The following is a 72,089-nucleotide window of genomic DNA, read 5'->3' as shown; positions in this document are numbered from 1 at the left end:
AGGGAGATGAGTTTTAATGACACCACGTTGATTTCAAAACAGGACGATTGGCCTAGTCTTTCTTTCATCGCTGCTCTACCCCTTTTTCCTCTGACGGAAAATCTCTATATTTCTTTGACACGTATCGCTGTCTGTTTTACACTGTGTTAGTCTTCAATGACAGTCTATGAAGTCTTGAAATGTAATATACAGTAAGCACTATTATGTTTTGAAGCTCCCACAGCTCCTTATCTTTATGAAGGCCTATTGCCACATTTCCAAGATTTCCAGACTCCTGTCCTACCCGCAGTCACCTAAGAAATAGTGACCACTGTAACCTGTAACCCCCATAAAGTCTCACCTCCTTCCCTCTACTCTCGTTATCTCCTTGCCATGTATGAACCCCCACCACCATCTTAGACCTCTCTTGACCTCGCCCTCACTCAACCGCTAACCTTTGACTGCACAGCTCAAATAACCACCACCCTCCCTGATTTACGGGTTCCTGTACATAAGGCTTACCAGAAAAAAACTCTAAATATAATATTATTTTGAAGGACAGATACAAACAGTTTATTTTGTATTTTATGAAAATACTCTGAAAATATATTACAGTTTTACAGCAAACTTCTGCCATAAAGAGTAAAAAAAATAGGAAATACCAATGTGTTCAACAGATTAACATGTATTTACATAAACAATTGATAAACAATTGGGGATGCTTTTCTGCCTGTCATTTTAGCTACTCAGGATACAGAATAATATACACTGTGTATATTTTACCTGTTTGTCCTTCAAACTACTTATCAATGACTTGGGGGGTCTTGCATTTCTGTGTCGTTCCATTATTAGGTAACCACACGGCCATTTCTTTCTTTCTTTCTTTCTTTTTATCACTGATATCTCTCTTCCCCCTTCTCCCAGTTAAAAATATCCCAACTTCACCTCTAACCTTTTTCCTCATCTACATTACTCCATCCATCTCAATAAGATATCACACCGGCATATCAGGTTTTATCGTATCCAACTTGCAAAATAATTAGCTATAAATCATGATCTAATCCTCCTTCTGTCTCTACAGATGTAGGATCTTAATTTTATCATCCTGTTGCAGGATAACTTTTCTGCAATGCAGGCAATTTAAAACTTGTAGTGTATTTGAGTTTTAAAAAGGCTTCTGAAGTTAGTAATTTCCAATTAGAAATGTCAGACTTGATTTTCCCTTATGAAAATGTATCAATCCCTACAAAACTGTCCATTAATTATAATCAACATAATAATTCCCTTTTCCTGTTGCTGCAGGATTATTTTCCTGCTGTAGCAAACTGGCTCAAATTAAGATATTTCATCAAATACAGTCCAACCCTTCCTATTTGAACTTCTAATTTCTCATACCACCCTTTCCCAACTCCTCCCGTCCCTCAAAAACTTGACAGGTCTGCTTTCAACATAAGTGGAGAGAGATCAGGAGAGAGTGAAGGGTGGCAGGTAGCCTAGTAGTTAAGAGCGTAGGGCCAGTAACTGAAAGGTTGCTGGTTTGAATCACTGAGCCAACTATGTGAAAAATCTGTTGACGTTCCCTTCTGCAAGGCACACTGGTAATAGCTACTGCTAAAATGTCAAATTAAATGTAGAGGTGACAGTTTGTTGGCCATAATTCCTTTCATCATTGCGGCTTGATGAAACATTATGGCGGCACACTAAACTCTTCTTCTCCCTCTCTCATGTTTCCTGTACATCCTTCTTTTGGTTTGACTCACTCTTATTTTGTCTTCCTCAATATGGCTTGTGCCATACACTTCCTGAAACCAGAAAAGGAAAACGTTGGCACTCAAAAAACGTCATTATTACCACCTCTTGCCACTATTACATTTTTGGGCCATATTGCATTGAATTGATTGCATTTCAATTCTTCAAGACATACAGTGCCTTCAGAAAGTATTGACACCGCTTTCCTTTTTGTTGTGTTACAGCCTGAATTTAAAATGGATTCAATTGAGATTGTATGTCACTGGCCTACATACAATACCCCACAATGTCAAAGTGGAATTATAATTACTTAAAAATGAAATGCTCAAATGTCTTGACAAATGGCAAGCCTAAATAAGTTCAGGAGTAAAACTTTGCATAATAAGTTGCATGGACTCACTCTGTGTGCAATAATAGTGTTTAACATAATTTTTTTAATGACTACCTCATCTCTGTGCCCCACACATACAATTATCTGTAATGTTCCTCAGTCGAGAAGTGAATTTCAAACACAGATTCAACCACAAAGACCAGGGAGGTTTTCCAATGCCTCGCAAAGGCCACCTATTGGTATATGGGTAAAAATAAAAAATAAGCAGACATTGAATATCCCTTTGAGCATGGTGAAGTTATTAATGACACTTTGGATGGTGTATCAATACACCCAGTCACTACAAATATACAGGCGTCCTTCCTAACTCAGTTGTTGGAGAGGAAGGAAACCGCTCAGTTACAGAGTTTAAAGGCTGTGATAAGACAAAAATTCAGATGGATCAACAACATTGTAGTTATTCTAATTGACAGAGTGAAAAGAAGGAAGCCTGTACAGAATAACAAATATTCCAAAACATGCATCCTGTTTGAAACAAGACACTAAAGTAATATTGCAAAAAAAGTGGCAAAGCAATTAACTTTTTGTCCTGATACAAAGTGTTATGTTTGGGGCAAATCCAATAGAACACATTACTGAGTACCACTCTCCATATTTTCAATCATAGCGGTGGCCGCATCATGTTATGGGTATGCTTGTAATCTTTAAGGATTGGTGAGTTTTTCAGGATAAAAAATAAACGGAATGGAGCTAAGCACAGGCAAAATCCTAGAGGAAACCCTGGTTCGGTCTGCTTTGCACCAGACACTGGGAGATAAATTCACCTTTCAGCAGGACAATAACCTAAAACACAAGGCCAAATCTACACTGGAGTTGCTTACCAATAAGACAGTGAATGTTCCTGAGTGATGGAGTTACAATTTTGACTTAAATCTACTTGAAAATCTATTACAAGACCTGCAAATGGTTGTCTAGCAATGACCAACGTGGTCCTCTGTAGCTCAATTGGTAGAGCATGGCGCTTGTAACGCCAGGGTGGTGGGTTCGATCCCTGGGACCACCCATACGTAAAAATGTATGCACACATGACTGTAAGTCGCTTTGGATAAAAGCGTCTGTTAAATAGCATATTATAATTATATTATTACCAACAACCAATTTGACAGAGCTTGAAGAATTTTGAAAATAATATAGGGGAAATGTTGCACAATCCAGGTGTGGAAAGTGCTTATAGACTTACCCAGAAAGACTCACACCTGTATCACTGCCAAAGGTGCTTCTACAAAGTATTGACTCAGGGGTGTGAATACTTATGTAAATTAATATATATTTCTGTTTAAAATGTTCTATAAATGTGCAAAGAAATTTGAAACATGGTTTCACTTTCTCATTATGGGGTATTGTGTGTCGATGGTTGAAAAAAATACATATTTTATCAATTTTGAACTCAGGCTGTAACACAACAAAATGTGGAATAAGTCAAGGGACTCCCCATTCTATGTTTATACCTTATCTGTCTTGTGTCTGTCATGGCTCTCTTCATGGCAACTTACAGTGAGCTCCAAAAGTATTGGGACAGTGGCACATTTTTTGTTGTTAGGGCACCAGACCAGGAGAGATGTCCGCCTCCCTGTGTAGGATTAATAAATCCTATCATCAGGACTGTCGTTTGAAATCACATTGATTTACCACAAGGCTTAACCGTTCCTCCAGATGTGTCCATAAAAGACGCCATATCTATGTGTCTGTGTATGGCCATGTTGCACCAGTGCTAGATCACATGCTCTGAGCTAAAGATAGCAAGACTGTAACTAAATATACAGTATCTGTTTCTATGTACATAATTTTATGGTATGGGCTGGCTTACCCCTATTACATCAGTCCCGGCCTAAAGTTCCTATTGGCTCAAGGCCAAGATGGGTGATTAGTGGGTCGAAGGTCCCTTGAGAGGTCAGAGGTGTGACCTGTAAACGGACACTTCACACCTCCAAGGCAGAGGGGGGAGAGAGCCCTTCCTCCTGCAGCAGACTGGCTTTAAATGTAATCAACTCTAGCTCAGGGGGAGAGGGGTTTTAACAGCTGCCCCTCCAAGTTAAAGGACCATATAATATGCCATTTAGCAGACATTTTTATCCAAAGCGACTTATAGTCATGTGTGCATAAATTTTTTCATTGACCATTCAGTCAATGTCCCAAAACTTTTGGAGCTCACTGTATGTCGATGACATTTTTACATTTGAGTTATTTAGCAGGTGCTCTTATCCAGAGCGAGTGCATACATAATATATTTTTTCATACTTGCCCCCCATGGGAATCGAACCCACAACCCTGGCATTGCAATCGCCATGCTCTACCAACTGAGCTACATCCCTGCCTGCCATTCCCTCCCCTACCCTGGGACAATTATGCACCACCCCATGGGTCTCCCGGTCACGGCCAGCTACGAAAGAGCCTGGATTCGAACCAGGATCTCTAGTGGCACAGCTAGCACGGCGATGCAGTGCCTTAGACCACTGCACCATCACTACACAGCATTTCTAGAAGGAAAATTCTAGTAAAGATATGAGTTGTCTGGTATTAATAAACCATATCATCAGGACTGTCATTTAAAATCACATTGATTTACCACAAGGCTTATCCGAAGCCTTATACGTGTCTGTGTATGGCCATGTTGCACCAGTGCTAGATCACATGCTCTGAGCTAAAGATAGCAAGACTGTAACTAAATATAGAGTATCTGTTTGTATGTACATACAGAACCAGTCAAAAGTTTGGACACGCCTACTCATTCAAGGGTTTTTCTTTATTTTTACTATTTTCTACATTGTAGAATAATAGTGAAGACATCAAAACTATGAAATAACACATATGGAATCATGTAATAACCAAAAAAGTGTTAAACAAATCAAATCTATTTTAGATTTTAGATTCTTCAAAGTAGCCACCCTTTGCCTTGATGACAGATTTGCACACTCTTGGCATTCTCTCAACCAGCTTCACCTGGAATGCTTTTCCAACAGTCTTGAAGGAGTTCCCACATATGCGGAGCACTTGTTGGCTGCATTTCCTTCACTATACGGTCCAACTCATCCCATACCATCTCAACTGGGTTGAGGTCGGGTGATTGTGGAGGCCATGCCATCTGATGCAGCACTCCATCACTCTCTTTCTTGGTCAAATAGCCCTTACACAGCCTGTAGGTGTGTTGGGTCATTGTCCTGTTGAAAAACAAATGATAGTCCCACTAAGCCCAAACCGGATTGGATGGCGTATTGCTGCAGAATGCTGTGGTAGCCATGCTGGTTAAGTGTGCCTTGAATTCTAAATAAATCACAGACAGTGTCACCAGCAAAGCACCCCCACACCATAACACCTCCTCCTCCATGCTTCACGGTGGGAACCACACATGAAGAGATCATCCGTTCACCTACTCTGCGTCTCACAAAGACACAGCGGTTGGAACCAAAAATCTCACACTTGGACTCATCAGACCAAAGGACAGATTTCCACCGGTCTAATGTCCATTGCTTGTGTTTCTTGGCCAAAGCAAGTCTCTTCTTATTATTGATGTCCTTTAGTAGTGGTTTCTTTGCAGCAATTAGACCATGAAGGCCTGATTCACGCAATCTCCTCTGAACAGTTGATGTTGAGATGTGTCTGTTACTTGAACTCTGTGAAGCATTTATTTGGGCTGCAATCTGAGGTGCAGTTAACGATAATGAACTTATCCTCTGCAGCAGAGGTAACTCTGGGTCTTCCATTCCTGTGGCGGTCTTCATGAGAGCCAGTTTCATCATAGCGCTTGATCGTTTTTGCGACTGCACTTGAAGAAACGTTCAAAGTTCTTGAAATGTTCCGGATTGACTGACCTTCATGTCTTAAAGTAATGATGGACTGTCATTTCTCTTTGCTTATTTGAGCTGTTCTTGCCATGGACTTGGTCTTTTACCAAATAGGGCTATCTTCTGTATACCACCCCTACCTTGTCACAACACAACTGATTGGCTCAAACGCATTAAGAAGGAAAGAAATTCCACAAATTAACTTTTAAGAAGGCACATCTGTTAATTGAAAGGCATTCCAGGTGACTACCTCATGAAGCTGGTTGAGAGAATGCCAAGAGTGTGCAAAGCTGTCATCAAGGCAAAGGGTGGCTATTTAAAGAATCTCAAATATAAAATATATTTTGATTTGTTTAACACGTTTTTGGTCACTACATGATTCCATATGTGTTATTTAATCGTTTTGATCTTTTCACTATTATTCTACAATGTAGAAAATAGTAAAAATAAAGAAAAACCCTTGAATGAGTAGGTGTGTCCAAACATTTGACAGGTACTGTATTTTATTATAATTTTATGGTATGGGCTGGCTGACCCCTATTACATCAGACCAGTGGTGTGGCTATGATCCGGTCGATGTTCCTCAGACTAGGTACCTTTTAGTCCTCGGGCTTGGTCTTGATCATGTGGCCGGCTTGCTTTAGCTTGAGTACTCCTAGTCTGCAGGAGGAGGTTTGTGCAAGGTCTTTAGCCGGTTGCATTCCAGTGCTCCTAGGGTTACGGAGCACTGCCTCCTTCTGTGATTTTGGCTATGATGAGACTGGTGAGACCAGTTTGCCACCTTGAGGAGCAGTTGGTCATTGCAGCTTAGCCATCCCATTCGCACTGTGCTCTTGGGGGCTGTGACAAGGTGACTAGTCATGGTCTCCTTGACTTGGATCTTGTGAAGGACGTGGAGGTGGCGTCCCTCACAGACGTTGCAGAGTTTCTTGAGGTTGCACTTCTCTGCTGAGTGCTATCGGCCACATCTTGTGCAGCGCTCCTCCTCCTCATCTAGGTCATTGCAGTAAGACAGTAAGGCTGGAGCTAGTCCTTAAACTTACGCCTAAGTGGCGAGGCTGGCTTTCCCCAGGGTGGACTCTGGTCGGTTCTGTGGAGAACGTTAGTGCCCCAGCTCTTCTGTGGCCTTACGCTCACACCTCTCTCTGGTCTCTTGTGCCCTGCCCTGAAAATCTGCCTCGATCTGGAGCCAATTCGCTAGGTCTGTGAGATCAGGACGCTCACCATCGAGCGGACAAGGATGGGGAATCTGCGGAGACACTTTGGATCATCCAGGCAGACATCAGCGGCGTCCATCGTGTGGGCGATCTCCTCCAGTGCCAGGTTGTGTGGGTGGCCCCACTGCTGCTCAAGGGCATCCATCGCTGCTGTATAGGGAGCTGGATTGTGCATGTGGGCCATGGCCATCAGTCGGGCATTCGGCAGCTTCAGTTGCTCGAGGAGGCAGTGGAACTTGACCACCTTGTTCACCTCAGAGCCTAGCAGGTCCTCCAGGGCCAGCTTCAGGAATACGAATTCCCGGCAGTCATCTCACGTGATATATGGGAGAGATATTTTGGTAGCCTACAGCATCGAGCCTTCTCTTTTCATCAGGAGTCATTTGCTTTCCAACCTGTGTTTTCCCTCGATTGTATTTGAAATATTGCGAAAGGCCTGTTTTGTCTGCATGCTGTTATTTCACAGATTGGCCGTGCGTAACCGACTGTAGGCTATGCCTTGTTATTGGGCTACAATCCACAGCTAAGCTATTTTTAAAAATAAGCTATTGTTCCTCTGTGGCTAAATTATAGGCCTTCTCATGGTGTAGTAGGCTATTCTGAATGATTTCATTTATTTCTGAACAGACAGCAGTAATTCTATAACTTTGGCAAATGTATTTAAATGTATCAGGGGTGTTGCAGTTCCTTCAGAACCCTTTGTGCGGCTATGGTTCTCTAAGAAAATGAATGATGAAGTGCAAGGCTGGAGAGATGAGAGTTGCAGGCTCATGTCTATCAGAGCAGAGAGGGAGAAAGATCATAGAAAGTGAATGTCATTCTAGTTATGTGAGAGATACTGTTGCGCTTCTCACAAAGCCACAACCATGCGTTGGTCTCAAACATAGGTTACAATGTTGCGCAAACCATAAACCCGGGCCGGCCCAACCCAAATCAACTCTTATAATATTAGGCCAGGGCTGAAAATCTACTTTTCCACATTACGTTTTTTTGTGGTGGCAGGATAATTAACGAGAGTATGCACTGAAATAGTGAATGGAGGCCACTTTCCCGCCGGTACGTTTTTCACTCATGTTGGGTAGGCTACTCCGGTTCCGGTAATTTCGCTGCGCCACATGTGATATTCCGCCCAAACTCTGAATGCCATGGGCTGTCCAACCCTGTTCCTGCAGCTACCCAGTGCTTAATTTGGGAAACCAAGTGAAATCTGTTCGGGAACATCGATAGTAACATATTTTCACAACTAAACATATTTCATGAAACTGTTGACATCCCTCTGAAAGGGCAACAAGTGAAGAACAAACACCATTGTAAATACAACCCATATTTACTTTTGTACTTTAACTATTTGCACATCATTACAACACTGTACATATAGCCATAATATGACATTTGAAATGTGTCTATTCCTTTGAAACTTGAGTTTAATGTTTATTGTTCATGTTTGATTGTTTATTTCACTTTTGTTTATTATCTATTTCACTTGCTTTGGTAATGAAAACATATGCTTCCCATGCCAATAAAGCCCTTTGAATTTAATTTAATTGAAAGCAATGAAGAGAGGGGAGGAGATGGAAAGTCATGGTGGTGAGATAGTATTTAGTTAAAGGTAATGTGTCAGTCTATTAATTATGAAATTAAAAAAAGCCCTATTACTAGGATATTCAAAATCTAAAACAAATTCACTATACTTGTAGGCTAAATCTGATTTTGTATTTATTTAGGCTTGACCAATTATGTACCAAAGATATCTTAAATCAGTCTTTTTTTATGTTTTTCTGCCATGTGTAATATGTGGTTGGCTATGTATTGTATAATGGGACAATCATTATTTTAATTCCGTTTATTTTTTTGAGCTTGGGCTCATATTTAGGCTTATGCTTATGCATAAACTCTAATATGCATATGGGTGTTTTGAATTAATCATCGCCTTAGAAAGCACTGTCCATTTCGTTGTATTAGGCTTTGAAACAACATCCGCAAGACCATGTCTTCCACTCAGTTTCAACCTATTGTTGAACTTCTTTCTTCAAATTGATCAATCAGTGAGGTTAGTTTTTAAAGCACATACAGTTTTGATTATAAGTATTTGATGTCATTTTCAATCCCATTTGCAATGATGTCAGAGTGGTTAGAGGGACAATAGAGCCCTGAGTACCAGGCCTTTAGCGACCTGAAGATCATTAGCAAGTTGGGTAGCCTAGCATGACTCAACGGTCATGTAGAACTTTACTGTGGTCATGACTAATGACTCAAGCAACAGCCCTAGGTACCACTAGGGCTGTGTCTGTCCTTCATCTCGCCAGAGTAACCGTCCCCTATCCAGGCTAAAAGGAACGTGAAAAATAGAGCGCCACCTGGTGGTTGCTCCAAACATCATGGATGTTAAAAACCCTCTCCCCCTGAGCTAGAGTTGAAGAGTTCATTTCCATAATACAATATCCACCAATTTTTCACATTTGTGTTTATTAATCAGAAATGATTCATGCGTGTGTAAAATATTACTGTTCTCAGAAGTTTTATTCATAGATTTTAGATTTGTATGAAAAGGAGTTTATATTTTTAGGGGGTAGATCATCTTTAATATTGCAGATAGATTGTAGCTTCCATCAATGTAATTGTCTGCATCATTTCCAATTCCCCATATATTTTTTGGTAAATATATACACATACATACACACACATACATACATACACACATACAGTACCAGTCAAAAGTTTGGACACACCTACTCATTCGGTCCGGGGCTTTCCCGTGTCCATTTCGGTCCGGGGCTTTCCCGTGTCCATTTCGGTCCGGGGCTTTCCCGTGTCCATTTCGGAACGGGACCTCTAACTCCCATAACTATTACATTCAGATTATTCAAATTCATAAAGTGTTTAGAGAGTGATTAGAGGGACAATAAAACACTGAGTCCCAAGCCATTAGCAAATTGGGTAGGCTACGCATCAACGCCATTCATTTGCGCAGTTTTGGATGGGATTACCGTGACCAACCGTCACATGGAATTTGACTGCGGTCATGACTCCTTTACTGCTGGTGTGGCGGTAAAACGGTCATCACGATAGCCCTACATCCGTAATAATAATATGCCATTTAGCTCACGCTTTTATCCAAAGCGACTTACAGTCATGTGCGCATACATTTTTAGGTATGGGTGGGCCCAGGGATCGAAACCACTACCCTGGCGTTACAAGCGCCATGCTCTACCAAATGAGCTACAGAGGACCACCCATGGATCACCAGAGGCCATCATATGTGCCATCACTAGCACATTAGAGGCTGCTGCTGCCTATTGAAATCACTGGCCACTTTAAGAAATGGAACACTAGTCACTTTCATAATGTTTACAGTCACTTTAATAATGTTTACATATCTTGCACTACTCATCTCATATGTATATACTGCATTCTATTCTATAATATTCTACAGTATCTTAGTCCATGCCGCTCTGTCATTGCTTGTCCATATATGTATATTTTCTTAAATTCCATTCCTTACTAGTTTTGTGTGTATTAGGTATATGTTGTGAAATTGTTAGATATTACTTGTTAGATATTACTGCACTGTCGGAGCTAGAAGCACAAGCATTTCACTACATCTGCTAAACACGTGTGTGTGACAAATACCATTTGATTTGATTTGATTTGTTGAACCAAGTCATGCCCTCAGTGACTCCAACCTATCAGATGATTTGAGTTGGCAAAAGTAGGTGTTATGAAGTCTCATTATCTCTTCTACATCAGGAATACCACATACTGAATCAGAATCTCAAGTATGTCCATGACATCTCCTGCTGGTGTTAAGCTAAAACAACTTGGATACAAAGTGAGTTGGTATTAGTGCACCAGCTGTGTCATGGCACTAGGACTGGAGGAGCCTCCATTTCCCTAATGCGCTGGACTCTTCTGGCATACTGAAGAGTGTTTTACAGATTTACACTTACTCCTCTAACAGGGTATCAGGGGCATTCACACAACAGTGGTAGCCAGATAATAGCCCGCTGTCTGTATTATCCAATTACTTCCTATTGCAAGATGTATTTTTACGTAGATGTATGAAGCGGATGTAAAAAATAAATAAAATGTGAGCACATTCTGAAATGTACTTAGAGCAATAAAAAGTGTTATGTGATAACCATTAGTTCTATCTGATACTTACCTAAACACACTGAAGTCAACACAATAAATAAATACCTGGTATCAAACAGTGCATTATGAATCCAAAAGAAACAAAAGTTGGTAACAAAAGGTGTAATTCATGTAAAATGTAATTATTAGACAAAGATACCAGGTAAAAAGCAGACTGTAAAACAAAGTGTAATCTAAATTGGTGAGAAGAAGAACATTTTAAGAACATTTAGAATAACAACATTGGACCAATAAGGATGGTCAATGTATATATTCTAGATCGATCAAAGGTCTTCCTGGAACGAAAAATGTACTTTAGCAGGAGCTTTGGGGTAGAAAGAGACAGCCTGGCTGAAGACTGCAGTAGAGGCCAGCTTTTACTATTTAGGACAATGATGGGCAACTCAGGGAGAACTGACATGACTTCAGCAAGGACATAATACAATGTCCCTGGCTTTTTCCATCCGCCACGGTAATCCAGTCAGGCCTGAGAAATCGTTGGGAGCCAGCTATATGATATGCATGATGCATCTATTTCATATTATAGGTTTTCTTACAAGCTTTCTGCCTCAACCAATCCAAAGTCGGTCCCCTGTCCAATACCCCTGATAGGCAAAAGGCTGGCTGGACAGAAACCCGGCCGAACCAGAAAGAGGAGTCATATCCGGCAGAGCAGATAGCACGGTCCCGTTCCTGAAATATCTACTGTAATTGATCCAACGACCCTGAGGTCACAGTGAAATGTGGGGTCAGATATCAAATTTAAGGGTAATGCAGGCTGTGTTTCACAGTCTCCTACAAATTATACTGGTGACGATTTTAAAGTGTATATAAAAGTCTGGTCTCTTCCACTCTAGAGTTACACTCCAAAGAAGTGAGCAACACAGTAAAATGAAACACTAAACTAAACATACCTGGTCTAACGTCATTGCATGGACCATCTGTTGCAAACAAACAGCAAAAGCTGCGAGGGAAAGACAAATATTGAATACAACTCAGTCTTATCACCTTATGTCCAAAATTAGGCATCTCGAAATACCTAAGTATTGTCCGAAAATGTTGTGTACCTTTGACAATAAAAAACAAGCTTTTTTTATTGAAATGCCATTTTTCTCAATTTAAGTGGTAAGCATTGCTTTAATTGTAATGGTTTCATAGTTGTAATCGTGCATACATTATTGTAACACAGGCAATTTATGTTTTCCATTTCAGATCAGGTCATGTGAATATTTATTAAGGAATCAACTGAGGATCAACCATGTTTTCCTTACAGTCTTATCAACAATTCTGATGTGTGTGTACTGTGTGTTTCTGTTTTTTAGTGAAGCCGGAGGGCGAGGGTGAGTAACCTATGGTGGTGACTTTGAGTGCATTACAGTGGCATAGTTAGACATGATAATGACTCACACTTTCACATTTGTCCATGTCTTCTTGTCAACTGGCCATGTCTTGCAACAGAGCAGGCCCCACCTCCTGCGGCAGAGGGTAAGTTACAGGTGCTACTGTACAACAAAGCCATGTCTCCATCTGTTATTATTGTGCATATGAAGGGGCTGCATGGCAGAGTGGACTGATGTACCTAAAACATGTAACGAAAACATCCGTACCATGATAATGTAATATCATATTACCTATTGTCTTATTTTCATGCATTTGCAACACCCATATAAAGATATGAGCATATTGTCATGGTTTTGACCAGTACTGATGATTGGTTATATACTGTCCACTTCTTCTTATCTAAACATTTTTTTGTTTGCCTTCTCAGGAGAAGCGCCAGCAGAAGGTAAGGTGATTATGTCTAGTATAGACCCCAGTTCAGTGTCAATAAAGCCACCTTTCTATTGTCTTCATACAATGGTTTAGAATGCAACACTTTTAAACACTTGTGTAACACTGAAAATGTGATTCTAAAACGATCAGTTAGCACTAAACCCAACGCCACTAATAGAACATTAATGAATATGTAGTCACAACTAAATCAGCTGGCATACACAATCAAACCTAAATATCCCCCAAATCAACTCAAATGTATAGACTCAGACCCTGAATCACAAATGAAAGTGCAAAAATTACATCTCTGTTTTAGTCTAGCAACAATGTCTTTTAGCCTGGTGAAACCAGCCAGAATGCTACATTCCTCTGATTAGTTGAAGGTGATCCAATCGCTGACAAGTTAGTTTTGAATAATTCCCGTTATTAGACATAAACTCAAACAGTTTAAATATGGAGGAATGCCAGACTGACACGTGCAGTGAAAAAGACTACCTCATGAAGCTGGTTGAGAAAATGCCAAGAGTGTGCAAAGCTGTCATCAAGGCAAAGGGTGGCTATTTGAAGAATCTCAAATATAAAATATATTTTGATTTGTTTAACACTTTTTTAGTTACTACATGATTCCATATGTGTTATTTCATAGTTTTGATGTCTTCACTATTATTATACAATGTAAAGAATAGTAAAAATAGAAAAAAAGAAAAACACTTGAATGAGTAGGTGTGTCCAAACCTCTGACTGGTAGTGTACATATGTTAGCAGTTTTTTTGGCCTGCAGTTAAACAAAAATGCTTTAATATCTTTAGCTGAGGTGCCACCTGCAGAAGAGGGTAAGGAAAAAGCATCCTGCATAAACTTTGATCATGTGGTGTAATTTGTTGCAACCATGTGTTACCGTAGCATACATGGAAAACCTGTGATTTTCATTTTTCACGATAATTATTGTATTATTTACAGAAATATATATATATATATATATATATACACTGCTCAAAAAAATAAAGGGAACACTAAAATAACACATCCTAGATCTGAATGAATGAAATAATCTTATTAAATACTTTTTTCTTTACATAGTTGAATGTGCTGACAACAAAATCACACAAAAATTATCAATGGAAATCAAATTTATCAACCCATGGAGGTCTGGATTTGGAGTCACCCTCAAAATTAAAGTGGAAAACCACACTACAGGCTGATCCAACTTTGATGTAATGTCCTTAAAACAAGTCAAAATGAGGCTCAGTAGTGTGTGTGGCCTCCGCGTGCCTGTATGACCTCACTACAACGCCTGGGCATGCTCCTGATTAGGTGGCGGATGGTCTCCTGAGGGATCTCCTCCCAGACCTGGACTAAAGCATCCGCCAACTCCTGGACAGTCTGTGGTGCAACGTGGCGTTGGTGGATGGAGCGAGACATGATGTCCCAGATGTGCTCAATTGGATTCAGGTCTTGGGAACGGGCGGGCCAGTCCAACGCATCAATGCCTTCCTCTTGCAGGGACTGCTGACACACTCCAGCCACATGAGGTCTAGCATTGTCTTGCATTAGGAGGAACCCAGGGCCAACCGCACCAGCATATGGTCTCACAAGGGGTCTGAGGATCTCATCTCGGTACCTAATGGCAGTCAGGCTACCTCTGGCGAGCACATGGAGGGATGTGCGGCCCCCCAAAGAAATGCCACCCCACACCATGACTGACCCACCGCCAAACCGGTCATGCTGGAGGATGTTGCAGGCAGCAGAACGTTCTCCACGGCGTCTCCAGACTCTGTCACGTCTGTCACGTGCTCAGTGTGAACCTGCTTTCATCTGTGAAGAGCACAGGGCGCCAGTGGCGAATTTGCCAATCTTGGTGTTCTCTGGCAAATGCCAAACGTCCTGCACGGTGTTGGGCTGTAAGCACAACCCCCACCTGTGGACGTCGGGCCCTCATACCATTCTCATGGAGTCTGTTTCTGACTGTTTGAGCAGACACATGCACATTTGTGGCCTGCTGGAGGTCATTTTGCAGGGCTCTGGCAGTGCTCCTCCCGCTCCTCCTTGCACAAAGGCGGAGGTAGCAGTCCTGCTGCTGGGTTGTTGCCCTCCTACGGCCTCCTTCACGTCTCCTTATGTACTGGCCTGTCTCCTGGTAGCGCCTCCACGCTCTGGACACTACGCTGACAGACACAGCAAACCTTCTTGCCACAGCTCGCATTGATGTGCCATCCTGGATGAGCTGCACTACCTGAGCCACTTGTGTGGGTTGTAGATTCCGTCTCATGCTACCACTAGAGTGAAAGCACCGCCAGCATTCAAAAGTGACCAAAACATCAGCCAGGAAGCATAGGAACTGAGAAGTGGTCTGTGGTCACCACCTGCAAAACCAGTCCTTTATTGGGGGTGTCTTGCTAATTGCCTATAATTTCCACCTGTTGTCTATTCCATTTGCACAACAGCATGTGAAATGTATTGTCAATCAGTGTTGCTTCCTAAGTGGACAGTTTGATTTCACAGAAGTGTGATTGACTTGTAGTTACATTGTGTTGTTTAAGTGTTCCCTTTCTTTTGTTGAGCAGTGTATATATATATATATATATATATATATATATATATATATATATATATATATATATATATACTAGTGTATATGTCTTCTGTATGTTTAAGGATACTTTGCAGGTGGACACATAGTCTTGTGACTATGTGTCGGTGGGACATGTTTACGTATTTGTTGATATATGTGAATGAATATCTGTACCAACGTACCGTAAACATTATTTTAAGTGTGTAATTTTAAATGTGTGTGATTTTGTACGTGTGGCAGAATATTGTTTTACAATAATATCCATGCTGTAGTCTCTCTGTAAATAATTATGATTTTTCCTCAGCCGGAGAACAAAAAGCAGAAGATGGTAAGAGACACTATGTTTTATGTATTGAGTGTTCAGTGTTGATAGGTTTGGTTGTACATCCAGTATAACCTCAAAGATACACACTTCAGTTACGGAGTGACCGGTCAACTGAATGAGCAATATCAAACAGAAACATTTATTAACACATCATATAGAATTACTGTGGGCTACCGTACAGACAAACATTACATTTACATAAATGTTGTTGTCACGTGCCAAAACACATCAGACATTAACAGTATTTGGCTAAATGGTTACAAAATACATATAACAACAACAAAAACATATTCGTATCCCTGAGGTGTTACTGTACTGCAGTGTACAAGATGCAGTGTACTGTCCTGTAAAATATGCTATCATATGCACTTTGATGTCTGATGTAGTCCCGTGTTGATGACGTATCACCTGCTTTCTTGTGTTCTTCCATAGTTTTTTTGTTTTGTATCTGTATCATTATGTGATTTGTATTTTTCTGTCTTGTTTTTTTTATTTTTGTACTTATTTGATCTAACTTGTACAGAAGTAGGCAAAGTGTCTAAAGTACTTAAATTAATTTACTTAGTAAAGAAGATGTGGAAATGTATGTACTCTGTCAGCTGTGTGTTGGTTTGTTTGTGTTGCATTACATATGATTTGATAACTGTGTCTATGTATACACACGTTTGATGTGTGTTTGTTTGCACATACTAGTGGCATGTGTGCCAGGTTGGTTTGACTGCTGTATTTTTTAGGTATACAAAGTATATTGAAAGCATGTGCTTCCACACAGGAGTTGCTCCTAAGTTAATTAAGTCAGTCACCCAATTTAACACCAAATTATGGAATTTCTCGAATGGTGTCGCATCCCTCCAATAGAGACACTTGTAGAATGCCAAGGCACCAAGGCGCATTGAAGCTGTTCTGGCATCTCGTGGTGGCCCAATGCCCTATTAAGACAATTTGTGTTGGTGTTTCCTTTATTTTGGCAGTTACCTGTACATATGCATGCATGCATGTCTGTATGTACAGTGGGGTCTGAAATTGACACCATTGATAAAGATAGCAATAATGACTGGATAAAATAAATAATTCAAAAACTGAGCAATATTGTATGTTCAAACAAATGGGGAAATAATATTTCATACAATTTCTCAGAGAAAGAGATTTTGTTTAACAAGTAAATTTTTTTTCTCAAATAGGTAGGGATCAAAATTATTGACACCCCTAAAGATTCTTATAAATAAAGTACTCAAAAGTTTAGTATTTGGTCCCATATTCCTAGCACACAATGACTACATCAAGCTTGTGACTCTACAAACTTGTTGGATGTGTTTGCAGTTATTTTTAGTTGTGTCTCAGATTAAATTGTGCCCAAAAGAAATGAATGGTAAATAATGTATTGCATCATTTTGGAGTAATTTTTATTGTAAATGGCATCAAACACATGGAAATCATGTGTTTGATGTATTTGATACCATTCCACTTATTCCACTCCAGCCATTACCACGAGCCCGTCCTCCCTAATTAAGGTGCCACCAACCTCCTGTGTTCTAAACACTTTTACATGATTATGGATAATCCTGAATCAATCATGAATAATGATGAGTGAGAAAGTTACAGAAGGTCAAAGATCATACCCCCAAGGCATGCTAACCTCCCCTGTTATTGGTAATGGTGAGAGGTTAGCATGTCTTGGGGGCACTTGTATTAGTATACTGGACAAGATTATGTATGTATGTACGTAGGTGCCTGCATACAGGCTGTGTTCAGGTCATTGTAAACGTATAATACTCATAATATGGTATTTTGCAAAGTAAAAAAACTAAACATTTTAGCTGATGCAAAACCAGTAGATGAGAGTAAGGGAAAAGCACATTTCAGGAAATGTGTAGGAACTAATGAATGTAGACCATCTGACTATGAGTGTGTGTATGTGGTATGTGGACGTTATGGACACTGAGTGTACTGTATGTGTTTGTATGCATGTACTGCACTGTGCAGTATAAATGTTCCTCAGTGTGTTTACATTTGATATTAAAAATGATTAGATGAAATATCTGTATGTTTGAATAATTCCTCAGACTCTGGTATGTGTGGAACTATGTCATTCTCTAATTTTGGTGGTGTGTGAGCCCTGTTTCAGTCCCTCCTCAAGGAAGTTCAGTGTTTGCAGTTGAGTTGGTTCTGCATGCATCAGAATCGTATGTCCAATACACAGGAATGTGTATATTTGATAGTTTCCCAGTTAAAATTCTTCATTTTTCTCAGATGAAGCACCGCCTGAAGGAGAGGAGGGTAAGATACGTTTCACTGGACTGTATGAACTATCAGAGGATGCCTTTGTACTGTATGACTGCGAACACAACCTATGTGTCAACTGTCAACAGCAGACCTGGGTCAAATACATATAGGTCAAACACTTTAAAATATTTGTTCCGAGCTTGATTTAGTTTGCCCAGTACAATTGAACTAATGAAATAGCTGCAAAACTGCAAACTACAATAGCCCACCTCAAATGCTATCAAGTATTTGACATATGTATTTGACTCATGTATTTGTCCCCAATCTGGTCTATTTAAGCAAGGCCTGGGGGGTTGTGGTATATTGTGAATATACCACGGCTAAGGGGTGTACTTATGCATGAAGAGACAAATATGTAATTTTGCTGAACTATCCCTTTAGTTAATCAAAATTACATGCTTATATATTTGTTTCCTTACTTTAAAAGCAGTCTATGGACAAGGAGAGACTGCAAATAAGGAAATACATATATACAGTTGTAAATATATACAGTACATTCCTTTAATGGGGATAGCAGAAGAAACAACAATGATGTATTTGTATATTTTGTGTAATATATGAATGTTTGAATACTTTTGGATGTACAGTGTGTGGAATTTTGCACCATGCACAACATGTATGGGCCTGTACGTGTTGATTGCCTGAGTAATGAAAAATGTATGCACTCACTAACTCTGGATAAGAGCGTCTGATAAATGACTAAAAATGTAAAAAAAAATGTTATGCCATACAATGTATGTATGTATGTATGTATGTATGTACAGTTAATTGGTGTTATTTTAAAATTGTTTGCATATGGTTAAACATTCTATAATGGTTTTGTTTGGTCTTGGACATGGCAACACCATATCATTGTCTTTGATGGTGCATGATTGCAGCACAATAATTGTTTAGAATTAAATTGTCTGATTACTGTAGTTGTATTTTTCTCAAGGAGTACTTTGTATTCCCAGGAAAGGGAGAATGAAAATGTCATAATTTCCTTCTCTTTCCCAAGCAACTATGACCAGTGTTCATTATCAGAGGCAAAAGCTTGTACATTTTTTTATAATTTGATTTTTGGAAATACATATAGTATATGTATTGCAAATATTTATTTGGAAATATATATTTGGAATATAGCTACGAGCAGCAATGAACAGTGTTCACAGGATGAAAGAAAGGACACAACATCAGTTCGATAACAAAGCAAGCGCTATCATGTAGGAGCTACTGTATATTCCTTTATGTGCAATCAGTGAAAGCATTATCTCGCAATACCACAAGAATAACACAAGGGAAGTTTAGTCTAGTGCTTTAGGTCGGTTATCTTTGAATGTAGCAGATAATCATTATTAAAATAATTACTTAATGTATTGAGTTTATGTACCAATTCTGGGGTCAATTGGTTTATGTTAAGATTTGTTAAATATTTTCAGCATTAGTGTATTGGCATATTGCAGTCATCTTTGAATTCTGGGACTTTATTTTGTCAATCTGTTTATGTAAATTATTTAAATCTCAGTTGGTACACTCCACATTAGCGTTCCAAAATACTTCAATACACTCTCACAGCTGTAATACGCTGACTGCAAGAGGCAGGACTTCCTGTTTCAAATGTTCCCTAATAAAATATCCACTTTTCACTACGTTCTGACCACATAATAGGGCAACAATACAGTGGGGAAAAAAAGTATTTAGTCAGCCACCAATTGTGCAAGTTCTCCCACTTAAAAAGATGAGAGAGGCCTGTAATTTTCATCACAGGTACACGTCAACTATGACAGACAAAATGAGAGAGAAAAAAATCCAGAAAATCACATTGTAGGATTTTTAATGAATTTATTTGCAAATTATGGTGGAAAATAAATATTTGGTCAATAACAAAAGTTTCTCAATACTTTGTTATATTCATTTTAAATTAATTTTAAATTCATTAAAAATCCTACAATGTGATTTTCTGGATTTTTTTCTCTCTCATTTTGTCTGTCATAGTTGACGTGTACCTATGATGAAAATTACAGGCCTCTCTCATCTTTTTAAGTGGGAGAACTTGCATAATTGGTGGCTGACTAAATACTTTTTTCCCCCACTGTATACATAAGGTTTACATGCCTAATTTCATGGCCCCATGTCCATCAGTTCAGTTCTTATAGCCCTGGTGTGATATGGTGCCATCTAGTGCTGTAGCATGGCCGACTTTGAATGCAGCAACTAATCATTGAGTCTACAGTATATACCAAATCTGGAGTCAATCTGGTTTATGGTTCACGAGAAGAAGATGTTAAAAGTATTTTTAGCATTAGCATATGTGCTAAGATGCATCTATAGGTACAGTGTGGCTATATTTGAATGCAGCAACTACAGTATTTATCAAAACTGTTCAAGACTGATGTAATGAGTCTAAATACAAAATCTGGACTGAATCTGACGTATGGTTCATGAGGAGAAGATGATTGCAGATGATTTTGAGCATTAGCATTACATATGCAAATAATTAGTTGTTTATAGTTTCGTTGTGTTTTTAGATATCAATACCAAATTCAGTGTGGTTCATCTTAGGGACATCCATGGTAGCGATGACAAGTTTCAAGTTGATAGGCCACTGTGGAATGTATTTACAGTGGTTTAAATGGACATGTAAAATCAGATTTTTTTATTTGTCAATAACTTAGCCATCTTTTCATCAAACGTAAGTTAAGACGTACCATGTCCATACATTCCAAATTTGGTGTGATTTGGTACTGGTTCATGAGAAGAAGATTTTTTAAGTGTTTGGTAGAATATTTTTAGTATGGGCTAATATGCATCTAATGGTGAAGTGTGGCCATCTTTGAATGAATGCATCAATGTTATTTTCTCAAACTCTTTAGGGACTATTGTGATGAGTCCAAAGACCACATTCCGAGTGAATCTCACTTTTAGTCCATGAGAAGATTTTTGGGGGGATTATTTTAAGCATTAGTGTTACATAGTCCAAAAAGTGAATTGTTTCCTTATTTTTGTAAAGATATTAATGCCAAACTTAACATGGGTCATCACGGTAATGTATTTGATGACCCTAAAAAGTTTCAAGTAGATAGGCAATTGTGCAGTGGATTTACAAAGGATTTAAATGGACACCAATCTCTTAGCTTTTCTCAAACTAAATTCAGATATGTACCATGGGCCTACATACTGAATTTGGTGTTAGTTCGTTTTTCAAAGGTCTTCAAACATTTTCAAATAGGAGGAAAATATCTCCTGATGGACCTTATGGGTCCTTGAGCGAAATTTGTTTAGCATGAGGAAAGACGCCTACATACAAAGTTTCAAGTCACTAGGTCAAACAGGGTGACGGATATGAGGATTTAAGTGAGACTGCTTATAACAGCGCCCCCTATTGGCCAATCAGTGACATATTTGACCAAGTTACTCATTGCCTCTAGTTCCTGTGTGCCAAATTAGAAAACAAGTTACCAGTCCATGCTTGAGTTATTTGACCATGTCAAGGACATTTTTTAAAATCCAGCTTCACTGTGAACCCCTAAATATATATTTGGAAAGACGTATTGATGATTTAATCATTACAATGTGTTATTATTATCAGAGGCACCTGCAGAGGCACCTGCAGCCACTGGTGAGGCTAATTATATTTGGGGAAAAGGGAATCCACTGGTGAGGCTAATTATATTTGGGGAAAAGGGAGAATTAATATGTCATAATTTTTTTCTCTTTCCCAAGGAAATACAATGGTCGTTATCAGAATTCAAAAAGTATTTGATTGGAAACAGATATTGATTAATCATTTATAATGTGTTTATTATTTTTAGAGGCACCTGCTGAGGCAGCTCCAGCCCCAAGTGAGAATGTAAATGTGGAACGTTGTTTATATTATCTGTCTCCTCTGTATATTCTTAGATATTAAGTCACCTATTTAGGGGACTTTGAGTGGTTCTGGACCAGTTCCGACTGACATTCTGGTGTACAAAGCGCTCTGTGAACATCGTAGGGTCCTGTTCCTTATTATGCCAGAAAGCCCCATCAGTCTGCTCTCCACTACCACTCTCTCAGCGGAGCTGACTTAAAATGTCAGGTTCCAGACCCACATTTGCATAGGGAGTGACGTGTCACATTTTCTGACCTATCCAGACAAATAATCGATTTGATCTCCCTGTGAGCAACGGAGCCCAGCCTGGGAGATGGCATGATGAAAGGGGACAGTCAAGCGAATCCAAGTTGTGGTTTCATCTCACTCTGGTATTCCCTGCCGGATTTAGTGCTCTCAACATGAAACAATACTAAATAATTTCATAGAATTGAAACAAGACCACTTACTCTTGGTCACAGACAGACTAAATCACTTCTGCTTAAAGCTGAAGTTGTAACGGTGTCTCTGTGCCACTCAGTGGACGTTTTGGAAGAAAAGTATCTGTCGTCAGTTATGAAATGGTGCCAATATTGTACTGTAACTAATGATTATATTTATTTTACAGTTATAATAAAGGTGAAATCTTATAGTAAGTCGTTTATAATTTGATTGTTATTATATTTAGAAAGCATTTCAGTCATTTCAAGCCCTATTGCCTCACTTTTGTTGAATAGAAGAACCAATTATTTTTTTACGGCATATTTGTACTACAGTATGTACTTGAGCTTGTGTCCTCAAAAGGGAGTACACCTCAGCATTTATAACAATACAAATCTAAAACTATGCAACATTAGCAGTTCTTGTTTATGGCCATCTCATGAAAAATAATTACGTTTGGGTATGTCTTTTTAGGCGTAAATCTACATTTTGCCCTATCATTCAAGAGGGAACCAAAAGAGAGTTTGTCATTTTCTGATACCAAAACTGTATTGATTCATAAACGTCTAAAGCCTCAAGTTGCATCGTATTTATTAGGCCTACTTACCAATGGCTTTAAAGAAAACCGGATAAAAGGCTGTAGTAATGGAATAGCCATTGTAGTCAAAAATGTGTTTTTCAACACTACTTTTCAAGGGGTTATCTGGTAATACATTTAAAGCATTTATTCATTCTTATGCTTTACAAATGAACAATAAATGTTATAAATGCATATGAATTATAATGCTTATAAATGCTTGTACATGTTTACAATGAAGCAGTGTTGTAGTAGCCTACCCGAGACTACATATTGATTGTATCGGCTTTGACTCGGTCTCGGACAATAAGGACTCGTAATTTCTTCTACCAGCGAATTAAACAAATCATTATCAACAGCTCCCAGGGAGAGACCAGGGGAAGTATATCTTTAGACCTGTTTGGGTTAGTGATAGTTAGTAGAGTGGCTCTCTATTTGCCCTCAGCGTGTATATTTTCACTATCAATTAAGTATGCTAAGTTGAGAGCCTATGAGAAGGTCTGTGAGAGGGTTTTATGCATGTATGCTTTTTTACATAATAGTATAGTTTAACAGGAATTATAAACGGTGGTTTGAGCCCTGAATGCTGATTGGCTGAAATCTGTGGTATATCAGACCATATACCACAGGAATGACAGGACATATTTGTCCTGCTCTAATTACATTAGTAACCAGTTTATAATAGCAATAAGGCACCTCGGGGGTTTGTGGTATATGGCCAATGTACCACAGCTAAGGGCTGTATCCAGGCACTCCGTGTTACGTTGTGAAGAACAGCCCTTAGCCGCAATATATTGCCCATATACCACACCCCCTCGGGCCTTATTGCTTAAATATAAACCGTGTTGTTTGGATCGTGGATGCTGATTGGCTAAAACAGACTATGTGCAACGGGTATGATACAAAATACTTGTTTACTGCTTTATTGAAGTATCACTATGCATACCAAGGCAAATGACATAAGAAAACCAATAAGGCTTATATTAACACATTATTTCCCCTTGTTTCTAGCCTAGCAGTTGGTTTGCAACAACGGGGGTTTGTATAAACCTTGCTGTCTGTTTCACCGACTTCAGCAACAATGTAGAAATGTAGAAATGCGATCTCCCTGTAGCCTACCATAGAGAGTGAACGATTAGTTACCGGAGTGTAACTCCAGTTCTATGAGTGGAGTGGAGCCCCATAGGGGAGCTCTGCTCCTAATGGTTTACCCTCTGCCCTAAGGCAGCAGCAGCCTGAGACAAAATTATGCACACACCTACAGCCAATAGGAGTACAGGTGTCCCTATAAGAGGGGACGCTTCCCCTCAATCAGCCTCCCAAGATATTTTTCTTCAGCGAGACTAGAGAGGGTCGGCAGGGCCTTAAGTCCTATGGGGCTCCGTTCCACTCATAGAACTGGAGTTACACTCCGGTAACTAATCGTTCTATATCGTGGAGCTCCGCCCCATAGGGGAGCTCTGCTCCTAATGGTTTAAGGCGGAGCGTAGCGATCCAAAATGTACTCCCTGCCGAGCCTAACACTTCCCATCAAAACGAGAAAGTCAAGCCCAGCAATGGCTGTAACCGAGTCCCGCAGTACTGCAACTTAAAACCCCTACGGGCGTCACAATATACCGCGTCATCGGTTAAAAGACCCGCCCCACCTAGTCCAATGGCAATGCCAATGACTAGTGGGCAGATCACCAGAATAGAAGCCATACTAATCTGTACTAGCAGATAGATGTGCCTCAATATCCCGTGAAAACACTACCGACCACTAATGGAATGACATCAAATGTCACTCTACATTATGAACGCGGTAGACCGCCTCACTCACTCAATGGAATCCCAGAGATTAGTGGGCAGGAACAAAAACATGAGTCATACTAACTGAACGAGCAGATAGATGACCTCATATTCTGTTAATCCACGCATGCCTCTACTGTACTGAGCCTGTCAGTCAGGATTCATGCCACAAAATATGTTTTCTTATCCAAAGCGGACCTGATGGAAACCCAGTCCATAGTCCTGCTTTTCCCTCTCTTCCTAGCTCCAGATCTCCCTTCAGCTATGCTGAGTACAGACCGAGCCAAAGAGTTAGAAAACACATCTGTCAAAAACACGTCTTCCTAACCAAAGCGGACCTGATGGAAACCTGTGTCCACAGTCCTGCTTCTCCTCTCCTTCTTGCTCAAGATCTCCCTTCAGCCACGCTGAGTACAGATCGAGCCAGAGAATTGGAAGACATATCTAAGAGATAGAAACTGATAAATGGAGACGGCGTCGACCAGGATGCTGCTCTACAGATATCCTCTACTCCCGTTCCTCTGAAAAGGGCAGTAGAAGCCGCTACTCCACGAGTGGAGTGAGCTCTGATACCCTGAGGCAATTGCCGCCCTGCTACCTCATAAGCTGTCTCAATGCCTTCACAAAGCCAGTGAGACAGCCTCTGTTTTGAAAGTGGTCTACCTAGTGCAGCCGCACCGTGACACACAAACAACTGAGGCGTTGACCTAATCGCTGCTGTGCGCTCGACGTAACACGCCAAAGCGCGTACCGGGCACAGGCGATGGAGCTTTTCCTCACTCCTCTCTCTATGAGGAGGAGGAGAAAAAGCCCACAGCTCCACGGTCTGTGATCTATATGAACTCTTAATAACCTTCGGCACAAATGCCGGGTTAGGACGTAACACTGCTCTGCTCAGGTCACCATTGATGGCCAGGTAGTCAGGTCTCGTCGAAAGAGCACACAAATCACTGACCCGCTTAGCTGTAGTCAAAGCGAGCAACAGTGCTGTCTTGATAGACAGCATCTTGGGGGGTATTTGATTCAATGGCTCGAACGGCGACTTACATAGCGCTTCGAGTACCAAAGCCAAATCCCACTGAGGAAGCGTGACTCTAGGTGTTGGCCTAAGTCGCCGCGTTCCTAATAGAGGGTGACTAAAGACATTGTCTCTGCCAAAACCCTCATGACAAGCTGAAATCGCTGCTGCAAACACTCTAATCGTGGCAGGCGATTTTTGCTTATCAAACATGAGCTGCAGAAAAGAGAGAATACTCTCCACCTGACAGCTCATGGGGTCCACACTTTGTGTGACACACCATCGTGAAAACACGTTCCATCTACTGGCATACATCTTAGAAGTGGAACTGGCACGTGAACCCTGTATGGTCCTGATCACTGCATCAGATAACCCACGGCGCTCTAGCCTGTCCCTCTCAGCAGCCAGGCCTTCAGTGGTTGGCCGATTATGGGCAATTTCCCTATCGTGCCAGCCGCCTGAGACAACGCGTCCCGTCGATGTGGAATTGGCCAAGGTGGCGCAATCAACATCTGACTCATCTCCGCAAACCACAGAGCCCCCGGGCGATCGGGCGCTATCAGTATCACTGACAGCCCCCCTGACCTCACCCTGGCTAGCAGTGGGAGAATGCAGGACAGCGGAGGGAATGCATACAGGAGAACTCTCGGCCACGGTTGGTGCGCAAAGGCGTCCCTTCCCAGTGGCGGTTCGTCCTGTTCCCTCAGAGAGAACCACAGAGGACATTGCGCGTTCATGCGTGACGCGAATAGGTCCACCTCGGCTCTCCTGAATTGTTCCCAAATCTGGAGAACAATGTCTGGATGCAGACACCACTCGTCGTCTCGAGGACCCCCTCTTGACATGAGGTCTGCTCCTACGTTCAAGTAGCCCGGAATGTGTGCTGCTCTCAATGAGCGAAGGTGCTCGTGAGCCCACAGTCACAATTCCTCTGCCGCCCGATGGAGAGCAGGAGACCTGACTCCTCCCTGGCGATTTATGTGGGCTACTGTGGTCCGGTTGTCTGACCAGACCAGCACATCGCGACCCCGAAGGGTAGACGCGAAGTGGGTCAGAACCAGTCGAACCGTTTCCAACTCCAGGAGGTTGATGTGACGACCTGATTGAGGCCACACACCTCCTATCGCTTGTGTCTGACATGTCCCTCCCCATCCCGTCAGGGACGCATCCGTGAATACTGGGATGTGAGAGGACACCTTTCCTATCGGGACTCCGTGCGTGAGAACGCGCGAGTTTCTCCAATAGTTTAGGTCTGCACTGAGCGAGAGGGGAACCACCACCAACCGATGACGTTGACGCAATGGGTCTAGTCTTAGTTGGGCGAACCATCGCTGCGTCCTGCGCATGTGCAGGAGTCCCAGCGGAACCACAGAGTGGGCTGACGACATGAGACCCAAAAGTGACATGATCGACAGCGCCGTCACCGTGTGATTCGGACGACACTTCCTTAGGGCTAGCAACAAGGCTACCCTTCGGGGGTCCGAAATTCGAGCCCTCATCCTCACAGTGTCTAGCTGTATCCCCAGGTAGACAATCTGATGAGTGGGCCAGGGCGCGCTCTTTTTCCAATTCACAGCAAACCCCAGACTTGTGAGATGCATCACTGTCTGTGTTGTGTGAGTGATCGCCAGCTCTGCTGACGGGGCGAGAACCAGTAGGTCGTCCAGGTAGGCTAGTAGCCGTATTCCCTGACGACGCAACGGTTCCAATGCCACCTCCACACACTTGGAAAATGTGCGAGGTGCCAGGGCGTACCCAAATGGCATCCTCGTGTATTCGTACGCCACCCCTTGGAAGGCGAACCGCAGAAACTTCCTGTGACGCGGCTGAACCGGCACATGAAAGTACGCGTCCTTTAGGTCTATGCTCGTACAAAAGTCCCCTCTCTGGACACATTCCAGCAGACGTTTTGTCGTTAGCATTCGGAAGGGCCGTTTTGTTATGCTCTCGTTGAGAATGCGTAAATCCAAAATCGGCCTCACTCCCCCCGTCTTTTTGGGCACTAGGAAATAAGGCGAATATAGCCCTTTGTTCCTTTGCTCCCGGGGAACTACTGTCACCGCCTCCTTCGCCAAAAGTTCCGTAATCTCTGTCATCAGAGCGGCCACTTTGTCTGGCGTTTTCATCACCGTCTCCACCACTCCCCTGAACGGGGGTGGGGTCCGGTGGAATTGGAGAGCATAACCCTTCTGCAACGTCTGTTCTAGCCAGCGTGAGAGGGTGCAGCTTCTTCGCCACTGCCAGCAATGCAGAGAAAGTGGCTGGGCGCGAATCTGTGGTGCATCCAGTAGGAAGGACCTGTATTCCTCTATGGCCCTTACCGCCACTGTTCCCCAACAATGAAGTGGTGGAACAGCCCAAGGTGGGCCTCCCATGAAAGGGAGAGGAAATGCGTTCTGAGAAAGAAAGAGGAGTAGGGACGTCGGTTAAACCCGTAACCGTCGTATTCCTGCCCTCCTTGAACGCATCGCGGGTCTGAATTGCGCTGACCGAGGCCACAGCCTGCGGCAGGGCACCATCCCCGGCAGGGCACCATTAGGTGACTGCAATTCGCTATCAGAGCCCTTCACTACAGTACTCCTAGAAGTCTGTAGTATGAGGTCTCTATGAGGTAAAACAAGGCGGCGCCTTGATACCTTCTTAACTTTCACCTTCTGTGTGTGTTCAACTCTGCACCCCTGTTGGGTTGATTCACGCTCAGTGCGGTGAGTACTGGCTCGTTCTGTCAGGGGAGCTGATACTTTGGTTATACCCATAACGCTAGTAATCCTGCTCTCCGTGAACGTAGCATGGGTCTGAATCGCATTAACCGAGACCTTGGTCTGCGATAATGCGCCGTCCCCAGATAGCTGCTGTGTTACGATGCCTGGGGGAGCCGATACTCTGGGCACCTTGGTGACCGCGGTAATCGGGCCCTCCGTGAACGCAGCATGGGTCTGGCTCGTACTAACCGAGACCTTAGTCTGCGATAGTGCGCCATCCCCAAATAGCGGCTGCGTCATCATGTCTCCTGACTGAGACTGCAGCCTGCTATGAGAGACACTCACTACAGTACTCCTTGGGGTCTGTAATGTGAGGTCTCTTTGAGATAAGCCAAGACGGTGTCTTGGTATCTTTCCTCCCTTCACCTCCTGTGTGCGTTCAGCTCTGCACCTCTGGTGGGCTGAACTACGCTCAGTGTGGTGAGTATTAGCGCGTTCAGAAAGAAGTGGGGGCGCCGATACACTGGGAACCTTCGTCACCGTGGTAATCGGGCCCTCCGTGAACGCAGCATGGGTCTGAATCGCACTAACCGAGACCTTAGTCTGCGATAGTGCGCCATCCCCAACTAGCGGCTGCGTCATCATGTCTCCTGACTCAGACTGCAGCCTGCTATGAGAGGCACTCACTACAGTACTCCTTGGAGTCTGTAATGTGAGGTCTCTTTGAGATAAACCAAGACGGCGTCTAGGTATTATTCCTCCTTTCACCTCCTGTGTGTGTTCAGCTCTGCACCTCTGGTGGGCTGAACTACACTCAGTGTGGTGAGCCTGGGCGCATTCAGAAAAAGGTGGGGGCGCCGATACACTGGGCACCTTCGTGACCGTGGTAATCGGGCCCTTCCTGAACGCAGCATGGGTCTGGGTCGTACTAACAGAGACCTTAGTCTGTGATAGTGCGCCATCCCCAATGTGGTTATTATCAGCGCATTCTGAGAGAAACGGGGGCACTGATACGTTGGTTACGCCCGTAACCGTAGTAATCAGGCCCTCCGTGAACGCAGCACGGGTCTGAACTGCACTGACTGAGGCGTTAGCCTGAGACAGAGCGCCGTCCCGAATAGCGGTCGCGTCATCATGCCATTATCTGGCTGAGACTGCAGCCTGCTATGTGAGACACTCACTACAGCACTCCTAGGAGTCTGTAAAGTGAGGTCTTTATAAGGTACACTTAATACCTTTTATATACCTGCCTTATGTGTGCATTCAGCAACGCACCATGGTGGGCTGAGCTGCACTCATAGTGGTAAGAGAGAGAGCGAGAGTGAGGAAGGTCGAACGCTCTCGGATGTATTATGGAAAAGGGGCTCTTTTTTGACAGTGTCAAGTAGAGCCAACTCTTTATTACATACATCAACAAAAAACATTCTCCTCCATACACTCAACGGTAGAGTGGGGGGGGACAGTGGGCTCGGTCACAGCAGGCGCTGTGCCGTCTTCCGTTCTCTCCCCCTCGCCTGTCATAAACGGCGTCTCTTCTGGCCGCCCTTCGGGTGATGCCAGGATGACGCTTTAATGACCTCTCTCGCCGGCACCTCTGGCGCTGCAGGGGGGGCGAGGCCCGCTCCCTTGCTGCTGGAGGCCGCCGTCTGACGCCAAGCTGTAGCGAGAGTAACGGCCGCCCTTCCTCATATCCACTTCCGGGTTGGAGGGAATGGGGGGCAGCTTAATCTCCCGCTGTTTAGCAGCCCACTCAATGAGACCTGAGAATTCAGGCACAGAGAGGCTGTGGCGTCATCATCCAGGGATGTAATGACCTCACAATTTCCCGAAGGAAAAGGGGTGTTAAACATCTGGGTCAGTGTAATGAATTGTTCCAATAGAATATTCATTTCTTCCCCAATAGCCCTGTCATCTCCTGAGTCAGCGCCTTCAGATGATGCCTCAGAAGCTGAGACTAACACTGATAGCACATCCTCAAGAGGGATATCCTCCCTAAAAATGCCCAACGCTGCTTCCACTCCTTCAAAAGGGAGGGCGCAGCTGGCGCATAGTGGGGGATTAATGAAGCTGTCCCTGGCGTGCTGTGTCCCTCAACCCACGAAACATATGTCGGGGGGGTCGACAGCCGCCAAGGGGAACAGCGACATTGAGCTCTGAAAAGAGCTTTTGTTAAATACTTACCCTATGGATAAGCTTGGTGTGCTCATTGTAGGACGACGTCGATGATCTGGAAAATCGACGGCGTTTTCTTCGTCCTGAGTCTTCTCTTCGTCTCTTCTTGGCTTCTTCAGTCTAGTCCAGTCGCTGAAGAAAAAGGGAGGCTGATTGAGGGGAAGCGTCCCCTCTTATAGGGACACCTGTACTCCTATTGGCTGTAGGTGTGTGCATAATTTTGTCTCAGGCTGCTGCTGCCTTAGGGCAGAGGGTAAACCATTAGGAGCAGAGCTCCCCTATGGGGCAGAGCTCCACGATATAGAACGGTGTCCTGACGAAACAGCAACTTTTCTGACCTGACCCAGGCGAAATAATGCATCAGCATCATTACAATGGACAAACAAAAATGAAGCTGCTTTACTGTCATTTCAGCTGCAGAGGCTAACTAGCAAGTCGATGGCTAGCTAGCAAGTGACAAGAACGTTAGCCCACAGATGAAAGGTTAGCCTGCCTGCATAGCAAAAATTATTTGATTGCAACCAGATTTTCATCCAGACTATGTCCTCTGGTGGACGGATGAAATAGTATGAATTTACATTTCAAAATAGTGTTTTTTATGAAAATATGTCAGTTATTGTTTTAATATGTTGGTAGCCGGTTTATAAAAGCAATAAGGCACCTCTGGGGTTTGTGGTATATGGCCAATATACCATGGCTAAGGGTTGTATCCAGGCACTCCGCTTTGCACTGTGCATAAGAACAATCCTTAGCTGTGGTACTACATATTGGCCATACACCACACACCTTGGGCCTTATTGCTTAAGGATAAACGAATATCACGATATGCCTTGCTCATATCAATATCCAATGATATCGATATCATACTGAATTATCGATATTGGTGCCCACCACTATTATAAAGTCTTACCAACTTTTTGTAATGTTGTAGTAAAGTAGCCTACCTGCACACTCAATTGCTCTAACACATAGTTGTGGGGAAAAAATCATAGATCTTGATGACAAAAATCTTGATTACTTCAGAAAATAGCATTCTAATTCTGGATGTTGTGAAATGGTGAATCTGTTTAATAGTAACAAATTAACTGCTTTACTTTATTTAGAGACCCCTAGCATAACCAGCAACAAAAGAAGTTAAACATAACAAGAAACAATTCCTCCGTTGTCTGTCATGGTCGAAAGACTGTGGTCCAGTCCAGTATCTTGATTTTATGACTTGTTGATTTTCACAATTGTTTCAGTGGTATTGATTATTCTGGTAACATTCCTGCACAGTTAATATGGGTTTACAGTATTATGATTCTTTCTGGATCTGTGTATGTATGTGGGTGTGTGTGTTACAAGATGTATCCAAACAATGGATTAGTGCTCATCCAAAAATGTCTGTTATGATTGTTCAAAACGTGCATATGTTACAAAAAAAGGGTGTGAGACCAGGTTATTTCCTTGTGCTTGCTTCCTTGTGTGTGTATGTATGTGTTTCAAGAGGTATCCAAACAACTGATTAGTGCTCATCAAAACATCTCTTTGTTAAAAATATGTATGTAAAAAAAAATGGTATGAGACCAGGTTGCTTCCTTTTGCTTGCTTCCTGTGCAGGAGCAGGACAATTCTCAGCAACAAAAGAGTGATCAAATTAATATCCTACATCTGTGAGTGCGTGTGCGTATGTGTGTATGTGTGTGTTTGGAAGTGTGTTCTCATCTCTACCCTCACACCCCTCAGAGTCCCATCAGTCGCAGGAGATTACAGGACTGTTTCTTCAGCACCCTGAGACTACGGTTGCCGTGACAGGTTAGACAAACAACACTGCCAGTTGACTAATACTAGCTACATCCTAGCATGCATATACCAATTTGTCTTACTACCTTGTATTCACCTAGGCAATTTTTGCATTGAGTAGTTATTTGCTGAAAATAAATACTACAGTAGGCCTAATTCTGTCATGTACTTTACCAACCTGTTGCCCTGAAGTTTACACAATTCACCTGTACTGTAGGAACTTTGGTATAGGTACACTTACAAAGAGAAAATGGCCAAAATTATACTCCTTTACTGGCTTTCTGAGTGTTGATTGTGAATGGCAGGAACGGACATTACGTTTACTGCCAAAGTGGACTCTACTACGCTATCAAGGAAACCCACCATTAAATGGCTGAAGGGGAAGTGGCTGGACCTGGGCAGCAAGGCAGGAAAACACATGCAGTTCAAAGAGACTTACGACAGAGCCACAAAGGTAGGTCTATGCAAGTGGGTGGGGTTGGCTGGATGGGAAGAGGACAAAAGTGTGTGAATGTTCTATGCATCACCAATCCCCCCCCCCCCCCTCTCTCTCTCTCTCTCTCTCTCTCTCTCTCGCTCTCTCTCTCTCTCTCTCTCTCTCTCTCTCTCTCTCTCTCTCTCTCTCTCTCTGTCACTCGCTCACACTCACACACACACATACACTTAAATGTTCTACTCCACTTAGATCTACACCTGGGACATGAAGATAATCAAGGTGGTCCCTGGTGACGCTGGGGCCTACAGGTGTGAGGTCACCTCCAAAGACAAGTGTGACAGCAGCGCGTTTGACATCTCCGTGGAGGGTGAGTGGGATGTTTTGGGAACACTGACCACTGTCCCCTTAAGGCAGTGGTTCTCAAACCTCTTCTCAGGGACCCCAAGACATTTCACAATTTATTTGTAGCCCTTAACTACCACCACATCTGATTCATCTACAAGGCTTGATGATGAGCTGAATCATCAGGTGTGCTACCTTTGAAATGGATGAAATACATGGAACGATTGGGGGTTCCTGAGAAGAGGTTTAAGAACCACTGCCTCAAGGGACCCAAGGGACCCTTTAAGTTAAAGGCATATTTTGTTGGTATGTTCTGTAGAGCAGAAGGCATCATAGCCTTTGTCAGGAGGTGATGATGTATCACCCATAAACCTAAAAAAATGATCAATGTCAAGTTATACCTAAATACTGAATGGAAAATGTTATTTACCATCTATTATTCCTTCTATTCAGAATTTCAAAAAGAACAGTTAGAAGATTGTATGATGTGTTTTTTTGCTATTGGATTAAATGTTAGTTAAAATGACTAAACAGTGAGCCTATCATTATCTGATGTATCGAAAAATGTGTTAAACTCCAATGAATGCACAATCAAAGGTTCTTAACATAAGAAAGGGGTATTACAAGTGCGGCAGGTTGTCAAGGGCTGATGTGGATGCGGTGTTGGAGTCAGGCGCAGGACACAGAAGCTTAGTCGAACCGACTTTAATTGTCAAATAGACGAATACAAAAATAACGGGCCTCAACACACAGGAGGCGAGCGATTACGCAAATGGTGCGTAAAACACGAAACACTAGAAAACAATAAACATACACCAACGGACAGGCATTCAACAACACACAACTGCAAACAAAACCAAAGGAAACTTATAGGTGACCTAATCAATACATAATACGAAACAGGTGCACCAACAAGACAAAACCAAACAAACATAGAGAAAATCAAGCGGTAGCAGCTAGTACTCCGGGGACGACGAACGCCGAAGCCTGCCCGAACAAGGAGGAGGAGCAGTCTCGGCAGAATTCGTGACACAGGTAGCCTAGCCGTTAATAGCATTGGACAAGTAACCGGAAGGTTGCTTGTTCGAAACCCCGAACCGACTAGGTGAAACATCTGTCTGTGCCGTTAAGCACGGCATTTAACCCTAATTGCTCTGGATAAGAGCGTCTGCTAAATGACTAATCAGTTTAGAGTTTAAATGCACGCAACTGTAAACCAGATGTGTTCTTTATGCAATTCCTCTTATTCCAGCTGTGGCTATTGAGGAGGAACATGATATTATGGCCGCATTCAAAAGAGCGTAAGCATTTTTATTCATGTTTGAGCTTGTTAGTGTTTCTTTGTGTGTGCATGCGCGTGTGTGTGCACGTGCACACCTGTATACGTGTATGATTGTGTGCTATTCATAATATGTTTGACTGCATTTCAGCACAATATAATGTCCATCGCATTTTATGTAATAGAAATCTGCTTAATCTAGAATGACATCTTATTTTGTGTACTGTCTTTCTCTAATTAGGGATGCTGGGGAGGATGAAGGGAGTCTGGATTTCAGTGCTTTGCTGAAAGCTACCAAAAAGTGAGCACTGTTAACACTGTGTGCCTTATGTAGGTATCACATACAGTACCAGGGATCAGGGATCACCTACCACATTCCAGGGATCAGGGATCACCTACCACATTCCAGGGATCAGGGATCACCTACCACATTCCAGGGATCATATACAGTGCATTTGAAAAGTATTAAGACCCCTGACTTTTTCCACATTTTGTTACGTTACAGCCTTATTCTAAAGTTGATTAAATTGTTGTTTTTTCTCTTCAATCTACACACAATATCCCATAATGACAAAGCAAAAACAGGTGTTTAGACATTTTTGCAAATGTATATATAAAAAAAACTTTAATATCACATTTGCATAAGTATTCAGACTCTTTACTCAGTACTTTGTTGAAGCACCTTTGGCAGCAATTACAGCCTCGCGTCTTCTTGGGTATGACGCTACAAGCTTGGCACACCTGTATTTGGTGAGTTTCTCCCATTCTTCTCTGCAGATCCTCTCAAGCTCTGTCAGGTTGGATGGGGAGCGTCGCTACACAGCTATTTCCTGGCTGGGCCACTCAAGGACATTCAGACACTTGTCCCGAAGCCACTCCTGCGTTGTCTTGCTTAGGGTCGTTGTCCTGTTGGAAGGTGAACCTTCACCCCAGTCTGAGGCCCTGAGCGCTTTGGAGCATGTTTTCATCAAGGATCTCTCTGTACTTTGCTCCGTTGATCTTTCCCTCGATCCTGACTAGTCTCCCAGTCCCTGCCGCTGATAAACATCCCCACAGCATGATGCTGCCACCACCATGCTTCACCGTAGGGATGGTGCCAGCTTTCCTCCAGACGTGACTCATGGCATTCAGGCCAAATAATTCAATGTTGGTTTCATCAGACCCGATAATCTTGTTTCTCATGGTCTGAGAGTCCTTTAGGTGTCTTTTGGCAAACTCTAAGCGGACTGTCATGTGCCTTTTACTGAGGAGTGGCTTCCGTCTGGCCACTCTACCACAAAGGCCTGATTGGTGGAGTGCTGCAGAGATGGTTGTCCTTCTTAAAGGTTCTCCCATCTCCACAGAGGAACTCTGGAGCTCTGTCAGAGTGACCATCGGGTTCCCAGAACAAGGCCCTTCTCCCCCGATTGCTCAGTTTGGCCGGGCGGCCAGCTCTAGGAAGAGTCTTGGTGGTTCCAAACTTCTTCCATTTAAGAATGATGGAGGCCACTGTGTTCTTGGGGACCTTCAATGCTGCAGACATTTTTTGGTACCCTTCCCCAGATCTGTGCCTCGACACAATCCTGTCTCGGATCTCTACGGACAATTCCTTCGACATCATGGCTTGGTTTTTGCTCTGATATGCACTGTCAACTGTGGGACCTTATATAGACAGGTGTGTGCCTTTCCAAATCATGTCCAATCAATTGAATTTACCACAGGTCGACTCCAATCAAGTTGTAAAAACATCTCAAGGATAATTAATGGAAACAGGATGCACCTGAGCTCAATTTCAAGTCTCATAGCAAAGGGTCTGAATACTTATGTAAATAAGGTGTTTTTATTAATTTTTCATTTTTTTCTAAAAACCTGTTTTTGCTTTGTCATTTTGGGGTATTGTCTGTAGATTGATGAGAAAAAAACTATTTAATCCATTTTTGAATGTGGGAAAAGTCAAGAGTTCGGAATACTTTCCGAATGCACTGTACATACCAAAAATGTATATATGATTACATTATTATTGTTAATAGGCTATTATTTTTCATGCTACATCCATTTGCAGTGTACAGTACATCCCTTAATGTAGCCTATCCTTTAAATTACACGTACAAAGGTGATTGGATGGTATGATAGAACGTGCTGGAACGAGTCGTTCGTTTGTAACAGTAATATTAAATGGAAAACTGAGAGTCACAGTGGAATGACCATTGATTTGATAGATTTTTGTGTTGTTGACTATGAAACCTCTCCCTTTGTCCACTCTCTTCATTTCGGACACTTCACCTTCATCTTTATCTCTTTCTTTCTTCCTTCCATCTTTCACCCACAGGAAGAAGAAGCCAGTTGAAGATGTGGAGAAGAAAGATGTGTGGGACCTTCTGAAGGACGCTCACCCCAGCCAGTATGAGAAGATTGCTTTTGAGTACGGCATTACAGACCTGAGGGGTCTGCTCAAGCGTCTAAAGAAGATGAAGACTGTTGAGCCCAAGCACAGCGATGGTAAGATGGAAAGGAGAGGGTAGGGAAGGGGAAATATTATTATATAAAAAAATTTTAAAAAGGTTTCTCAAAGTTCACCAAACTACCTTGCCAATCTTACAACAATTGTACCCAATGTCATGTTTTCTGTTTCCCCTGCAGCTTTCCTAAAGAGAATGGAGTCTGCCTACTCTGTGGATAAGGGCAAGAAAATCGTACTGACGGTGGAAGTGGTTGACCCAAATGCCCAGGTCAAATGGTTGAAGAACGGTCAGGAGATAAAATCATCAGCCAAGTACGCACACAAATAAACACAAATACACACACACACACACACACACACACACACACACACACACACACACACACACACATACACACACACACACACACACACACACACACACACACACACACACACACACACACACACACACACACACACACACAGTCTTACTTGTGGGGACATACAATTCAGTCCCATTTAAAATCCTATTTTCCCTAACCTTAACCCAAAAACCTAACCTTAACCCTAACCCTAAACCTAACCTTAGCTCCTAACCCTAACCCTAAAACTAACCCTATTTCCTAAACCTAACCCTAACCCTAAACCTATTTCTAACCATAACACTAATTCTAACCATAACCCTAAACCCCCTAGAAATAGCATTTGACCTTGTGGGGACCAACAAAATGTCCCCAGTTGGTCAAATTTCTCTTGGTTTACTATTATTGAAAAGGTATAGTTAAACATGTCCACACACACACACACACACACACACTATCGCACACACACATCCTAGCAGAGATTACTGGGAGACTGAGGCTCAGTGAGGGCCATTATGGTTAGAGTTTATCATGACTGAGGGCCGAACCCCAACTTGAGAAATGAGGGCGTAGCTAGAACCTTCGCATAAATTACTGATGTAAATAAGCGAGTCACATGCATCTCCTGTTAGGATATGGCCATAACTTACTGACGTAATACTAGCAAGGGGGAGCGACAGAAGTGGAATGCTTATTCATGGAGATGGAAACTAATGACTTACAAAGTAGATTCATAAAAGTCTATTTACGTGAGGAAGCTATAGGCTATATGACTGTTTCCTAGTGATTAGTTAACGTGACTTAACCCAAAACACCAAAAGCAAACTCACTAGCTCATCATGGAATAGTCAGACAACAAGATCAAGGTTTTCTTTTTTTTCAAGAGACGTTTTGCATCATGTAAGCCTTCCGTTGAACAATCTCCTTCAAAAGGCAATGTAGGCCTATCTATTTTTGTCTTCTCTCTGGAATGCTTTGGTAGAGCAGAGTCCTGTCTCTCAGTGGCGGCGTACAGTGCAATGCAAGATATGTGATTAATTAGACAGTAGGCCCTATCTGATTTACCGCAAGCTAAGATGGTGGTCTCCGCGTCTCCTAGACTTGACTGGCAGCGCTGGAAAATAGCTCTCTAAAATTATCTCTACACAACTCCATCATTCTAAATGGCGCTGCCATCAACACATTTTATTTATAGGAAACCATTATCAGCTTCTCAGTGACCAACAAGTCACGTTGACAAGTCATATCATTCCCTGCACATAAACTCCTCATGCAGGTTTTTTGTTTTTTGTTTATCAAAAAGGGGCTTAGGTGGTGGGCTGAATTTTTGTTACAGTTTTAGCGGTGTAGAGAAATCTTAGCAATTTTAAGGCAATCTCCGGCAATTCTACACATTTCTCCATGGAGCTGCAGTTTTAAAGCAAATTTCCTGAAAATGCTATTCATTTTGCCATGGCTAATGCTGTGTTCTTTTGCTCAAACATAATAACAATATCAATACTGCTCAATTCATTTTAATTATTTTTTTATTTTATTTTGGTGATTGTTAGTTCTCAAAGATTATATTCAAAAAAAATGTATAGGTCAATTATATTTTCTTCATACTTTGTATCTGGTTTTAGTCGTTTAAGTTTACACTAAAAACTGTTTGGACTTAAGCAGCCAGAAAAAACACTTAGGCTGCCCGCCGAAGCATTTTCTATGCAGAAAAATCCCTGCTCATGCACAAAGCCAGGTCTGAATCATTATCATGGACAAGGCTTAATTTAATGGTCATAGTTGTTTACTTATTGCCTCGTGACAGTTTGGTTACCTTTACTGTACTTCACATCCGATTACTTGGTACTCTTAGCTAACTCTTAACTTAATACTCTAATATTCTTTATTTTTTAAGTTTTTCTTCTTTGTCTATCCCCAGTATAAACTATGAGATTTACTGTGGTACAAGAAAAATGAGCAACACTTTAGAAGACTAAAATAACCCATGCATTAGTTATTCTAAACGAATGACAGGTCAATCACTTTCATAAAACTGTAGATTGCCCTTTTATTCAAGTTTACATGTTGCTTATACATGTCTTGTAAACTGGCTTTTGGAGAATGTTAAACGACATTGTAACATTCATTTATGCTGCTGTCTGTCTGTCTGTCCATTTGTCCATTTATCCGTCTATCTGTGCACCAGGTACATCATAGAAGCAATTGGTAACATCCGGACGCTCACCATCAACAAGTGTAGCCTTGCTGACGACGCTGCATACGAGTGTGTGGTTGGGGACGAGAAGTCCTTCACAGAGGTGTTTGTCAAAGGTATGCCTTCTTCTCACTTTTCTACACTCTTAGAAAAAAAGGTACTATCTAGAACCTAAAAGGGTTCTTCAGCTGGTCCCATATGAGAACCCTTTGAATAACCTTTTTTGGTTCCAGGTTGAACCCTTTTGGTTCATGGTAGAACCCTTTTGGGTTCCATGTAAAACCCTTTCCACAGAGGGTTCTACATGGAACCCAAAAGGGTTCTACCTGGAACCAAAAATAGTTTTTCAATGGTGACAGCTGTGTGGAGTTGTCATTTGTTGATGTCATGTATCATAAAGGGTACCTTATTGGAAAGTGTTACCCATGTATCCTTTATTTAACGAGGGGACCCCCATTTACATAGTAATCTTTTTTGCAATGAAACTTTGACTATCAGAATCATCCAGTATCCTTATAATGACAATAATACCATAAAACAAAAATATTTTGAATAATGTACAAAACATTTAAATAACATTTCAAGTAGCTGGTTGGAAGGTTATCCTTACCTTTTAAGTCAAGTGTAAGTTGTGTACGCTCACTGTCACTCAATTTTCAAAACGACTTTGCCCCTTAGGGCCACCGTGTAGCCAATGTAACAAGAAATAAACACAATGCTTTCTACACTGCACTTACAATAATGTCCCAGTTAAGGAACATGAAAATGGTGTCTTTTTGCTGTTGTCCTCTCCAGAGCCCCCGGTCACCATCACCAAGCTGCTGGATGATTACCACGTGGTGGTGGGAGAAAGGGTGGAGTTTGAGGTGGAGGTGTCTGTGGAGGGAGCACACGTTAACTGGTCAGTAAACCTTTCAGTAATGCTTTATTTTACAGTCTTGTTTAATCTGGTACCTTTATGGTATTTACATGGTGTTAACTAATAAATTGTGTAGTACAAATGTATACTTTATAGTACTAACCTCAAAGTTAAAAAAAAGTAAAAGTAAGTTCAGTTTGGTAGGCCTGAACCATTTTATATTCCTAGTGTCTTAACAATTCACTAAGGTGTTTCTATGTCACCTACTCTCACTCCTCAGGATGTTTGAGGACCAAGAACTCACCAGGGACTCCCATAAGTACCGCTTTAAGAAGGACGGGTTGAAGCACATGCTCATCATCCAAGAGGCTACACTGGAAGACATTGGAATGTACTGGTGCTTCACCAACGGCGGGCGAACCAAAGGAGAGCTGGAGGTTGAAGGTACCAATCTTTGTTTTAGGGAAAAGATTAGACAAATATTTTTCAGTCTTCATGGTGATTCAAATTCAGTCCTATATCTGCGGTGGATTTTTTGGTAATGTTATGGGCAAACACTTGTAGGTATGCTAGTTTGGGTATCCTCTCACTTTTCCCTCTCCCTCTCTCCCTGTCTCTCTCATTCCACATTCTCTTCATTCCTCTCGCTTTCCTCTCTCTCACTCTGCCCTCTCCCTGTTGCCCCCTCAGAGAAGGAACTGGAGGTGTTGCAGAGCATTGCTGACCTGACGGTGAAGGCCGAGGACCAGGCCATGTTCAAGTGTGAGGTGTCTGATGAGAAGGTGACAGGGAAATGGTTCAAAGATGGCGTGGAGGTGCTACCCAGCGATCGCATCAAGCTGACCCACATCGGAAGGTACGGGACGGGAGAGACGTGGGGACAGGTTACGTGTCAAGTGACTGCACTTTAGATTGTAATTATGTTTTTGTATCAACTTATGTTTATGTTTTACCTACGTAATGTGTTATGGTCATATATAACCACATGGACTGTTGGTTTTATTTTCAGTATGTATTGTATTCTACAATTACGAGGAGCTGTGACTGTAATTTTGTATTGAACAAGTATCTCAACTTCCTCATCCTTAATGTGTTTTAGAATCCATCGGCTTACCATAGATGAAGTCAAGCCCGAGGACGCTGGAGACTACACGTTTGTCCCAGATGGATATGCCCTCTCACTGTCCGCCAAACTCAACTTCCTGGGTGAGAGAAAGAGAGAGAAAAAAATAGAAAATGAGAATTTTTGGAAAATGACAAATTCAGACTTTGCAGAAAATTACATCATGCCTATACATACTGTTTAAATGGAAATAAAGTCCCTTAACATCAGTACAAGTCACATATGAATAAAACCATTTTGTCTGCCTTTCAACAGAAATTAAGATCGACTATGTCCCCCGCCAAGGTAGGTTTTCTAAATTATTACTATAAACATAAATGTCATAAGTATTGATTCACATCAATATATGTAATATATCAATGTACATTGTATTCGGAAAGTATTCAGACCCCTTGACTTTTTCCATATTTTGTTGCGTTACAGCCTTATTCTAAAATTGATTTAATAGTTTTTTTCCTTCATCAATCTACACAAAATACCCCATAATGACAAAGCAAAAACAGGCTTTTAGAAATGTTTGCAAATTTATAAAAAATACAAAACTGAAATATCACATTTACATAAGTATTCAGACCCTTTACTCAGTACTTTGTTGAAGCACCTTTGGCAGCGATTACAGCCTCGAGTCTTCTTGGGTATGACGCTACAAGCTTGGCACACCTGTATTTGGGGAGTTTCTCCAATTCTTCTCTGCAGATCCTCTCAAGCTCTGTCAGGTTGGATGGGGAGCGTCGCTGCACAGCTATTTTTAGGTCTCTCCAGAGATGTTCGATCGGGTTCAAGTCCGGGCTCTGGCCGGACCACTCAAGCTCATTCAGAGACTTGTCCCAAAGCCACTCCTTCATTGTCTTGGCTGTGTGCTTATGGTCGTTGTCCTGTTGGAAGGTGAACCTTCGCCCCAGTCTGAGGTCCTGAGCGCTCTGGAGCAGGTTTTTATCAAGGATCTCTCTGTACTTTGCTCCGTTGATCTTTCCCTCGATCCTGACTAGTTTCCCAGTCCCTGCCGCTGAAAAACATACCCACAGCATGATGCTGACACCACCATGCTGCACCGTAGGGATGGTGCCAGATTTCCTCCAGACGTGACACTTGGCATTCAGGCCAAAGAGTTCAATCTTGGTTTCATCAGACAAGAGAATCTTGTTTCTCTTGGTCTGAGAGTCTTTAGGTGTCTTTTGGCAAATTCCAAGCAGGTTGTCATGTGCCTTTTACTGAGGAGTGGCTTCCATCTGGCCACTCTACCATAAAGGCCTGATTGGTGTAGTGCTGCAGAGATGGTTGTCCTTCTGGAAGGTTCTCCCATCTCCACAGGGGAACTCTGGCGCTCTGTCAGAGTGACCATTGGGTTCTTGGTCACCTCCCTGACCAAGGCCCTTCTCCCTCGATTGCTCAGTTTGGTCAGCTCTAGGAAGAATCTTGGTTGTTCCAAACTTGTTCCATTTAAGAATGATGGAGGCCACTGTGTTCTTGGGGATCTTCAAAGCTGCAGAAATGATTTAGTACCCTTCCCCAGATCTGTGCCTTGACACAATCCTGTCTCGGAGCTCTACGGACAATTCCTTCGACCTCATGGCTTGTTTTTTGCTCTGACATGCACTGTCAACTGTGGGACCTTATATATACAGGTGTGTGCCTTTCCAAATCATGTCCAATCAATTGAATGTCCAATCAATTGAAGCCACAGGTGGATTCCAATTAAGTTGTAGAAACATCTCAAGGATGATCAATGGAAACAGGATGCACCTGAGCTCAATTTCGAGTCTCATAGCAAAGGGTCTGAATACTTATGTAAATACATGTTTTATTTTTTAATTTTTTAAATAAAAGTACTTTCCGAATGCACTGTATATATATATATATATATATATATATATATATATATATATATATATATATATATATATGTGTGTGTAAATTAATAATCAAAATACTGTAGATAATAATCTAACATTCATATTTACATTACCTTTAACGTTGTCTTAACATTTACATTTACATTCACGCCGTTATTTGCCTTGTGTATAAAGACCCACCCAAGATCCACCTGGACACCACCGGCAACATGGTTTCCCAGAACACCATCATCGTGGTGGCCGGCAACAAGCTACGCCTGGACGTGGAGATCTCTGGAGAGCCTGCTCCCACTGTCGTCTGGGCAAAGGGAGACAAGGTAGGCACTTCTTATAGTAATTCACATAAAGAGTCTGTATGGAAGTTAGTTGCTAATTCTTTAACTCAAGTTCTGGCTTGAGTGTTTCCGGTATGGTTTATATACAGATATGATATAACATTAATCAATTTATATATTAATGAAACCAAACAAACCTTATTTTTAGGCTAACAATATACTGTTGCTCATGGGCGTGTTTTGATTTCCTGTCTCTTAGCCAATCACAGCTACGGAGGGGCGTGTGAGGACGGAGGCCAGGAAGGACCTGAGCTGCTTCGTCATAGAGGGGGCGGAGAGAGAGGATGAGGGCAACTACTGCATCACTGTCACTAACCCTGCCGGAGAGGACAAGGCTCATCTGTTGGTGAAGATTGTTGATGTGCCTGACTGCCCTGAGAATGTCAAGTGTACCTCAGTGGGAGAGGACTGTGCCACCATGGTCTGGGATCCACCCAAGTTCGACGGAGGCGCACCAGTCACAGGTACAGTCAAGATTTTGCATGGTTTTTAAATACTGAAATACTTTAATGTTAAAAATATGAGTAACCCCTTTTAGTAACAGAACAATGTGGTGGATGGATGGATGGATGGGTCACTCATTCTCTTCCTCTCTCTCGTTCAGGCTATCTCATGGAGAGGAAGAAGAAGGGCTCCACCAGGTGGACGAAGCTCAACTTTGACGTGTACGAGGGGGTGACGTACGAAGCCAAGAGGATGATTGAGGGCGTGCTCTACGAGATGAGAGTGTATGCCATCAATGGCATCGGCATGTCCCAGCCCAGCCTCAATTCCAAACCCTTCATGCCCATCGGTGGGTGGAGTCTCAAACGGATCTCATAGTTTACTTAACTACTTTCTGTATTTGTCTCCCTCACTGCCTCTGTCTTTTTTCTATCAGTCTTTTCTGTCTCCTTTCTTTTTCACCCTCTTTTTCTCTCTCTCTTTCTTTCTCTTTCTGTTTCTGTATCTGTCTCATCTCTGTTCGCCTTGAAAAATAATAATAATACTCTCCCTCTCTCTTTTGTCTCCTTCTCTTCCAACCACAGCTCCAACCAGTGAGCCTCTGGGCCTCAAGGTACATGATGTCACAGACACCACATGTACCCTGAAGTGGCTGGCCCCCGAGAAGGTCGGTGCCGGAGGCCTGGACGGATACATTATTGAGTACTGCAAGGAGGGAGGTGAGGGTGTGAGACAAAATAAGACTGTTATCACTTTTGAATGGGAATTTGAATTAGTCCTAGCTGTGTCTAAACACAGATTTGTGTCAATTCAACAATGGCATGAAATTAATGTTGGCCAAATACAGTAATTGATTGTGTATTAAAAGTTGTGGTAACATAGCTACAGAAACGGTAAGTTTCCTATGCCCTGTGTCAAACACTATAGTCTAACATTGTCAAACTTCATGTATTTTTGTCAAATCTAATTTATCACTGTCAAACCTAATTTATCACTGTCAAACTTAATTTATCACTGTCAAACTTAATTTGTCACTGTCAAAACTAATTTATCACTGTCAAACTTAATTTGTCACTGTCAAAACTAATTTATCACACTGTCAAACCACATTCATCGCTGTCAAACCTCATTAATGGTCAAACCTCTTTTTTAAAAATTGTTATTTAACTAGGCAAGTCAGTTAAGAACAAATTCTTATTTACAATGACGGCCTAATTTGTAAGTCGCTCTGGATAAGAGCGTCTGCTAAAAGACGTAAATGTAAATGTAAAATGTACACCGGCCAAATCCGGACGACGCTGGGCCAATTGTGCGCCGCCCTATGGGACTCCCAATCACGGCTGGTTGTGATACAGCCTGGAATCGAACCAGGGCGTCTGTAGTGACGCCTCAAGCACTGAGATGCAATTATCACTGCCAACCCTAATTTATCATGGTAAAACCTAATTAATCATGGTAAAACCTCATTTATCATGGGCAAACCTTACGTACCACACGGTCAAACCTCATTTATCACTTCCACCTCAGTCTGTTTCCCTTTCTTTTGGTCTTAGACACGGAGTGGGTGGTGGCTAACAATGAGCCGGTGGACAGACAGACCTACACAGTCCGCAACCTCCCCACTGGGGAGAAGATCAACTTCAGAGTGGTGGCCGTGAACATTGCTGGACGCAGCCCCCCTACCGGCCTGGCCCAGCCCGTCACTATCCGCGAGATCGTGGGTGAGTGTGTCTGTCACCCATAGGAATAGGACTGTGTGCCCTTCTGAACATGACCCTGTTGTATTGTATGTGGTTCATCATTACATCAATCTGGAGTAGACAACTTAAAACCTCTCTCTCCCTCTCTCTCTCTCTCTCTCTCTCTCTCTCTCTCTCTCTCTCTCTCTCTCTCTCTCTCTCTCTCTCTCTCTCTCTCTCTCTCTCTCTCTCTCTCTCTCTCTCTCTCTCTCTCTCTCAGAACTGCCCAACATCCGCCTCCCTCGCTACTTGAGACAGAAGTACATCAGAAGAGTGGGCGACAAAATCAACATGACCATCCCCTTCCAGGTCTGTTGTTAAAAGTTACCCATTACACCGCGATTTGTGTATTTTCACCATTTTGATTTGAGCTAAAGTAGTACGGCGTATGATCCAAAGCTATCTTGAATGCTGTGATTTCTACAGAATCACTCTATATGGGACAAGCTTGAACAGCTTATCAGGTGCCCATTATCTAGTGAAGTTGGTTTACCAGGTACCACTGCAGTTAGCCATTGACAGCTACTGTTTTGCCCTTCATTTGTTTCTATTCTGAACAAAGTATTACCTTGTGTCTAATAGGGTAAGCCACGCCCCAAAGTGCAATGGTACAAGGATGGGGAAGTGGTTGACGTTCGAGTTGCCAGCATACGCAATTCCGAAGTGGACTCTATCCTGTTCATCCGCTCGGCTGAGAGAGCCCACTCTGGGAAGTACGAGTTGGTCCTGCAGATTGAGAACATGGAGGCCAGGGCTACTCTGGAAATCAGGATCGTAGGTAAGAGATGAAAGACAACTGAAGACATAAGGGTCCTGTTTATTAGGGCAGTTCCTCCCCTTTTCCGTCCGTTTAATGCCTAATGAACACAACCCAGGATCATAGTGAAGCCGATGGCTAAGTCATTTAGCATCACTACTGCCTTTCTGAGACCTGAAGTAGCTACTGTTGCCCCCAGAACCAGAAACGGCTTGGCTTTTTACATTGTTGTGTCGTGGGTTCCAATCCACGAAGTAGACAGTATACTGGCTTTAGGCCACTGTAATTGTCCTATTGTAGTAAATATTGTGCCATTTTCTCATCCTAATCGCAACAAAATGACCACATATTTTTGTCCAATCAGAGACACCTGGGCCTCCCGAGGTAGTGAAGATCACAGACGTTTGGGGCTTCAACGCTGCGCTGGAGTGGAAGCCACCGAAGGACGACGGCAACTGTGAGATCACCGGTTACACAATACAGAAGGCGGACAAGAAGACCAATGTGAGAGAGGAGGGCATATACAGTAGGGACAAAGGGATCAAATACTCCATCCCCCAGTATGCAAAGCAAAGCTATGGGCTACTGTATAGGATGTGGCACGGGGAATGGAAAAAAAGCAACTAGAACCAAATCAAATTCTTTAGTAATGGACACTGTGGAATTCTTAAAGTAACTTGAAACACCAGATCACTACAACTAACCTCTCTCTCTCTCTCTCTCTCTCTCTCTCTCTCTCTCTCACTTTCTCTCTTTCTCCCCCCCCCCCTCCCCACCCCTCTCTCTCTCTATCTCTCTCTTTCTCTCTCTCCCCCCCACCCCTCTCTTTCTCTCTCTCTCTCTCCCCCACCCCCCTCTCTCTCTATCTTTCTCTCTCTTTCCCTCTCTCTAGGAATGGTTCACTATCTATGAGCACAACAGGAGGACAAACTGCACAGCCTCAGACCTGATCATGGGAAACGAGTACATGTTCCGCGTCTTCAGCGAGAACCTCGTTGGAAAGAGTGAGGATTTCTGCCTCAGCAAGGACACAGCCATCATACCTAAGATAGGTGTGTGTGTGTGTGTGCTGTACATACTTACATACATTATATCAACAAGGCCTACAGTATTTTCACAACATAATGTGTTTCAGAGACATCCTTTACAGTATGAATTCATTACCACTCCGTATTAATTCACAGTATAATAACCTCCCTTTCCTTTCCTTCAGGATTGGAATACAACCCACCTCCATTTAAGGAGAAGGACATGCAAAGCGCCCCCAAGTTCATACAGCCCCTGCTTGACAGGTCTGTGGTGGCAGGCTACAGTACCGCCATCAGCTGTGCTGTCAGGGGCTGCCCCAAGGTATGTATTTTGGGACAAACAGTCCGAATACTCTAACTGTAGATGCAGGGGGGAAAATTGTGTCTCTGTCCTAAATGTCTCCAATTACCTTGTCATCATCTTCATGGCCACTGACCTGAAAGGATGTGTCAATGTTTTCAGTATTATTTCATCGTCGTGAATGCACATTAGAGTGAATTCAATAAAAAACAATGTTTCCCAACCAGAAATATAATTTCATATACTGTATGGTAAACTCATACATGCACATTTATGAATATTCATAAAGGGATTTACAGTGCATTCGGAAAGGATTCTGACCCCTTGTCTTTTTCCACATTTTGTTAGGTTACAGCCTTATTCTAAAATTGATTAAATTGATTTTTTTATTCTCATCAATCTGTACACAATACCCCATAATGACAAAGCAAAAACAGGTTTTTAGATTTTTTTATACATTTATTAAAAATAAACAATGAAGTATCACATTTACATAAGTATTCAGACCCTTTACTCATTACTTTGTTGAAGAACCTTTGGCAGCAATTACAGCCTCGAGTCTTCTTCGGCATGACGCTACAAGCTCTGTCAGGTTGGATGGGGAGCGTCACTGCACAGCTATTTTCAGGTCTCTCCAGAGATGTTAGATCGGGTTCTCAAGTATATTCAGAGACTTGTCCCGAAGCCACTCCTGCGTTGTCTTGGCTGGGTGCTTAGGGTCGTTGTCCTGTTGGAAGGTGAACCTTCGCCCCAGTCTGAGGCCCTGAGCGCTCTGGAGCAGGTTTTCATCAAGGATCTCTCTGTACTTTGCTCCGTTCATCTTTCCCTCGATCCTGACTAGTCTCCCAGTCCCTGCCGCTGAAAAACATCCCCACAGCATGATGCTGCCACCACCATGCTTCACCGTAGGGATGGTGCCAGGTTTCTTCCAGACGTGACGCTTGGCATTCAGGCCAAAGAGTTCAATCTTGGTTTCATCAGACCCGATAATCTTGTTTCTCATGGTCTGAGAGTCCTTTAGGTGCCTTTTGGCAAACTCTAAGAGGGCTGTCATGTGCCTTTTACTGAGGAGTGGCTTCCGTCTGGCCACTCTACCATAAAGGCCTGATTGGTGGAGTGCAGCAGAGATGGTTGTCCTTCTGGAAATGTTCTCCCATCTCCACAGAGGAACTCTGTAGCTCTGTCAGAGTGACTATTGGGTTCTTGGTCACCTCCCTGACCAAGGCCCTTCTCCCCCGATTGCTCAGTTTGGCCAGGCGGCCAACTCTAGGAAGTGTCTTGGTGGTTCCAAACTTCTTCCATTTACGAATGATGGAAGCCACTGTGTTCTTGGAGACCTTCAATGCTGCAAAAAATGTTGGGTACCTGGACACAATCCTGTCTCTGAGCTCTAAGGTATTTCTGATTTTTATTTTGTAAGAAATTAGCAAAAAAATCTAAAAACCTGTTTTCGCTTTGTCATTATGGGGTATTGTGTGTAGATTGATGAGAACAAAAATATTTTAATCCATTTTAGAGTAAGGTTGTAACGTAACAAAATGTGGAAAAAGGGAAGTGGTCTGAATAATTTCTGAATGCACTGTATATACCTACGCATTTCTAAACATTTACAAGCATTTCAAATGGCTTATTCATGAAAGTGTTTATAAAGTGTTACCATATTTTTGTTTAATCCCTGATTTTTATTACATTGAAGGCCATTAAGGTCACATACGTGTCATGAAGCCGCTGACACAAGTCTCTCTTTGGCTCCGACTTAGCCTAAGATCAGGTGGTTGAGGAACAAGATTCCCCTGGACGAGAACCCTAGCTTCCTGATGCAGAACAACCAGGGGGTTTTGACCCTGAACATCCGCAAGCCCAGTCAGTATGACGGGGGCAAGTTCACCTGCAAGGCCATCAACCCTCTGGGGGAGGACGTCGTGGAGTGCACCCTGCTCGTACGAGGTATGGATGGAGAGGGACGGAGGGGAAGGGAGGTGGAGGGAGAATGGGGGTGGAGTGCAGGGATGGGGAAAAGGATTGAGGGAGAAAAAAAGATGGCGATATGAGGTATGGAGAGAGGGAGGGATCGAGAGGAGGGGTATAGAGGAAAGGATGGGGAGAACGAAACAGGGAGAGGAGAAAGATTGCTTTGTAGCAACCCAAGGGAACAATAGTCAATATCTTTCCACAATCGTGGAATGATAGTCATTGTAATGGAAACAACACCATGGGTTCAAAATACTACTTTTTATATGGTTGATGGATTTATTAAATGTATTCGTTTTTAATGAGGTTCTATGGTGTACATTATCTCACGTATATTGACCATGCAGTATGAACAGCACCTGAATGTTCCTTTGCAACCGCTGTCATTTTCTCCTCTTTCCATAGCTCTCAAGGACAAGGAGGAGGGAGATGAGAAATGAGATGCAGAAAAGCTAATAATGCAATACATTCACAATGTTTCAGTAGGTCTTGAAAAATGCATTGAAATAAAACAAACTTGAAGTTTTGGCTATTGTCTTTATTTCCTCTTGATCATATTTTCAATTTTTGTGGAATCAGAATAGTACATATAAAATACATAGAATCAGAATATTCAGCACGCTTGTTTAAGTAGGTTGTTACAAGAGTAAGTAGAAATAACAAAGAGTGCCTTCAGAAAGTATTCATACCCCTTGATTAATTCCGCATTTTGTTGTGTTAAAGCCTGAATTCAAAATTGATTAAATATATGTTTTTTCTCACCCATCTACACACAATACCCCATGGTGACAACGTGAAAACATGTTTTTGGAATGAGTGTTTGCATATTTATTGAAAATGAAATACAGAAATATCTAATTTACATAAGTATTCACACCCCTGAGTCAATACTTTGTAGAAGCACCTTTGGGCAAGTCTCTAAGAGCTTTCCACACCTGGATTGTGCAACATTTGCCCATTATTCTTTTCAAAATTCTTCAAGCGCTGTCAAATTGGTTGAAGATCATTGCTAGACAACCATTTTCAGGTCTTGCCATAGATTTTCATGTAGATTTAAGTCAAAACTGTAACTCGGCCACTCAGGAACTTTAACTGTTTCCTTGATAAGCAACTCCACTGTAGATGTGGCCTTGTGTTTTAGGTTATTGTCCAGCTGAAAGGTAAATTCATCTCCCAGTGTCTGGTGGAAAGCAGTCTGAACCAGGTTTTCCTCTAGGATTTTGCGTGTGCTTAGCTCCATTCCGTTTCTTTTTTATCCTGAAAAACTCCCCAGTCCTTAACGATTACAAGCATACCCATAGCATGATGCAGCCACCACTATGCTTGAAAATATGGAGAATTGTACTCAGTAATGTGTTGTATTGGATTTGCCCCAAACATAACACTTTGTATCAGGACAAAAAGTTAATTGCTTTGCCACATTTTTTGCAGTGTTACTTTAGTGCCTTGTTTCAAACAGGATGCATGTGTTGGAATACTTTTATTCTGTACAGGCTTCCTTCTTTTCACTCCTCAATTAGGTTAGTATTGTAGAGTTACTACAATGTGGTTGATCCATCCTCGGTTTTCTTGTATCACAGCCATTAAACTCTGAAACTGTTTTAAAGTCACCATTGGTGAAATTCTTGAGCGGTTTCTTTCCTCTCTGGCAACTGAGTTAAGAAGGACGCCTGTATCTTTGTAGTGACTGGGGATACACCATCCAAAGCATAATTAATAACTTCAACATGCTCAAGGGGATATACAGTGGGGAAAAAAAGTATTTAGTCAGCCACCAATTGTGCAAGTTCTCCCACTTAAAAAGATGAGAGAGGCCTGTCATTTTCATCATAGGTACACGTCAACTATGACAGACAAATTGAGATTTTTTTTACAGAAAATCACATTGTAGGATTTTTAATGAATTTATTTGCAAATTATGGTGGAAAATAAGTATTTGGTCACCTACAAAGAAGCAAGATTTCTGGCTCTCACAGACCTGTAACTTCTTCTTTAAGAGGCTCCTCTGTCCTCCACTCGTTACCTGTATTAATGGCACCTGTTTGAACTTGTTATCAGTATAAAAGACACCTGTCCACAACCTCAAACAGTCACACTCCAAACTCCACTATGGCCAAGACCAAAGAGCTGTCAAAGGACACCAGAAACAAAATTGTAGACCTGCACCAGGCTGGGAAGACTGCATCTGCAATAGGTAAGCAGCTTGGTTTGAAGAAATCAATTGTGGGAGCAATTATTAGGAAATGGAAGACATACAAGACCACTGATAATCTCCCTCGATCTGGGGCTCCATGCAAGATCTCACCCCGTGGGGTCAAAATGATCACAAGAACGGTGAGCAGAAATCCCAGAACCACACGGGGGGACCTAGTGAATGACCTGCAGAGAGCTGGGACCAAAGTAACAAAGCCTACCATCAGTAACACACTACGCCGCCAGGGACTCAAATCCTGCAGTGCTAGACGTGTCCCCCTGCTTAAGCCAGTACATGTCCAGGCCCGTCTGAAGTTTGCTATAGTGCATCCAGAAGAGGATTGGGAAAATGTCATATGGTCAGATGAAACCAAAATAGAACTTTTTGGTAAAAACTCAACTCGTCGTGTTTGGAGGACAAAGAATGCTGAGTTGCATCCAAAGAACACCATACCTACTGTGAAGCATGGGGGTGAAAACATCATGCTTCGGGGCTGTTTTTCTGCAAAGGGACCAGGACGACTGATCCGTGTAAAGGAAAGAATGAATGGGGCCATGTAACGTGAGATTTTGAGTGAAAACCTCCTTCCACCAGCAAGGGCATTGAAGATGAAACGTGGCTGGGTCTTTCAGCATGACAATGATCCCAAACACACCGCCCGGGCAACGAAGGAGTGGCTTCGTAAGAAGCATTTCAAGGTCCTGGAGTGGCCTAGCCAGTCTCCAGATCTCAACCCCATAGAAAATCTTTGGAGGGAGTTGAAAGTCTGTGTTGCCCAGCGACAGCCCCAAAACATCACTGCTCTAGAGGAGATCTGCATGGAGGAATGGGCCAAAATACCAGCAACAGTGTGTGAAAACCTTGTGAAGACTTACAGAAAATGTTTGACCTGTGTCATTGCCAACAAAGGGTATATAACAAAGTATTGAGAAACTTTTGTTATTGACCAAATACTTATTTTCCACCATAATTTGCAAATAAATTCATTAAAAATCCTACAATGTGATTTTCTGGATTTTTTTTTCTCATTTTGTCTGTCATAGTTGACGTGTACCTATGATGAAAATTACAGGCCTCTCTCATCTTTTTAAGTGGGAGAACTTGCACAATTGGTGGCTGACTAAATACTTTTTTTCCCCACTGTATTCAATGTCTGCTTTTTTATGTTTACCCATCTACCAATAGGTGTCCTTCTTTGTGAGGCATTGGAAAACCTCCCTGTTCTTTGTGGTTAAATCTGTGTTTGAAATTCACTGCTCGACTGAGGGACCTTACCGAGAATTGTATGTGTGGAGTACAGAGATGAGGTAGTCATTCAAAATCATGTTAAACACTATTATTGCACACAGAGTGAGTCCATGCAACTTATTATGTGACTTGTTAAGCACAATTTTACTCCTGAACTTATTTAGGCTTGCCATAACAAAGGGGTTGAATACTTAATGACTCAAGTCTTTTCAGCTTTTCATTTTTTATAAATTTGTTTAAAAAAAAAGAAAAACATAATTTCACGTTGACATTATGGGGTACTATGTGTGTAGGCCAGTGACAAGAAAATCTCAATTTAATACATTTTAAATTCAGGCTGTAACACAACAAAATGTGGAAAAAGTCAAGGGGTGTGAATACTTTCTGAAAGCACTGTAACTAGTAATTCAATCATTTTCAAAATATTATAAAAGCCCTCACTGTCTCCAAATCACTCAACAAAGACCTGAGATGACTTGACATTCTGCTAAATAGAACAAAATAGAATAGAACTCAATACAATACAATTCAAAACAGTACAATAGATCACAAGAGAACAAAAATCACAAGGTCATTGTATGGATTATTTACATTTTAATCTCAAAGATAGTAGGTCTATAAGTATTGATGTATTGCCCTGTCCTCTCCCAATGCCTCCATGATGTTTTAGGAAGACTTAGTCAAGTCTGGAGAGCCCTACTACCCCTCCCTGGAGTACAGGTTTCTCCTTTGGTGAATAAACACTGCTATGCTGGCCAACATCGCCACCGTCAGGATAGCTACTGTCACTGCAAGCACCGCAATGACACCTTGCAAAAGTCAATGAAGATAAGTAATCAGATTTAAAAGATTTCAGTCTTAGAGTCCTGTTTCAATGAGTAGTGACAGTTTCCGAGTAAACATTATGTTAACTTTTACTTACAGTATCTGTGGCAATATTTATGGTTATTCTGGTATAGAATGACAGAACAATGAGCTCCTATAAGCCAAAGTAATAAAGCAAAACCTTTGAACCATTAGGAAGATATGGACTACCTTTCTTACCTGTGTCGGGCCATGATGTTTTGAGCCCACACTCGGCGTCCCAGTCCGTTGAGATGACATCTTTAACCAGGTCAGTAAATGAGGTCAGAGGGCACGGAGTTGTCTCACAGCCAGGCACAGGGGTCGGGTAGGGGTCACGAGATGAGTCATTACGGTAATACAAGTCAAGAGAATAGGACCTGGAATAGTTAACACAGACTATGTAAAGAGATAGCCTACAGTCATGTGTTATGCATATTTCTGTAACACTTTAATACTAATTTCACATCTCGCATACCATTTCGTTGTCATTTAAAGGTGCAATATGCAGAAATCACTCAGACATTTCCAGGTTGCTAAATTTCTAATAGTTTGCCAAATGTTTATGTGACAAGACGAGCAGTGCAAAGAATCATTGTACCTTCTAAACCACTGTGCAATCTCTTTTCAATAACCAAAAATTTTGTTTTTTCAGCTGTTTGAAGCTGGTATACAAAACCGAAAATAAAAGATGCAAATATGAAACTTAAGCACGGGAAGCATAGAAATAGCGCACATAGAACAGATCTACCGCTTCTTAGACTTGCTTTCAATGTGAATTACTATGTGAATTTCTTCGGGTCACCCAAAAAGTTACATATGGCAGCTTTAAACCAAATCATTTCTACACTTTATCGTGCTAAAACATTAGCCTTGTACATATTATCATTTCTAGAGGTATCACAACTAAAACTACATTACCCATCATCCTCTTGGTAGAACTCAAAGAGCTGACAAGCAGCATAAGGAGGAAGAAGACTGTTGTACACATCTAGGGCAGCCTGGAGAGTGATGAGGGTGGAGTCATGCTTGAGAGAGAGATGTACACATCAGGACACATAGAATTAATTGTGTCGTATAAATTGCATTATCACATAGCATTAACATTGTGTTTGGTCATGCGTGGATGTGCTTGTGAATGTGTAAATATGAATACGGAGACATGCTAGATGTCAGATTGCATAATATGAAGTGTGAGTGTACATTTGTGCATGTGGATATGTGTGTATGTGTGTGCCAGCGGTGTTCACTAACTGCTGAATACATGATGAACTTGAGTGTGCTCCCTTGCTCCATTGCCTTGGAGAAATTCCTCAGGATGGCATTCAACAGAACCCCTAAACAATAAACAAACGATCAACATTATAAAAACAATCACAGTGACATCCACACAAACAAACTGTTTGCATAATTCAACTCATTAACATAACATTGAGACCAACTCACAATCCCCAGCATATTCATCCACTCAGCATGAGCAACCTCTCAGCCCACAGTCACAACATTAACTCAACGTTACTTCAACTCTTTTACAACCCACAGCACCTCTGACACCTTCTAAACTCTAACCTCTCACCTCCTGAGAGCCTGGCCTTTTCCTTTCTCTTGTGAGTGACGACGCTGAACACGACCTCAAAGGAGGATATTTCCTGTAGAGTGTTGAGTACTTCCTGTGTGGCCCAGCCAGGGGTGGTCAGGTTGTGATTCCTCTAACAGGGGTACAATGACAACCGTTAGCATCGTTCTGTTTGAAGCGCAATCTTCCACAACACATGAGTCACAACCAAGCCTATACCCGTGTAATTATTTTTGGATACATCCCAAATGGTACCCTATTCCCTTTATAGTGCACTACTTTTGACCAGGGCGCATAGGACTCTTGTCAAAAGTAGTATACTATATAGGGAACAGGGTCCCATTTTGGATGCACCCTGAATTTCATGGTTTGTATAAGTCTTTCTATTTATACCCATCTCTGAAAATAACAGATGTTGGATGTACACTTTGCACCGGTGCGAATGCGTATTACTGTAAATATGGCCAAGTCTCTTATATAATTATGAATATTTCTCATTTCAATGTGCTATTGAGTTATTTATCAAGCCCAACTGCCGAGATGATCACATGGCAGTGTTTCCACTAGATTGTTTGTTCCCAGGCGGGGCACAAAGACCCAAAGAGCAACATCCAGGCTTTCTGGCATCAAAGTTGTCAATTGAAACCAATAGAAGCCAAACTATTTGACACAGGGCAACTTGCAAGAGAGCTAGGCAGGGGAATGGAGGGTAGGTGTCCTGCCTGTACAATGAGTCAGGCAGGATGCAGAGTCAGATGAACTCGTGGATGCCATTTTTATGTCTCTGTGCAGTATGAAGGAAGTTAGAGGTAGTTTCGCGAGCCAATGCTAACTAGTATTAGTGCAATGACTGGAAGTTACATAGTGGCACGGACAACATGCAGGAAACGTGAGTTGAATGGGTTTCAAGCAAGTCTATGTATGCGTCCCAAATGGCACCCTATTCCCTATAGTGAACTACTTTTGACCAGAGCCCTATGGGCCCTTCACAAAGTAAGTGGACTATAAAGGGTATGGGGTGCCATTTGGGACGTAGACTATGTATTCTCTGGTCACCTTGCTCCTTGCCCTTCGAAGGGGACATGCAACTACCCCCACAGGGGAAACCCTACATGTGGCATAGTGTTTATTTCAGAGTCTGAGTGTGTATACAGCGAGCTACATACAGTAGTCCATTACCTGACAGGAGAGAGTGTCGTAGACCCTCCAGATAGAATTTCTGCCCAGCAGCCTAGACACAGGGTACCCAGTGTGGTTGGAGAGCTCCTGTATAAATCGCTGTGGGAAGATGTTCATCTTATACGAATATTTTCCAGTCAGTCAATTTGATTATTGTGCCTGATAGATTCCTAAAAGCAATCACTCGGTCACATATTCTATGTCACATTCTTTTTTTGCTTCCATAAACAGTTGATTATTAAAACTATTCGTTTTGTCAAATAAGTGCACTGTACAAAGGTTTTTTTATACCCAGTGCTAAGTTGAGAGAAAATTACTAAGTGGAAGGTTCTCAATAGTCTAAAGTGACATCCTGTCTTTGTGTCCTTCCCTTCATTTACACTGATGCAAAATACATGACAAGTCTTGATTACTGTCAGTGTGTAGTGATAGGTCATCATTCAAGGTCCAGTATGTTGCTTTGTGGGCGACCCAACCAAATTCAGATAGAAATGTGAGTTGTAGATCTGTCATTCTCATTGAAAGCATGTCTGATAAGCGGCATATCCATTCTATGTGAGCTATTTCTATGCTTCCCATCCTTAAAGAGACTGAACGGGATCTTATGGACTTACAATTTCTTAACATATTGTACGAATTGAGCGCTACTTTTCAACTACTGACTGAAATTATACAAAACCTTTATAACGCATCTTTAAGTTTAGGTTTTGCATCTTTTTAATTTTGGTTTTGTACACCAGCTTAAAACAGCTCAAAATTCAATATTTTTTATTATAGAAAATATATTTAACAGCAGCTTAGATTGTCAATGATTCTCTACACTTGTTTTGTCACATAAACTAAAATTAGGCAAACATGATAGAATTTTAGCAACCAGGTAACGGGGAGCAATTTCTACATATTATGCCTTTATGCCCATTAACCTTTCACCTGCTTTTCAGATCACGTCAAATGAGACAAGAAGAGGAAGCCACTTTAGACTATTGAGATGCACCCAGGGTGACAACATTTTTCAGTTACTCCATGTTCTCACCAGAGGGTAGTAAAGAGTACCAAAGGACGCCTCCATCAAAAGCCAGACATCTCCTTAATAGGAATCAGGATGGGACTTAGTTTAATTAAAGCCTTTTCATTTTAACTCTCAACATAATTCAATCCTGTCATTAATTAACAGCTCTGAGAATGTGAGAGAAATTGTGCCGAGCAGCTTTTTGGAAGATGAAGGAGAAAACAGTGAGTGAGGAAATCACTGAGGACCTGATGTTACACCAAAATAATAACAAGGCCTTTGTGACAACTAACAACCTACTGGAATGAAACAATAATTCCATCTTTGGATAACAAACACACGTAGCAAGTGAGTCAAAATGAATTCACCAGACAAGATGAATAGGGAGAGACAGGGTTGTGAGGAAAAGGGTTTCATTGCTGCGACATATTGCGCAAGGCCTAGTTATGCCAGGATATGACTTGAAATGACTAGACAGAACAACAAAAAGAAACATTTACAATAACAACATAATAAACAACACGCTGTCAACAAACTAGTGAAAGCGATTGAGGTGTGTTTGATTAACCTTGGAGTTTTCCCCTTTGGGGCTATTCTATTTTGACAAACTCAATCGAGCGCAAACAGTATTTGAAAGTATTTGACATACTGCTATGCATTTGACACAAGTCTGAACATGTTATGTCACGTCTACTACATGTGTAGTTTGCTAATTTGATCACTCTGTTATCGCTGAGAATTTTCCTGCGCCGCAGGATTTTCAAATGAGCCTTGTGATTGACATACATTCACTGAAAACCTGTGGTTCTCTTTCTCTCTTGCTCGCTCAAACACCAAATCACCAGACAGAATAGATGTCCTACTACAGGTTGAAATGCAGCCATACACATCAACAATTGTTGTTGTACATAGCCTAATAACACAACTAGATAATGGTCTATACTACAACATAGTGTATCCGAAATACAGCCTATAGCCTACTGTAGCCTATCGAAACTAATTCCCGTTAGAAATTATCAGTTAAAAAATAAATTTATAAAATCCTCCTGCAGCAGGATTACTTTTCTCCTGCAATGAAACTGGTCCAATTAAGATGTATGAAGCATCATAGGCTTTATGATTTGATGTGGTACCTTGACAACTCTTCTGAGACTTACCTTGTGTGACTTGAGAACTCTCCGGTAGTGTTCGCTGCCAAACATCTCCCCCATCAGCTCTCTAAACCTGGGGCAGTGTTTGCTTGGGGACTTCAACAGCTTGTGAAATCCAAGACAAAACGACAACTTTTATTCCTCTGTCAAATTCCTCTTCCTCTTCTCATAAACCCCATGTAAATTCGGTTTACAGCTTTGCTTTATTAGTGGCCCATTGATTTGTTTTTATCGCCATTTCCATCTCACTGCCAAATGGCCTATTGGTCAGAGAAATGGACATGAAGGTCCATGCTCACATCTCAAATGGGCGTAGTGATATTGCGTTTCACATCAGGCTCCACACAAAGCCAATATATCTTGATTCAAACTTTCATTTTTTCAAATACTTTGAGTGTTTTATTGACTCTGCCTGGAGTGCCAGAATCAGATGGGATGGGTTTACACTTTTGGGACTATTTCATTGGTTCCAATGCAACCAGGCAAGCTCAATCAAGCACAGCTAAAGTTTTTGAAAGAAAACAAACACTATGTTGAACCCAGGTCTGCTGGATAGATTCATACAGCTGTTTTAATGGATGATGTGTGAGTGAGTAGGCATGTTTGTCTATACCAGCCAGCCGCCAGCCCAGGACTCTAAATTAAAGAAATTAATTGATAGCATTGGTGCTCCCAATTTTTTAAATGTAGGAACACCACATGAAGTTTAGGAGCACCAGAATATTTGGGGGATTGATTGAGATACAGCTTATATGTGACCTATATGAATTCTAGATACTTTTGAAGCACATCTTGTGCCCTAAAAATATGTAACACAGTTAATACATTAGTTTATTATAAAAGCTAAAATGGTGATACGAATACCTGTCATTAAAATTACAAAATCATTTGTGGAATATTTGGTTTGTACATTGTGTAAAGGCACTATTTTCCCATTTTCCCATTTCCCATTTTCCCATTGTGATTAATAACAGCACTATTAGTGAAAGGAGGAGCTAGGAAACCCATTGGACAATAAATGGAGGACCGTATAATGCCCCACCCAGCAGACTCGACCAATTACCTTCACGTGGTCAGGCTGCGTCTAGCTAACTAGTCCTTCGCTAACGCCTGCTAGCTAGCACACAGTGTCCTTCACTCCCACCTGCCGAACACCTGCCCTTAACAGAACTGCAGGAAAACAGTGCCCGACTGGCGGGGGCAAAGTACACTGTCTACCGGTGTCCTAGCTAGCTAGCTAACTATCTTGCCTCCCGCCTGCTATGTACCGGAGTCCTAGCTAGCTAGCTAGCACCCAGGGTCCTTCGCTAACTCCTGCCGAACACCTGCCCTCGCCATCGTTAACAGAACTGCAGGAAAGCAGTGCCCGACAGGCGGGGGTGAAGAACACTGTCTACCGTTTTCCTAGCTAGCTAGCTACCGTTGTCGCCCCTGCATCATCTTCTTTTGCTATGATATCATGGCGGTCCGCAAACAAACATTTAAGGTGCATGCGGGCACCTACTGTGCTGGAGGGTGCGATCAATCATGGGCTACCTAACTCTGTACTAAGAAAATACAATTTTCAAACCAAATAAATCTCTACTAACTTCTACCACACCCTCCCCCAAAACACCCTTCCAAGCCCCCCAACCCCATTAAACTTGATCTATATCATGTTGAAACAATCCACCCTTAGGATTATTCAGCATGTCAATGACCATTTCTACAGTAACATCTGTTACCCCCAATAACTATTTTGCCATATCCACAATAGCCTTCAACCTGGCATTTCTGCTTTCCACAACTCGAGTCGTGTTGATAACCTTACCAATGAAAGTGATCAAGTTAACTTTATTCACTATCAAAGTGTCCTTTGACACAGCACATTAACGAGCGCAAGATTTCTGAACAGGTCTTGAAACCATGCCGGGACCAGCAGAAGCACCAGCCCCGACAGTTGGTCTACTTACTACAGGAGCAGCCATGGAAGCTCCATCACTCCTGTAGTTCCACCAATCTGTTTTACAGCCTCTGCATACAGTGCATTCCGAAAGTATTCGGACTCCTTGACTTTTTTCCTCATTAATCTACACACAATACCCCACAATGACAAAGCAAAACAGGTTTTTAGAAATAAAAAAGTATTCAGACCCTTTGCTATGAAATTGAGCTGTTTCCAATGATCATCCTTGAGATGTTTCTACAACTTGATTGGAGTCCACCTGTGGTAAATTCAATTGATTGGACATGATTTGGAAAGGCACACACCTGTCTATATAAGGTCCCACAGTTGACAGTGCATGTCAGAGCAAAAACCAAGCCATGAGGTTGAAGAAACTGTCCGTAGAGTTCAGAGACAGGAATGTGCCGAGGCACAGATCTGGGGAAGGGTACCAAAATATTTTTGCAGCATTGAAGGTCCCCAAGAACACAGTGGCCTCCATCATTCTTAAATGGAAGAAGTTTGGAACCACTAAGATTCTTCCCAGAGCTGGCCGCCCAGCCAAACTGAGCAATCGGGGGAGAAGGAAGGTGACCAAGAACCCGATGGTCACTCTGACAGAGCTCCAGAGATCCTCTGTGGAGATGGGAGAACCTTCCATAAGGACAACCATCTCTGCAGCACTCCACCAATCAGGCCTTTATGGTAGAGTGGCCAGACGGAAGCCACTCCTCAGTAAAAGGCACATGACAGCCCGCTTGGAGTTTGCCAAAAGGCACATAAAGGACTCTCAGACCATGAGAAACAAGATTATATAGTCTTAATAAAACAAGATTGAACTCTTTGGCCTGAATGCCAAGCGTCACGTCTGGAGGAAACCTGGCACCATCCCTACGGTGAAGCATGGTGGTGGCAGCATCATGCTGTGGGGATGTTTTTCAGCGACAGGGACTGGGAGACTAGTCAGGATCGAGGGAAAGATGAACGGAGCAAAGTACAGAGAGATCCTTGATGAAAACCAATTTGCATATCACCGATGATCCACAGATGATGCAGATCCACAGATGATGCAATCACTATTGCGCTCCACACTGCCCTTTCACACTTGGACAAAAGGAACACCTATGTGAGAATGCTATTCATTGACTACAGCTCAGCGTTCAACACCATAGTGCCCTCAAAGCTCATCACTAAGCTATGGACCCTGGGACTAAACACTTCCCTCTGCAACTGGATCCTGGACTTCCCGACGGGCCGCCCCCAGGTGGTAAGGGTAGGTAACAACACATCCGCCACGCTGATCCTCAACACGGGGGCCCCTCAGGGGTGCGTGCTCAGCCCCCTCCTGTACTCCCTGTTCACTCATGACTGCATGGCCAGGCACGACTCCAACACCATCATTAAGTTTGCCAGTGACACAACAGCGGTAGGCCTAAAGCTTCCAGTCTGTTATTCTAACTCAATCAGCATGACAGAGTGATCTCCAGCCTTGTCCTCGTCAACACTCTCACCTGTGTTAACAAGAGAATCACTGACATGATGGCAGCTGGTCCTTTTGTGGCAGGGCTGAAATGCAGTGGAAATGTTTTTTGGGGATTAAGTTCATTTTCATGGCATCTGATCACTCTTCATGACATTCTGGAGTATATGCAAATTGCCATCATCAAAACTGAGGAAGCAGACTTTGTGAAAATTAGTATTTGTGTCATTCTCAAAACTTTTGACCACGACTGTACACCTGTTGTATTCAGTGCATGTGACAAATAAAATTTGATATGAGTAAAGGTTCTGAGTACTTATGTAAATGTGATATTTCAGTTATTTTGTTATTTTATTTGGCAAAATATTATAAAAACCTGTTTTTGTTTTGTCATTATGCGGTATTGTGAGTAGATTGATGAGGGGGGAAAAAACTATTTAGTCAATTTTAGAATAAGGCTGTAATGTAAAAAAATTACAACTCTTAACCTTCACATTGCTCCCACATTCACCGTAATCATGTTCCCCTCCACACTTGGCACATCTTTTCTTTCCTTTACACTGAACAGCTATATGTCCCATTTTTTGGCATTTAAAACACCACAATGGGGATGGGACAAATTCTCTGAAATTGAAACTAAGGAATCCTATCTGTACTTTTCCAGGAAAAACCTTCTCAAACCTCAGCAGCACTGATAAGCTTTCACTTTTTTGACCCTCTTTCCTTCTGATCAACCATTTGGCCTCAATCACTCTGCATTCCTTCACATTTTCTTTAATATCATCTATGGACATAGATATTGGGACCCCAGTGATGACCCTCCTCAACCTAGCATAAGCACCAGGGACGTGGCTTTTAATCTTCTTCCCATTAAGCTTTTACATTTGCAGAATCTTCCCTTGCTGAGCCTGGCTACCACAAAATATTAGCAATCTACCATTTCTAATGAACCTGGCTAGTTTGACTTCACCTATCTCTTTCTCTATGGCATTGGTTAATTGGATAGGGTGTAAATGAGGCCATGTGGTCTCATCAAACACCATCACAAGTTTCCATTCCGACACATTATTACTCTTGCTTCCTACCTTGGCCCTCTTTATGCTTTGTATACTAGACGCTCCACTGCTTTCAGTATCATTATCTCTCTTCTTCCTATCTCTTTCCACTACAGACCATTCAGATCCTTGACCCTAATCCTCCCGCCCCACATCATCAGAACTGTCACCCATATTGATCGCATTCCAGCACAGCTGTTGCTTCTCCAACCTTTTCTCCATTTCCTCCACTTCGTCCGCACTACTCGCCGCCATTTCCAACCATCCGCCATACGTTACCATTCCTCTACCTGTCTTTTCTGTAGGGAGCTGCCAGCTAGTGATCGATCCGCTATAGGAAGATCCAAATGTTACGCCGATAATATGGGTCAGATCTTTTGACCTGGTTGTGCTAGAAGCACGCCGTTTTCGCTGTAGTAATTGTTTAACCACGACGCGAATTAATCTGCCTTCAGTTGTTTCTCTAGGGCACCCAGAAACAATGGTACAGCGAAGCCTTATCGTTACAGATTTTTTTCATAGTCGCTCAGTGCTCCCAAAATAAAACTCCTGGTCGCACAGCAAAATATTTGGTCGCACTTTAGAGCCCTGCGCCCGCCTACCTTATCCTGGGCTCTGGTGACAGTGTGCACTGGAATGGGCCGCCATGGTAACTGGGGCATGAGGGGAGGGGGGCGTCTGTTTGGGGGGAACAGCCCAGCCAGGTTAGCCTGGGCACTCATTAGAGTGCGGTCATAGTCTGTGCTCCGCACGTACACCTGTGTGGAGCGGAAGAAGTAAAGCTTAGGTTCCTATGTCTATACCAGCATACCACTTAGAGAATCCATTTCCAAAAAACTGCTTCACTGTACAGTAAGGGGTATGCCAGTGTGCATAATGGAACAAAGCTTTACTGTATTAAGAATGAATATGTTCTACTTAAAATGTGCTTTTCCCTTTTCTGTCATCATATGTGAAGTGATTGCACACTGTAAATCATTTTGACAACATTGGCTTTTCCTGTGATGCTGATAAAGCTTGTTTGAATTCGGATGTCAGGGGACATGAAAGGTACAGCATGAGCTGAAACTTGAGTGCGACAACAAATCCTTAGCGACAGCGAATTAGTAAAGTAGTTATTTTTGGTGATAATTGCATGTTACTTTATGGACAGAGGGAGGGGGACGAGAGAGAAAAATATAAAGAGATAGAATGGAGTAAAGAGAGAAAGAGAGTGACAGGAAGAGGGAAATCAGATATTTGTTGTAATGCCAGTATGATCCAAACAGCCTTGGGGCACACAGAGCCAAACAACATGCATGCAGTCTAATGCGAGATCAGGCGAGACTAGCCCACATGTTACATCATGTTATGAGGCCGGGGTGATGATGTCATCAACATGAGTCATTCTCATTAGCCTACACCAAAACAGACATTGCAGGCACTAAGTACCACATAACGTGTGGTCATATGCTCCAAAGAACATAGACGTATAGCCCGAAATAGATATGGCACGACTCAAATGCACAAGCAGCACACATGGTAATCAATGTAATTTCTCTCCTGTGTAATATGTACACGTTTGGGCTCCAGTAACGCACCTCTTTGCTGTTGTAGTCTTCACTGAGGAAGTGTCCATAGCGTCTCTTTAGAAACCTGCCCAAGTCAAACTGCTGTCTCATCCCCAACTGAGCCAAGTGAGACAAAAAAAGACGAGAGAAAGCTTAGACCTCACACAACAGCCTAGGTCAAGTAAGAACTTCTACAGAGAATATTTGGGAGATACTACTGTGATAATATTGCTTGTTTTTGATGTGGTACAGGATTGTCTAACATTTCATGACAGACACCTTCAACTTTTCCTAAAAAAAATGTGTGTGCTTGCTTAAGCTTATAGTTGTCTTATTGTTGTTGTAGAAGTTACAGGCACATTCAGAATGAAAATATAGGTATTGGGATATGTTTTTTTTAAATATCATTGTCATTGCATACTCAAATAGGATTTCTGTACCTCAGTTAGCTGCCCGAAGCCTTGTTCCCACACTTCCTCTCCATGAGGGTCCATGGGAAACGACTCAATGGGGGATCGATCGCCATGACGAAATACCTTACGTCAGTCATATGTTTTATGTCATATGTATAGAGCTACAGTACCGTACACAAGTCATATGTCTTATATTCTTATGTGATATGCAGAAGTATCTTTTATACCTGGTGCTAACGTGTGCTTTGTCCTAATGTTATCCACATTCTGATTGTGCCGACATATTAGCCGTTGCATCTCCACATGGTATTAAAATGTATCTCTTATCTGTTTACTGTGTCCTCATTGTGACCAGATATCCTAGTGCCTCCGGAGGTGGTCAGGAAGATCTGATCACAATCAGAATACAATGCGTCTTTTAATCATCTACACCTGTCTAGAAATGTGGGCACAATCAAAATGTGGACAAGATTAGAACAAAGGACACATGTTAGAACCAGGTATAAATTGGGCTAAATTGGGTTAAATTAAGCTTGATTGATTGGGTTAATACATGGCTCCTACATCAGGCATGAAAAACAATATGATTATTGATTATCTTTTTACTTATTTTCCCTTCAAGCATAAAGCAAGTGTTAAATCTGTCAGGATTTCATCAAACATTTCAAAACAAACCCCAGAACAGTAAAGCAGAACTGAAAAGACTTACGGCGACAACAAATTTCAGAACGCGGGATTCAGTCGATGAGACACAAGAGAGAAGTAAAATGTATCCCAAAATCTTCAGGTACCCCACCATCTCTTCTGTAGTTTCTTTCACTTCTGTTACAGTGGGGACGCCTTTTAGAGGTTAACTGAAAAAAAAGCTAATATCGAATATCGATAAAGACAATGAAAACGTTCTGCCAAATTCAGTCTATTTTCTCACTCAATATTACTTGGAAACTTTTAGCAGAAACACACTATTTGGCAAGTCCATTAATAAAGTCATTATTTTATATAAATGTAATGGTGATTCAAATCCCACAAGTTTAACAGTTGTTAATTAACTAATAATAGTTTGTTCGTTTAATAATAATTTGTTCATTTGTTTTGAACTCTTATGTCATTAAATGTAAATGATGACCTGTCATGTAACAAATTATAATAATTATAAAACATAATTACTGCAAATGTTCACTTACCTTAATTTGTATGTAACAGACTGGTGTGGTTCCTTACAGCTGTTTGTATTTTAAGAAATCTATGAGAAAAAGGCCCACTGCAGTAAATCTTATCTGTGAAGCTATACACAGATATTACTTGACATTTAGTTCATGTTCCACTAAAGGATGCACTGCTTTCATATCCCACATACCTGACCCCTTCTTCCTCTTCTCTTCCTCTCTCACTTGTGACGCCTGCTCCCAAATCACACTGGCCGCTCAAAATCCCAAATCACTGTCTCTGTCAATCTCACTCTCTCTCCCTTGACGTACCAATGGACAAATATACCCTGGCAGTTCTCTTTAGATTCGCATTTGATCTGTAGACATATATGTCCACCTCAGACAGGACAGCTCTCCTTATGTAGCAGCCATACAGTGCCTATGGTGAAACAAGCCCTAAAATGAGAATCATAGCCTTACTCACCTGGTGCCTCACTTAGCTCACCCCCCCCCCCCACACACACACACACATACGCACGCACACACACACACACACACACACACACATAAACACACACACACATCCGTGGGCACACAGACACATGCATGAATGCATTAAAACATGCAAGCACACACGCACGTATGCACACACGCACACATGCACACATGAATGCATGTATCCACACACACCACACACACAGCCCAGGGCCACAAACACTCATTATATCGTGCCATGTCATCCACCATGGGTTTTGCCCCAAAATTACAGTGCCTGCAGTGTTTTCCCTGACTTAGCAAACTTGTAGGGATCTGTTAGTATCAAAGTCGCCTTATGGGTCAGTAAAATAGGGTAACATGATGTACTATAGGCTTACAGTTTATGCCCCATCATGATTGGAACAAGTGAGCTGACTTTTAGTGCTCACTTATTCATCAGTTCATTATTTTGTAACCCTGTACATTCTTAGAAAAAAAGGTGCTATCTAGAACCTTAAAGGGTTCTTCGGCTGTCCCCATAGGAGAACCCTTTGAAGAAACATTTTTGGTCGCAGGTAGAACACTTTTGGGTTCCATGTAGAACCCTTTCTACAGAGGGTTCTACATGGAACCCAAAAGGGTTCTTCCTGGAACAAAAAAGGGTTCTCCTATGGGGACAGCCAAAGAACCCTTTTGGAACCATTTTTTGTAAGAGTGTAGGTATGTTTATACAGAGTAGGATGGTCTAGCAGTACAAGCTAAATGAGACATTTGAGTATACAGCCATAAGCCACAAATAGTATGCCCACACTGTAGGCATTCACACACACACACACACGCACACACGCACACACATACAGTGTCTTCAGAAAGTATTCACACCCCTTGACTTTTTCCACAATTTGTTGTGTTACAACCTGAATTTAAAATGGATTACATTGAGTTTTGTTGTCACTTCCCTACACACAATACCCCATCATGTAAAAGTGGAATTGTGTTTTTTGAAATTTTTACAAATTCATTAAAAATGAAAAGCTGAAATGTCTTGAGTCAATACATTTTCAATCTCTTTGTTATGGCAAGCCTAAATAAGTTCAGGAGTAAAAATGTGCTTAACAAGTCACATAATAAGTTGCATGGACTCACTGTGTGTGAAGTAATAGTGTTTAAAATGATTTTTGAATGACTACCACAAAGACCAGGGAGGTTATCCAATGCCTCGCAAAGAAGGGTACCTATTGATAGATGGGTAAAACATTTATTACACTATGGATGGCGTATCAATAGACCCAGTCACTACAAAGATACAGACGTCCTTCTTAACTCAGTTGGAAATCGCTCAGGAATTTCACCATGAGGCCAATGGTGACTTTAAAACAGTTACAGAGTTTAATGGCTGTGATAGGAGAAAGCTGAGGATGAATCAACAACATTGTAGTTACTCCATAATACCAACCTAATAGACAGAGTGAAAAGAAGGAAGCCTGTACAGAATAAAAATATTCCAAAACATGCATCCTGTTTGCAATAAGTCACTGAAGTAAAACTGCAAAGAATTTGGCTAAGAAATGAACGTCATGTCCTGAATACAAAGCGTTATGTTTGGGGCAAATCCAACACAACACATCACCGAGTACAACTCTTCATATTTTCAAGCATAGTGGTGGCTGCATCATGTTATGGGTATGCTTGTCATCAGCAAGGAATGGGGATTTTTTTTTAACAATAAAAATAAACGGAATAGAGCTAAGCACAGGCAAAATCCTAGAGTAAATCCTGGTTCAGTCTACTTTCCAACAGACACTGGGAGACAAATGTACCTTTCAGCAGGACAATAACATTTTACATTTACATTTTAGTCATTTAGCAGACGCTCTTATCCAGAGCGACTTACAGTTAGTGAGTGCATACATTTTCATACTGGCCCCCCGTGGGAAACGAACCCACAACCCTGGCGTTGCAAGCGCCATGCTCTACAAACTGAGCTACACGGGGCCCTACAACACAAGGCCAAATATACACTGGAGTTGCTTACCAAGATGACATTGAAATCTATAGCAAGACTTGAAAATGACAGAGAGACTTGTCATGAAGCCACTCCTGCGTTGTCTTGGCTGTGTGCTTAGGGTCATTGTCCTGTTGGAATGTGAACCTTCGCCCCAGTCTGAGGTCCTGAGTGCCCTTGAGCAGGTTTTCATCAAAGATCTCGCTGTACTTTGCTCCGTTCATCTTTCCCTTGATCCTGACTAGTCTCCCAGTCCATGCTGCTGATACACATCCCCACAACATGATGCTGCCACCACCATGCTTCACCGTAAGGATGGTGCCAGGTTTCCTCCAGACGTGACACTTGGCATTCAGGCCAAAGAGTTCAATCTTGGTTTCATCAGATCAGAGAATCTTGTTTCTCATGGTCTGAGAGTCCTTTAGGTGGCTTTTGGCAAACTCCAAGCGGGCTGTCATGTGCCTTTTACTGAGGAGTGGCTTCCGTCTGGCCACTCTACCATAAAGGCCTGATTGGTGGAGTGCTGCAGAGATGGTTGTTATTCTTAAAGGTTCTCCCATCTCCACAGAGGAACTCTGGAGCTCTGTCAGAATGACCATCGGGTTCTTGGTCACCTCCCTGACCAAGGCCCTTCTCCCCCGATTGCTCAGTTTGGCCAGGTGGCCAGCTCTAGGAAGAGTCTTGGTGGTTCCAAACTTCTTCCATTTAAGACTCTCCATTCCGAGTCTCATAGCAAAGGCTCTGAATACTTATGTAAATAAGGTATTTCTCTTTTTCGTTTTCAATACATTTGCAAACATTTCTGAAAACCTGTTTTCACTTAGTCATTATGGAGTGTTGTGTGTAGATTGATGAGGAAAAAAATACATGTAATCTATTTTTGAATAAGGCTGTAACGTAACAAAATGTGGAAAAGGGGAAGGGGTCTGAATACTTTCCGAATGCACTGTAATTGCCACAATTTCACAATGGTTGTCATGGAAACCCAGCAGTTGATGCATTTTGACCTAATCGGAAAATGGGAGATGAGAGGTGGAAGGATACACAAATCCACCAAACGAGTGAATGTTACCAAACAGTGCAGGGCATTTCAACACAAAAGGCTCCAATGGGAATGAACTGTTATGAGAAAGAGCACAAGAGAAAGAGAGAAAGAGTGAGGGCAAAAAGGACGGAGAGGGAAAGAGCGAGCTATTTTAGGCCGCGGGTTGTCATGGAAACAGCAGCCTCGCTACTACAAATGGAGACAACTAGAACACATGGATCGACAAACAAATGGCGTGCGTACAAGCGCATGCAAATGCCACGGCGTGTGTGACTACTCTCCATCTTGGTCGGGTTAATCCTCACGATAACACAGTCTCTTTCAGCCAGAGTGAATATGAATGGGGCGCTTTAGTGAGGGGGGACAAACGCTGGGAGTCAGGGGCTAAGTAATGTCCATTCAGTCAATAGTGAGCCAGCCACTCAGTCTGTCTTTTAATTAACCAGTCCCTTTAGCCGCTTCCTTCCCTCTCTTTTTCTCTCTTTCCCTCTCTATTTCTCTCCCTCTCTCCGCCTTCTCCCTTTCTCTCTCCCTTTCTCTTTCTCTCTCTCTCTCTCTCTCTCTCTCTCTGAAGGACAGAGGTATTCCCACAGTTCTCGGTTGCTATAGCAACACTGCGGTGAGTGAAAAAAAAAGAGAGGACACAGGCGGGAGGAGGAGGAGAGAGATGGAGGAGGAGGAGAAAGGGGGAGGGGTAGAGAAAAGCATGGCCTAAGATGAGGGGATGTGTGAACAATGCTAATGCTAATGATAGCCGCTCCCGACCGGGGCGATGGCGAATCTCCCCTTGTAGAGCCGCCGAGAGCCCAGACTGTCACTGTCATTAACATAATTGTCGCTGGATATCTTATCTTGCTTCGAGTCGATATCTCTCTCTCTCTACAGAACACAGTGGAGGCCTATAGCCATCTGCTCATTCATTTGACATTGAGTTCCTCGATTGTCATAATTGTGTTGAATTTATTTACCTCGTGAGCGTCGTTCAGAATGACAGGAAAAACAGTGATAAGATCCAACACATCATTACTTTACCCAGGGAGACTGAGAATGACAGGGGGAGAATGCAGTGTGTGGTTATTCCATAAGAACTTAAACGATGCAAACCAAAGGGCCCATCAGGATTTTTTTAAACATTGTAATAAAACTGATAAACATGGTATAAAGTTACATACTGTTACATACATACTGATATGATACCCTTCCGTGAATGTATACAAAGTCGGCATGCTGTTGGTCCAGTTGACGACACCCGACGCTGACTCTCAGCCGAACATGCCTTCACTCTACCGAGTTCGGCCCGAGTGCTGGTGCTGACTGGGTAATAATGACGGCACTCAATCTCTAATATGTATATGTAGGTAGGCTATGTGTAATATCAAAAATGTCTGTCACATCAACACATGAACACAACCAAAGACATACAGTATGTGCCACTGAAGGCCATGAGGAATATAAAGGGAAAATAATCTGGGTGTCCTTGGCAACAAGTCTCCTTGTACTGAGTGTACAAAACACCTGCTCTTTCCATGACATAGACTGTCCAAATGAATCCAGGTGAAAGCTATGATCCCTTATTGATGTCACTTGTTAAATCCACTTCAATCAGTGTAGATGAAGGGGAGGAGACAGGTTAAGACTTGAGACAATTGAGACGTGTATTGTGTATGTGTGCCATTCAGATAGGGAATGGGCAAGACAACATATTTAAGTGCCTTTGAACGGGGTATGGTAGTAGGTGCCAGGCGCACCGGTTTGAGTGTGTCAAGAACTGCAACGCTTCTGGGTTTTTTCACGCTCAACAGTTTCCCATGTGTATCAAGAATGGCCCAGCACCCAAAG

The 72,089-nt window shown here is 42.2% G+C and overlaps 2 protein-coding genes across 2 annotated transcripts; one reads left to right on the top strand and one right to left on the bottom strand.

Annotated features, from left to right (window-relative positions):
* Positions 1-12,305: 12,305 nt before the first annotated feature.
* On the top strand, positions 12,306-50,393 carry LOC311133784 (myosin-binding protein C, fast-type-like; the record flags this gene model as incomplete). The annotated part of the gene is made up of 29 exons (XM_084167353.1): positions 12,306-12,312; positions 12,572-12,589; positions 12,708-12,734; positions 13,018-13,035; positions 32,452-32,520; positions 32,814-32,962; positions 33,194-33,311; positions 34,539-34,587; positions 34,807-34,866; positions 36,874-37,043; positions 37,185-37,317; positions 39,535-39,659; positions 40,339-40,444; positions 40,683-40,846; positions 41,093-41,258; positions 41,502-41,608; positions 41,781-41,810; positions 43,553-43,695; positions 43,913-44,177; positions 44,318-44,506; positions 44,742-44,876; positions 45,711-45,878; positions 46,117-46,205; positions 46,479-46,674; positions 47,018-47,157; positions 47,546-47,705; positions 47,867-48,003; positions 49,743-49,929; positions 50,359-50,393. The coding sequence occupies 29 exons, from the start codon at positions 12,306-12,308 to the stop codon at positions 50,391-50,393; spliced, it is 3,360 nt and encodes a 1,119-aa protein (XP_084023479.1).
* Positions 50,394-54,094: 3,701 nt separating this feature from the next.
* LOC311133777 (testicular acid phosphatase homolog) lies at positions 54,095-66,374 on the bottom strand (the record flags this gene model as incomplete). Its single annotated transcript, XM_084167335.1, has 11 exons — positions 54,095-54,204; positions 54,440-54,618; positions 55,160-55,266; positions 55,493-55,575; positions 55,815-55,947; positions 56,994-57,092; positions 59,160-59,258; positions 64,215-64,370; positions 65,193-65,279; positions 65,603-65,698; positions 66,285-66,374. The coding sequence occupies 11 exons, from the start codon at positions 66,372-66,374 to the stop codon at positions 54,095-54,097; spliced, it is 1,239 nt and encodes a 412-aa protein (XP_084023461.1).
* Positions 66,375-72,089: the final 5,715 nt, after the last annotated feature.

Source organism: Coregonus lavaretus (assembly GCF_964263955.1).
Source record: "Coregonus lavaretus genome assembly, chromosome: 1".
Lineage (NCBI taxonomy): Eukaryota > Metazoa > Chordata > Actinopteri > Salmoniformes > Salmonidae > Coregonus > Coregonus lavaretus.
The sequence above is the reverse complement of the archived record's forward strand: the minus strand, read 5'-3'. Positions and strand labels throughout refer to the sequence as shown.